The sequence below is a fragment of the Nerophis ophidion genome, linkage group LG18, assembly GCF_033978795.1.
Source record: "Nerophis ophidion isolate RoL-2023_Sa linkage group LG18, RoL_Noph_v1.0, whole genome shotgun sequence".
In the NCBI taxonomy this organism is placed as follows: Eukaryota; Metazoa; Chordata; class Actinopteri; order Syngnathiformes; family Syngnathidae; genus Nerophis; species Nerophis ophidion.
The window spans coordinates 24897805-24969893 of NC_084628.1; the positions used below are offsets into that span (position 1 = coordinate 24897805).

Genomic DNA, 72089 nt, shown 5'->3' on the forward strand with positions numbered 1-72089 from the left:
GCACTTAAGATATGACTATAACGTTTTACTACTTACATATAAAATACTAAACAGTCTAGCTCCATCCTTTCTTGCTGATAGTTTTGTACCAAATGTCCCGGACGGAATTCTGCGTTCAAAGATCTCCGACTTTTAAGTGATTCCCAGAGCCCAAAAAAAGTCTGCAGGCTTTAGAGCATTTTCTATTCGGGCTCCAGTACTCTGGAACGTTCCACCGGTAACAGTTAGAGATGCTACCTCAGTAGAAGCATTTAAGTCCTCATTTATACACCCTAGCCTTTAAATAGGCCCCTTTTTAGACCAGTTGATCTGCCGTCTCTCTTTTCTGATCTGCCTCCCTCAGATCAGCCTCTACGGGTGACGCGCTAGCTGTTCACTGGACATTTATTGCACCAGTCACTCAAGAGGGGGTCCCAACATTTGGGGTCCCTTCCAGGGTTTTCTCGTTGCTCCCATTGGGTTGAATTTTTTCTTGGCCTGATATGTTTCGTTGTGGCTTGTGCAGCCCTTTGAGACATTTGGGATTAAGGGCTATGTAAGTCAACTTTGATTGATTGAATGATTGAGTTTACAACCAGCGATTAGCGGCACTGTACTGCACAATAACAAGGTATCTTTAGAACAAGTTTCATGTAAAACACGATCACAATTTCAGTCGCGGGAACCCCACGCCTTCTCTCGATCAGTTTGGGGTCCTTGGCTTGAATCGTGGTCTACTTCCTGTTGGATGGACTTTCAGAACAATGGTTGTCGTTAGGACCAGCACACGTCTTGTAGACTGACAGACAGGCTGAAAATGTTTTCATACTTTACAAGCAAGCAGGACTGACTTGGACTCGTTTAGAGCAGTGATTTCCAACCACTGTGGGTTTGTCGTGATCCCAATATGCAGAGCACAGTGGGAGACAGCGTGCAGGTAAAAAGGTATGTAACGCTTAAACCAAAAATCAACAAAAGGCAAGTCCCGCTAGGATAGGGCACTGAAGCATAGGGATGGCTATGTGAAACAAAAGTAAAACTGAACTGGCTACAAAGTCAACAAATACAGAATGCTGGACGACAGTAAAAACTTACAGCGTGTGGAGAAAAGACGGCGTCCACAAAGCACATCCGTACATGACATGTGGCCTAGTGGTGAGAGTGCCCGCCCTGAGATTGGTAGGTTGGGAGTTCGAACCCTGGCTGAGTCATACAGAAGACTATAAAAATGGGAACCATTACCTCCCTGCTTGGCACTTAGCAACAAGGGTTGGAATTGGGGGTTAAATCACCAAAAATTATTCCCGGGCGCAGCCACTGCTGATGCTCACTGCTGCCCTCACCTCCCAGTGGGTGATCCAGGGGATGAGTCAGATGCAGAGAATAATTTGGCCACACCTCGTGTGTGTGACAATCATTGGCACTTTAACTTTAACTACTGTATGTCACAGTCAGGCCAGCAGAGGGCACTGTTTATAGGACACTTGTCATTAACTGTGTCCTGTGGGTGTGTCCCTCACTCGCACATGCCCGACCTCTCCAAATTAAAAAAAAAAAGGCCCAATCAGAAATAGGTGGGTGGGATTAGTGAGCAAGCTGGGTCCCACTGCTGAAGTCATAACAGCTGTCATCTCAAAGTGTGTGGTCCCACCTGAAGACATGTCCACCTGAGGACTCGCCCACTTGAGGATTAGTCCACTTCCGGACCGGTCCACCCGAGAACTAGTCCCACCCGAATACTCGTCCACCGGAGGATTGGCCCGGGGTGAGCGGTGAGTCGGTACTTTAATGAGATCAAGTTGATTCTAGGCTTAAAAATAAGTCAGCGTCGAGACGTCTGGAAGTGGTGCTTGTTTTCCCGCCCCAGGACGATGAAAATGAAGAGACAGCGGGAGGTGAACAGTTCTGCTCTGATCACCTTGGAAACCAAGCCAGACATCAGCAATGGAAGCTTCCCCATGGTAACTTTTTTCTTCTTTGAACTCAACATGGTGGATGCGACATCTTCTTGCTTTCAATATTTGCGCCAAGTCCTGCTAGGAAAAGGCACTGAAGCATAGGGATGGCTATGTAAAACAAAAGTAAAACTGAACTAGCTACAAAGTCTACAAAAACAGAATGCTGGACGACAGCAAAAACTTGCAGCGTGTGGAGCAAAGACAGCGTCCACAAAGCAGGTGCGGGCAATAGCGTTCAAAGGAAGGTGTGAAGATGCTACAGGAGAACACCAACAAAACAGGAAGGGTCACCAAAATAACAGCGCAAGAGAGGAACTAAAACACAACGACAAACTCAAAATAAGGCACGACAACCTGGTGAAGTTTCATTTTTCTTTGTAAGCACGATTAATTTGAACAACCTCTTAAACTGGATCATATCAGTACAATGTTTAACTTCATTACTTAATCCATTCCATAATGTAATTCCACATACTGATTGGCTAAAGGTTCTAAGTGTTGTAGGTACATGCAAATGTTTTGAATTACATTTTCCTCGAAGGTTATATTTTTCCTCTTTAGTTAGAAGTGACTTCTTCTTTGTGTTGGTACGACTAACCCAACCCTTCGTACAAGTCTTGTAGGTCCATGTGGGAGAGGTTTAAGAGCAGGGGTGTCCAAAGTGCTATTTTATTAACGACCCAATCGTTAGCATTCTAGATTTTTTGCTAATTTAGCAGGTATACACCTTAGCGTCAAATATTTTGTTACTTGAAAAGCGATGCCTGTAATATATCATATAGTAATATATTATCGTACTTGACATTTATTTTACAGTTAGCACAACATTAGCATGCTACATTTTTAAATTAATTTAGTAAGTGTAAAACTCCGTGTCATATATTTTGGTACTTGACACATGTTTGCATTTTAGCATGCTAACATTAACATGTTTGATTTATTTGAACTAATTAAGCAGATAGCGTCAAATATTTTGTTACTTGACAAACGATACCTTTACTATATCATACAGTAATATATTATTGTACTTGACATTTATATTACAGTTAGCATAACATTAGCATGCTACATTTTTTAATTAATTTAGTAGGTATACAACTCCATGTCATATATTCTGGTACTTGACACGTTAGCATTTTAGCTTGCTAACATTAACATGTTTGATTTATTTGAACTAATTTAGCAGGTATATACCTTTTTGTCAAATATTTTGTTACTTGATGCATGCTAACATTAGTATACTAGCTTTTCAAACACATTTTTGAAGTTAACCCCTCGGACTTGTATGTTATGGTACATGACTATTGTATTACAGTTAGCGTAACATTAGCATGCTAGATGTTTTAACTAATTTAGCAGGTAGACACCTCAGTGCCATATATTTTGGTACTTGACTCATGTTAAAAGTTAGCATTTTAGCATGCTAACATTAGCAAGTTAATATTTTAAACAACATTTTTAGATATACACTTCAGTGTGATATATCTTGATATTTCACTAATGCTAAACTCAAGCATGTTATTGATAGCATGTTAGCATAGTACTATTAGTAGTCTAGGTTTTTTGCTAATTTTATAGTCAGCGTCAAATATGTTGTTACTTGACGAATAATACCTGTTAGTATTTAGCATACTAGCTTTCTTTAGCTAATTTTGTAGGTATACACCTCAGTCATATTTTGGTATTTGATGCATGCTAATGTTAGAACTTAAGAGGCTATCATTTTAAACAAATGTTTCAGATACACACCCTAGAGTAATTTAGCAGGTTTAGCATTTTAAACAACATTTTCAGGTACACACCTCAGTGTCATATATTTTGGTATTTCACCAATGCTAATTGTAAGAATGCTATTGTTAGAATTGTACTAGTACTCTTAATCTTTCAGGTACACACCTTAGAGTAATATATATTGACAGTTAGCATTTTAGCATGATAACATTAGCATTTAAACCAATTCAGCCGGTAAACACCTCAGTGCAATATATTTAGGTACTTGACACATGTTACAGTAAGCATTTTAGAATGTTAACATTAATATGGTACGATTTTTTTAGGTCATTTAACAGGTGTACACTATTTTGATATTTTACTAATGCTAACACTGAGCATGGTATTATTAGCATGTTAACATAGCACTGTTAGCATGCTAGCTTTTTTTTTTTTTAGCTCATTTTGCTTTATTTACGCTCTTAGTTTTTTTTACAGTGTATTACAGTAAATGGAAAAACAATACCGCTGTTATTTTGACAATCAAATTATGGCGACTAAACTAAATCTAGCATCTTTTCCTGGTGTTAATGTACTGTAGTCGTGTTTAGAGAGTCCAGTAACAAACGTGTCCTACTTACTGAAACATGAGCTCAACTGAATGGATTATTGTGGCCACTAGGTGTCGCCAAAAAGAAAATACCATTCAACTCCCACTTAATTTTTATTCCTCACTGAAATTAAGTATGAGTCGTGCTGGATTCATCAATATCATTATCGGCTAATACTCGAGACTCCAATATCGAGAACGATGTATTGGGATACCAATACATATAAGCATTTTTTTTTTTTTTTATGTTATTGTTTAAGTGTGTTTTTAGAATAAAAACTTTGGACATCCTTGCTTGAAAGGTTTTTTAGGGCATTTATGCATTTTTTTTTCCAGATTAGATTTCACTGATAGTAGCTCCCGCCCTCTCCTCCAAACACACACACACACACACTTTTTATTTATATAAAAAAAAAAATCTGTACTTTGTTGCATTTATTTTATGTTTTGTAGGTTAAAGTGTCTCCTGAGTTAATGTTATTGATCAATTTAAATTCACTATTTTTTATTGAGATTTTAATTTTTTTAAATCAAATAGTTCAAACTGGTCAAAAAAATGTTTATAGTTTAAATAAGGATTAAAAAAACAAACAAATTCTGTTGCACACTAAAAACAATGTTAATAAATATTATTTCTTGTAAATCGATCTATATTTCTTTTTTTCTTTAATGTTACTAAAGATACAATGTTATGCAGAGGTGTACTTTTTACAATTTTATAGACAACTGATGCTATTTATAGTCGCGGTGGAGAGTACGAGGCGGGTGCAATGGGTTTTCTTCTTCCTCGGGGTCGGCGTTACTGAAAATACTAGAAAAGCACTGATTTACGTTATGAACTTTTGAGGTCCAGTAAAAAATGGCTTCACATCAGAATGGCGATTATGATACAATTAAAAATAATACATTGCAGGAATCAAGAATTGTGTTGAATCAAGAATCGAATTGTGAGTTTTTGTTAAGATTCACACCCGCAGTTTGTGAGCTTGCGCCCACAGAGACAAAGACTGCCAAAGACTTCGCTCTGTTTCTTTCATTCCGTCATATTTCAGGAACTGTCTGAACTGGGATCAGGAACGGGTGATTACATTTTGGGGCTGATCTGGATCATCGTCTGGATTCAGGATTGTATTAAAATTAGGAGGTAAAAAATGGCCTGGCGGAGGTCCGCGCTCCGTGAGTGCTTTTCTCGTTTAATAACACGTTTATTTTTATATTTGCAAAGCTGGACTAAATCATACTGGGAATGTTATGGAACATTTTATTTAACCAGATAAGAAACCCATTGAGATCAAGATCTCTTTCACAAGGGTGACCTGGCCAAGAGGTCAACAGCACATGTCACAGAGCAGTTACAAAAAAGTAATTCGTTAAGACATACATTTAAAAAAAAAAAACATAAAAGAGAACTGTAAAACAATACAGATTTACACCTTTTAAAAACACAGGCACTGTTCAAACTAGGGGCGTCAGTAGGCCTATTTAAGGGGGGCTCAAGCCCCCCTAAAGAATTTGGCGTTATATTTTATTGAATTTTTATTTATTTTCTTTTTTTTACAAATACATGCCGAAATATTCATTTTAAAGTGCCCCAAATAAGAGTTTAAAATAAATAATCATATAACCTGTCATTATTCACTCAGTTTAACCTCACTTCATAGCGTAAGGAGCGCTACTGCATACTGGCGCTGACGAGACGGGACGCGCGGCCGCCATCTTGGAGTGGTAATCCACACCAATCAGTGCAATTCTTTTGGCAGGAGCAATGAACTGTCAGCGCATTTTATCTCACTGAATACCACTGATTTTCACACGCTTTTTTGTCTTACGTGTAACTATGATAAAGGACACATGTTTTGGCGTGTTCATAGTTTGCTTAACAGTAATAGAATATTCTCTTATGCTAAAAGTGACCAGACATCCAAGATCAAAACTGGGAATAATAATCCCAGAGAAGGGGGGAAAAAACAGTCAACTATTTTTAAGTTGAAGAAACAATATGATTGGGTTGTATATACATGTGTATATCCTGCATAAACAATGTATGAATATACTAGATATCTATACATCTTAGGGACCAATAGACTGTATCTCTGTTGCTGCAACAGCAGAGAGTTTATTCTGTCTTGACACTTTGTATTGATATTTTCTATTACATTCTTCCCGTAAACGATCATGTTTACAGTGATTGTTTTCTATGTATTTTTCATGTATGTTGATTTGGATAAAAGTGTCTGGCAAATACTTAAACATATATAAACACCTGAAAGTCTTTATATTATCTGCTAAAACCACCAATCTGTTTCACTGGATTCAGAATAAAAGCAAAGTCTGTTTTACCCAAAAAAGTTAGTATTTGAATATTGTTACTTGAAGACTTATTCCTGGTTACAGTTATACTGTTAAGAGAGTATTGTCTTATGTTTTGCCTAAAATGAGAATGCATCATAATCAGTGGTGGCTGGTGAATTTTGTTTTAGGTGGGGCTGAAAGTTTGTAAACCAAATACCTGTAGGGGCGTCATCCTCCCCCAGAATATTTCTTTATGATTTTCACATAAAAATATTGAAGATCTTTGCTCTTTCTCAACTTTGTGGTCAAGCTGCAAAAAACCTTGTGTCTGCAATTGTAAATAATTTAGTTTTTAAGTTTTGTGTTTCTTGTAGAATCTATATAAAGTAGTATACATAAGCCTATTGTTAAAATAATGAAAACAACATAATTAAAAATATATTTGTTTTATTGCATTGATTTGTTACATTAATAGCTGTTGTATTATTATAGGGTGGCTTGTTAAACATTTCATAGGATTTTCAGAGGGAGGAAAATTCAAGACATTTAATATAAAATGTATCAATCCATCCATTTTCTACCGCTTATTCCCTTTGGGATCGGGGGGTGGGGGGGGGGGGGGGGGCTGGTGCCTATATCAGCTACAATCGGGCGGAAGGCAGGGTACACCCTTGACATGTTGCCACCTCATCGAAGGGCCAACACAGATAGACAGACAACATTCACACTCACATTCACACACTAGGGACCATTTAGTGTTGCCAATCAACCTATCCCCAGGTGCATGTCTTTGGAAGTGGGAGGAAGCCGGAGTACACGGAGGGAACCCACGCAGTCACGGGGAGGACATGCAAACTCCACACAGAAAGATCCCGAGCCCGGGATTGAACCCTGACTACTCAGGACATTCGTATTGTGAGGCAGACGCACTAACCCCTCTGCCACCGTGAAGCCCTATCTAAAACAAATTTAAGATCAAATAAGCGAGCCTGGATTACATCAAAAGCAGCTTTTAAAAACTCAAAAACCTGAGTGATGGAGGTTGAAGAGCAATAAATAATGGTGTCGTCTGCATAATAATGGTACATTGCGTTTGACAAATTAAGGGAAAAGATTGTTTAATACAAAATAAAATGGGCCCCAGCACTCAGCCTTGCAGAACTCTTTTGGTAATGTCCAGTATTGAAGAGCCACCTGTACACTTTGTGCTCTTATGGAAAGATAGTCTTTGAACCAAGCAGCTGCATTTTTAGATAATCCAATGTGATGAAGGGAATGAATGCTAATCATTTTTGTAACTGTATTTGGACTTCTGCTTGCTTTTTCTCTGCGTGTGGTGTTGTAGTTCCTGTCATGAGCTCTTATTTTGTAATGTTCACTTCCTGCATGGTTCCGTGCACAGGCTGCCTTATTGTTACGTCCTTGTAACTGTGTTTGGACTTATGCTTGCTTTTTCTCTGCACGTGGTGTTGTAGTTCCTGCCATGCGCTCTTATTTTGTAATGTTCACTTCCTGATTGGCAACCGGGACACACGAGTTGTTCCGTGGCTTGTGTGTTTACTTTGCCGGTCGCCTTCCTTTGTTTTGTGAGTGTACCTTCTGTTTGTCCATCCATCCATTTTCTACCGCTTATTCCCTTTGGGGTCGCGGGGGGCACTGGTGCCTATCTCAGCTACAATCGGGCGGAAGGTGATGTACACCCTGGACAAGTCGCCACCTTAAATAATATTATTTTACTCAATGTCTGCCTGTAGGCGTTGGGCTAGATCAGGGGTCCCAAAACTCATTTTCACCGAGGGCTACATCTCAGTTATGGCTGAATATGTTTGAATATTAATGTGTAATCTAATCACCTAGTGTTGTTATTATTACACAATTGCCTACGCATTTGATTATTACATTTATTTTTAACGTACAAATTGATGGATAACTTGCTTAGGAATCATAAGTCCAGGTGACAAGCAGATATTTATTTGTATTTTTACAAAAAACATAATACATAATCAGATAATATTAAAGTTTAAAATATACACAATTTCACGCACGACATTAGTTGTTTCTGTCAAAATTTAAAGAACAAATACATATAGTGAGAAAGAAGAAATACATCATTTTATTTATTTATATTTTTATTCATCTATTTATTTTTAAAATGTATTAATATTTTTTTTTTGTCATTTTGTAATTATTATTATTATTTAATAATAAATTAATTATTATTATTGAATGATGATTCATTATTATTATTCAATAATTATTGTCTAATTTTATCTTTAATAACTTTATTTCCAGGATTTTGCAGGCCACATAAAATGATATGGCAGGCCAATTCTGTGGGCTAGGGACCCAACTTTTCACTACAGAGAGGCCTGGGGCCTTGTTATGACCCCGTATAGGGGAACCAAGGCACATCATAAAAGACCAAAAAACTGGCAATTGAAAATAAACAAATGTTTATTTTTATAACAGAGAAGGCACACAGCCACAAACACAAAAACTCAAATATTAACACTGAATTAGTCATCTTTCTCTTGATTTACATCATATTCAATAGTTCTGTCTAACCTACTTACAGATTACAACCTGGTCAAATGACATAAAATCATGTGTTCATCACAAAGATTATTATCATTAACATTTTTTGTAATCAGCCTGACCTATGCCTTGATAATAGAATTTGTGATAAACACATGCTTTCATTAAATTTGACAAGGTTTATCCTGTTACACTGTACAGCAAGTAGGGTAGATATTAGAGATGTCCGATAATGGCTTTTTTTGCCGATATTCGATATTCCAATATTGTCCAACTCTTAATTACCGATTCCGATATCAACCAATAGATACAGTCGTGGAATTAACACATTATTATACTTAATTTTGTTGTGATGCACGGCTGGATGCATTAAACAATGTAACAAGGTTTTCCAAAATAAATCAACTAAAGTTACAGAAAAAAATGCCAACCTGGCACTGCCATATTTATTATTGAAGTCATAAAGCATGAGGAGGTTGAAGTGGGGGGGATAGGGACTAGCGGGGCGGGGGGTAAATTGTAGCGTCCCGGAAGAGTTAGTGCTGCAAGGAGATCTGGGTATTTGTTATGTTATGTTTATGTTGTGTTATGGTGCAGATGTTCTCCCGAAATGTGTTTGTCATTCTTGTTTGGTGTGGGTTCACAGTGTGGCACATATTTGTAACAGTGTTAAAGTTGTTTATACGGCTACCCTCAGTGTGACCTGTATTGCTGTAGCTCAGGTATGCATGCATTCACTTGTGTGTGTGTGTGCGAAAACCCGTAGAGGTTATGTGATTGGGCCGGCACGTAAAGGCAGTGCCTTTAAGGTTTATTGGCGCTCTGTACTTTTCCCTACGTCCGTGTACCACTCCATACAGCGGTGTTTCAAAAAGTCATAAATTTTACTTTTTAAGACCGATACCAATACTTTCCGACATCACATTTTAAAACATTTATCGGTAGATAATATCGATATTTTTAGACACCTCTATTTCTTAACCATTGTTGGACTGCTGTTTCTCAGCTGTAACACACCTTTCCACCACTCGTGGCAGTAATGACAATGTCAAACAAACAGAAGAAGCCTGGAGCTAAAGTCATAGCAAAGTCTCTTAAGCGCAAGAATTATGACTAAAGTGGTGAAGGTATATTTTCACCTTGATTTTCTTGACAGTTTATTAGTAAAACATATTAATTATTTATTTATTTCATCGCAACATACATGTGTGAATGCTCTATAGCAGGGGACTCAAACACGCGGCCCGCGGGCCAATTGCGGCCCGCGAGGCGTTATTTTGCAGCCCGCACCTTAATATGAAAATTTAATGTTGGTGCGGCCCGCGATGTTTATATGAATGGCACTTTACAACGTTATATTTGTGTACCTTCGATTTTCCCAGGCAGTGCTAGCCCAGCCACATGTTGTAATTGGCTTCAGTAGACACAATAAGTGACTGCAAGACATAGTTGACCAACAGCCACACAGGTTACACTGAGGGTGGCTGTATAAACAACTTCGACACTGTTACAAAATATGCGCCACACTGTGAACCCACACAAAAAAAGAATGACAAACACATTTTGGGAGAGCATCCTCACCGTAACACAAAATAAACACAACAGAACAAATACCCAGAATCCCATGCAGCCCTGTTTTTCAATCTTGTTTGGTGTGGGTTCACAGTGTGGCGCATATTTTTAACAGTGATAAAGTTGTTTATACGGCCACCCTCAGTGTGACCTGTATGGCTGTTGATCAAGTATGTCTTGCAGTCACTTTCGTAGCCTTGCAGAAGCCACATAAAATGTTACTAGGCCGGCACACTGGAGAAGCGGACGAGACGGCAGGTTGTAGAGGACACTTAAGGCAGTGCCATCGGGAATTGCGATTTCCAGGTCTTCCGGGACATTTTTCCAATTCAAAATGAATTGGCCATTTTTCAAACATCCGCCATTTCCACATTTTTCAACTGATTCCAACTATTCCACCTTCAACACATTCCACCATTTTGGAAATTCAAACTATAATTTTTTCAAGTTAAAAAAAAGTCCAGGATTTACCAGAATTCCCGTATTTTCAAACCCTTTTTTCTATCGACTACTTCTTCCACATTTTTCTTTAACCCACTTCATCCGTCCCACTGTCAAAACATTCCTCTTAATCAGGACAAAAAAAAAGAGTTGTTTTTGGAAATGGAACAATTCCCGGATATCCCCAAATTCCAGGAATGCCGTAATACTATTTCTCAATTAAAAATGTTACTACTTCAACATTTCCTGACCAATTTTAAAATTTACCAACTCAAAATACCAACTCATTCACAACATTTAAATGTTTTAGCTTTTTTTTTTTTTTTTTAATTCCCACTCTCCCCGAATACCCAAATTTCCATGAAATTCCCATTGAAATGAATGGGACATTTTTCAAAGTTCAACAACTTCCACATTTTTCAACAGATTCAAACCATTCAACTTTTCACACATTCCACTCATCCTGGACATTCAAACTATTATTTTTCCAAGTACAGAAAAAATCCAGGAATTCCCAGAATTACCGTTTTTTCAAACCCTTTTTTCTATCGACTACTTCTTCCACATTTTTCTTTAACCCACTTCAACCGTTCCACTGTCAAAACATTCCTCTTAATCAGGACAAAAAAAACAAAGTTGTTTTTCAAACTGGAATAATTCCCGGTTTTCCCGAAATTCCAGAAATTTGTAATACTATTTCTCAACTAAAAATGTTACTACTTCAGCATTTCTCGACCGATTTGAAAAATTCCAACACCAACTCATTCAAAACATTCAAATGTTTTAGCTTTTTTTTTTTATTTTATTCCCGCTTTTCCCAAAATTACTAAATTTCCATGAAATTCCCATTGAAATGAACAGGACATTTTTCAAAGTTCCACAACTCCCACATTTCTTATCTGATTCAAACCATTGTAACTTAAATATATTCAGCCTGTTCAGGAATTGTGTGCTCTACTTCAAAAATTAGTCATTTTGGAGTTCAACTTCAGCATTGAAGCATTCACACGCAATTCCTTCCGGAACTGCTTCATCTCGTAGTACATTTATTTTACGTCTGTTGTTTGAGTTTATAATTTATGACTTCTTAAGCAGTATATCTGCTTCGTATTTATTTTACTAATCAGCCTGTAAGCCTAAGGTTTATGTGTTTTATTAATAATAATATTTTAAATTAACACATGCTTCCATATCATGTGACAAGGTTGTAAACTGTAGGTAGATTAGGTATAATTATTAAAGTACCAATGAGTGTCACATACATACTAGATGTGGCAAAATTATTCTCTGCACTTGACCCATCACCCTTGATCACCCCCTGGGAGGTCAGGGGAGCAGTGGGTAGCAGCGGTGCCGCGCCCGGGAATCATTTTTGGTGATTTAACCCCCAATTCCAACCAAGCAGGGAGGTAATAGGTCGCATTTTTATAGTCTTTGGTATGACTCGGCCGGGGTTTGAACTCACCTAGTCATACCAAAGACTATTGAGCATGATTTCATTAAGATTAAAATGAATAACTCAGTGTTAATGTTTGAGTGGCTCCGGGGCCTCTCTGTAATGGAAAAATTGGGCCCATCCATCCATCCATTTTCTACCGCTTATTCCCTTTCGGGGTCGCGGGGGGCGCTGGCGCCTATCTCAGCTACAATCGGGCGGAAGGCGGCGTACACCCTGGACAAGTCGCCACCTCATCGCAAATTGGGCCCTGTTTTCAAAAAGGTTAAGAATCACTGAGTTAAAGTGATTCATACGTTGTGCTCCTGACTCAATGTTGCTGATCAATATGAATTTATTATTATTTATTAAAGTTATTTGATACCATTTTTCAGCATCAAATGACTCAAGTCGGTCAAATACTTTTTAGTTGTTTTTTTTTTTAACTTGATTTTTATTGGAGTTTTTAGACAATGCACAAAAACTTAATAGAAAAAAATATAGATTTTTAAACTTAAAAGAAAAATAAATATAATTACATTTAAAAATAAATAACTAAAACATACATAATCCCTTATCTCTAGAGATGTCCAATAATATCGGACTGCCAATATTATTGGCCAATAAATGCTTTAAAATGTTATATCGGAAATCATCGGTATCGGTTTCAAAATTATCGGTGTCGGTTTCAAAAAGTTAAATTTAAGACTTTTTAAAAACGCCACTGTGTACACGGACGTAGGGATGAGTACAGAGCGTCAATTAACCTTAAAGGCACTGCCTTTGCATGCCGGCCCAGTCACACAATATCTACGGATTTTCACACAAATAAGTGAATGCAAGGCATACTTGGTCAACAGCCATACATGTCACACTGAGGGTGGCTGTATAAACAACTTTAACACTGTTAAATATATGCGTCACACTGTGAACCCACACCAAACAACAATAACAAACACATTTCGGGAGAACATCCGCACCCTAACACAACATAAACACAACAGGACAAATACTCAGAACCCCTTGCAGCACTAACTCTTCCGGGACGTTACAATTTCCCAACTCATATGAAAACGGGGTTTGTACTTATTTACATCTTTTTTCAACCAAAAATGCTTTGCTCTGATCAGGGGGTACTTGAATTGAAAAAAAGTTCACAGAGGTACATCACTGAAAAAAGTTTGAGAACCACTGGGTTAAATCATCCAAAACTAGCAAATTTAGCACAAACTTGAGTAAGTCAAGCTGTTATTTGGATTAGCGTAGCACAAACAGCTAGCAGTTGCCTACAAAATAAAACTGGGTGTGTTTTTTTTCCGCCTTCATTTAGAACAGGAAGCGCGCGACAAGGCTCTAGACCGTGTTGTGTTTTGAAGAACAATTGCACCATTAAGCCCAGGAAGTCACGTGGTTGGGGAAAACAAACGTTGACATTGACGGACAAGACAAAACAAATAATTAATAATGAAATGTGCCCTCCTGACTTGAGCTTTGCATTTTTCCCAGAATGCTCCTGAGGCGCTGCGGGACAGAAACGTGTTCAGCGACGGCACCACACGGGTCGGTGAGTCAAACAAACCCAGCGCTCAGTCAATATTAGCTGTCGTGTCCTGACCAAACAGGTGTGGCAAGGATGATGTTTGAGAAAAGAAAGCGAAAGAGTTTCAGCCAGACTTCTTTGTCCTGTGTTCCCAGGAACAAATCACAATTTAGATGCCAACGGCCATTGTCAGAATATTACGCTGACTTTATCATGAATCCTAATGTTTATGGTCACGTTGACGTCGACGCTAAGCTCGCAGCAAACGCTACAGTACTTTTTGAATAAACACAATTCAATATTGTTAGTAACCAGATGCTGTGTGTGCATGTTGGACAGATTTTGTCCTGGCGTGGGAGGAGCCTAATGACCCAGACAAGGAGACGACAGCCATTAACCCCGCCCACAGCAAGCGGAGGGAAACCTTCCTGAACAAACTGAGATACTCGGGACTCCTGCTGGAGAAGGTGAAGGATACCAACTGTTCAAAAGTGATGTGTGTGGTCCTCACGGGTCTAGGCTAACAAGAGGTGGGTCGAGTAGTGTTGTGTTCCAACGGTCTTCTTCTCAGGGAATAAAAACACACTGGTCAATCCCAAGTTCTTTCGGATGACATACAGTCGCGATCATACACTTGTAATGAACATAACGTTATGGCTGTCTTAAGTTTCCAATATTTTTTTGTGATAGTGATTGGAGCACATACTTGTTGGTCACAAAAAACATTAATGAAGTTTGGTTCTTTTATGAATTTATCAATCAATCAATGTTCACTTATATAGCCCTAAATCACAAGTGTCTCAAAGGGCTGCAGAAGCTACAACGACATCCTCGGCTCAGATCCCACATCAGGGCAAGAAAAAACTCATTTGAATATTTATTATGGGTCGACTAAAAATGTGACCAAGTCTGCTGGGTCAAAAGTATACATACAGCAATGTTAATATTTGGTTACATGTCCCCTTGGCAAGTTTCACTGCAATAAGGCGCTTTTAGTAGCCATCCACAAGCTTCTGGTTGAATTTTTGACCACTCCTCTTGACAAAATTGGTACAGTTCAGCTAAATTTGTTGGTTTTCTGACATGGACTTGTTTCTTCAGCATTGTCCACACGTTTAAGCCAGGACTTTGGGAAGGCCATTCTAAAACCTTAATTTTAGCCTGATTTAGCCATTCCTTTACCGCTTTTGACGTGTGTTTGTGGTCATTGTCCTGTTGGAACACCCAACTGCGCCCAAGACCCAACCTCTGGGCTGATGATATTCATTTGCACTGAAGAATTTGGAGATATTCCTCCTTTTTCATTGTCCCATTTACTCTCTGTAAAGCACCAGTTTCATTGGCAGCAAAACAGGCCCAGAGCATAATGCTACCACCACCATGCTTGACGGTAGGAATGTTGTTCCTGGGATTAAAGGTCTCACCTTTTCTCTTCCAAACATATTGCAGGGTATTGTGGCTAAACAACTCAATTTCCTCCAGAAGGTCTTATCTTTGTTGATGTGATGTCAATTTTTTTTAATATTGCGATTCTGTCTTTGTGGTTCTTCTTACCCAACATATACGTATGTCATCCAGAAGAACTTGGGATTGACCTGTGTATCCAAAATGAGGGTTTTAGTGTAGAATACCCTTACTTTAGAGGAGGGGTGTCCAGACACTTTTTACTGATAGACGCACGATGAAAAGTGAAACATGCGGGGGCCATTTCGATATTTTTCATTTTCAAAACCAATACAAGATTTATTGTAATCATTAGTGTTTCCTTCATTGTTAGTCAATGTTCGGACCAAAAAGGTTTAGTCATTAAAGTGTTAAAAATAACTTTAGATCTATCCGTTGACATAAAGTTGTAAAAATAATATTATGTGTTATGCCCTTTTTTGTCAAGGAAACCCCAGTTTTTTATGGCAAAAATATAAAATATGCAATATTTTCCCCCAAAAAAACATTCAAAGTGGAATTATTGATGTGAAGTAATCAGACCCTTAAATTGGGAAATAATTCAGAACATATTCAGTGTATTGACAATTTAAAACAAAATCAAAATAAAGGTCTCATGGATCCAAAAGGCCCCCACTCATTAAAAGTGTTAAAAATATGTCATAAAAACACAGATGTATCATTTGTGCATACAACATTTGCATATCAGCATGCCAATTTTAGCATGTTACATTGGGTACATTTGCTAGATGGCGAAAAGTATCAAAATCCAAACATTTTAGGTTTAAGCAAGTCAAATTGGCTCAAATGTTAGCATGCTAATGTTAGCATGATAACACAGGAAAAGCGGCTACGAGTGTCAAAATCCATGATTTTTAGGTTCAAAGAAAATTTGCTAAAATTCTAGCATAAAATGTTAGCATGCTAACACTAGCATGATGACTTATGAAAAAAACTACTACGATTAGCTAAAATGCTAATATAAACCATTAGCATGCAAACATTAGCGTGATAACATGGGGAAAGGTTAGCATACTGTACTTCAAAGGTGGCGCCACGTACAAAAGCCATGATTTTTATGTTTAAACAAATAAAATTTGCTAAAATGTTAGCATGCTAACATTATCAATCATCATCATATAGCCCTAAATCACTAGTGTCTCAAAGGGCTGCACAAACCACAACGACATCCTCGGTAGGCCCACATAAGGGCAAGGAAAACTCACACCCATAACATAACATAACATAGAAAAAAAGATCAGCTAAAACGCTAGTATAAACAATCATTGTGCGTAACAATAGCAATATACCAGAAAAAGTGAGCATACTTCTAAGATGGCGCCAAGTATTAAAAGCCATAATTTTTGGGTTCAAATAAGGAAAATTTGCAAAAATGCCAGCAAAAAATGTTAGCATGCTATCATTAACATAATAATATAAGAAAACAGCAAAAAGGGTTAGCTAAAATGCTAGTATAAAACATTAACATGCTAACATTAGCATTATAACGTTGCATGATAACAGGAAAAGTTAGCACACTTCAAAGATGGCGCTGTCACGCCAAATTTCTTCCCCCCTACAAAAACCTACCCCCCATTTACTTCCGGGGTCATGTTTCCTTTTACGTCACACTTCGGCTTTGACTGCCCGTCGCTGGAAGGATATTTCGCTGCTGGAATCTGAAGAAATCGATTAACACAAATAAAAAATTCTCTATTCCTTCTCATTTCTCATTTGCAAATATTGTTCTTTGTAGTTTTGTTACTTAAGGATATCGCTGGAAGGATACTTCGCTGCTGAAATCTGAAGAAATCGATTAACACGATAAAATGTGCAATGAGTATTTGTTCACATATGCATTCCCAAAGTAACACGATTTACAGGAAACATGAGTGCTGATGCAAAAACAACGAATGAAACTAAAACAATTTAAGTTCACATAAATGTAATTTTAATTTAGTTCACTTACACAGAGAACTAAAAAAAAAAAAGAATTACACTGTTATTAATTTCCGCATATGTCCACGAGTCAAATGTGCATTCAGTCAGGAATATCCTCAAGTTAATTTGTCCGATTAATACAGACGTTTTGTTAACGCTATATTATAAAAAATATAAGGCAATATTATAAAAATAGAGACGTTTTGTTAACGCTATATTATAAAAAGTTAAAAATAAAATAAAAAAAACTATTTACCAACACAAGCTATGGGATGACGTAAGAATAAAAATAATAAAAAAATAAAATTAGCTAAAACACTAGCATGTTAGTATGCTAAAACTAGCGTGATGACATGGGAAAGATTTGCGCACTATTAAGATGGCACCAAGTACCAAAAGCCATTAGGTTTAGGTTAATAATAAACGAATCAAACAAGCAGAAATGATATCTATGTGACCCTATAGCACAGAGGTCGGGAACTTTTTGGCTGAGAGAGCCATGAAAGCCAAATATTTTAAAATGTATTTCCGTGAGAGCCATAACATCAGAATAGTTTTTATTGCTATTGTTTGAGAACGGGTTCACAAACTAGGAATTTTTCTTGGTGCAATCATGCAACATAAAACACATAATAGAATAGCATGAGCTGTAACTGAGCTATTAGATCTTGTTATTGTTCATGTGTCTGATAGCCGAGGGGAGAAAACTGTTCAGGTGGTGGGAGGTGTGGGTCTGGAGGGACCGTAGTCTCCTGCCGGAGGGGATAGGGGAGATTTTTTTAACACTGAATAAAACGTGCATTTTTTAAGTAAACCAACATATTTAGAGCATAATAAGTCTCTAATTATTTTCAATAACATTGTTATTTCTTGAACAGGTGCGGTAGAAAACAGATGGATGGATTAAAACACATGAGAATGTTTTGTATTTTGAACGTTATTTTTAACATCGTGATTACCAGCAGAATTATTCATTACTTATCGTGTTAAGCAATGTCAGCTAAGATTTATCTGAGAGCCAGATGCAGTCATCAAAAAGACACATCTGGCTCTAGAGCAGGGGTGTTAAACTCAAATACAGAGTGGGCCAAAATTTTAAATGGAACAAAGCCGCGGGCCAAGGTTGAACAAATTAACCTTTTAATAGGTACCCAAACAAGTTTTGCATTAAATATTGAACAATCAAAGCTTATATAACTTTAGTGACATGCAAAATCCAGTTTCAAATAATAATAATAATAATTAAAAGAATATCAATGGCATATCAAATAAAATTTAAATAAAAATTGTATGTCTTTTTTTCTATTTGCAATCTTCTGAGGTAAATATAATTTTTTTTCCACAGGCTAATAATAAATTTGAAAATAAAATAACAATAATGAATGAACCAAACATTGAAGCCTTGAAATTGCAAGAGAAAAGGCATGAATAAAACTTTAATTATTGGTCGGTTTGCTGGAAGTTTCCCGGAAGAGTTAGTGCCGCAAGGGTTTCTGGGTATTTGTTCTGTTGTGTTACGGTGCGGATGTTCACCCGAAATGTGTTTGTCATTCTTGTTTGGTGTGGGTTCACAGTGTGGCGCATATTTGTAACAGTGCTAAAGTTGTTCATACGGCCACCCTCAGTGTAACCTGTATGGCCAAGGTTGAACAAATTAACCTTTTAATAGGTACCCAGACAAGTTTTGCATTAAATATTGAACAAGCAAGGCTTATATAACTTTAGTGACATGCAAAATCCAGTTTCAAATAATAATAATAATAATTAAAAGAATATCAATAGCATATCAAATAAAATTTAAATAAAAATTGGATGTCTTTTTTTCTATTTGCAATCTTCTGAGGTAAATATCCAATTTTTTCCACAGGCTAATAATACATTTGAAAATAAAATAACAGTAATGAATGAACCAAACATTGAAGCCTTGAAATTGCAAGAGAAAAGGCAGGAATAAAACGTTAATTATTGGTCAGTTTGCTGGAAGTTCCCCGGAAGAGTTAGTGCCGCAAGGGTTTCTGGGTATTTGTTCTGTTGTGTTACGTTGCGGATGTTCACCCGAAATGTGTTTGTCATTCTTGTTTGGTGTGGGTTCACAGTGTGGCGCATATTTGTAACAGTGCTAAAGTTGTTTATACGGCCACCCTCAGTGTGACCTGTATGGCTGTTGACCAAGTGTGCCTTGCATTCACTTGTGCGTGCGTGCGTGTGTGTGTGTAAAAGCCACAAATATTATGTGACACCCTGTTAGTATGGAGGAAAAGCGGACGTGACGACAGGTTGTAGAGAACGCTAAAGGCAGTGCCTTAAATGCACGCCCCCAATATAGTTGTCCAGGTGGAAATCAGTAGAAATTCGGGAGAATGGTGGCCCCGGGAGATTTTCAAGAGGGGCACTGAACTTCGGGAGTCTATCGGGAAAATGAGGAGGGTTGGCAAGTATGAGTATTAGCGGTGAATGCTGTATAACACCGGCGGGCCAGCTCTAATGCTAAATTGATATTGCCCCAAGGGCCAAATTAAATTACACGGCGGGCCAGATTTGGCCTGCGGGCCAGAGTTTGACACTCATGCTCTCGAGCCATAGGTTCCCTACCACTGATATAGAAGGAAAAAAATCAAAATAGAAAGAAATACCAAAAGTGGCGAGGCGGTTCTATAATGTTCCTACATCATGTCTGGTATATACAGTATATTTGTGTTTTTATGGTTACAATAACTAAAATGTTAATTGTAAGCATGCTAGCGGCGACTTAGATAGCATGTCCTGAATTTCCTGAACATCCGTTGAGAAATGAGGAAACAAAAATTGATTGATTGATTAAGAGGTAAATTATGATATAAACACATGCAGAGATTGTAAAGAAACAAATCAATGGAACAAAGTTAAATACTCAAGTAAAGGTAAAACTTGAGGGTTGCAGGTTCAATCCCCACTTCCGCCATCCTAGTCACTGCTGTTGTGTCCTTGGGCAAGTCACTTTAGCCACCTGCTCCCAGTGCCACCCACACTGGTTTAAATGTAAAAATTAGATATTGGGTTTCACTATGTAAAGAACTTTGAGTCACTAGAGAAAAAGCGCTATATAAATATAATTCACTTCACTAAAAAGTATGTTAAATTAAAACAATGACAATTTAAACACAAAAAGTTACTCAGTAAATGCAGCGCGTTACTACCCACTTCTGATGCTGAAGTTACCATGTATGACCACAACAAACCTGTCCTTGTCCAGAGGGACATGGTCCAGCCCAAGACCAGGACCTTTTTTGTCCTCCTGAGTGCGCCATGGAGCGTCCTTTGTTACTACGCCGAGGAGATCAGCCTGCGAGTTCCCCTGCAGGTACATGCCCTGACAGGTAAGGTTTTCGGTGGTCTTCTCACGTGTCCCCCTCCTGCAGGTGGTCAACACTTCCTACACCAACTGGTCCGCCGAGATCTTCAAGTCCCTGTCGGCCCCCAACCCTCTGATGCAAGATGTCCCCAATCCTCCGCCGGACTTCTACACTTGCCAGTTCAGGAACAACAAGCTTGAGAGGTTCTACGGCGCAAACACTTTATTAGCAGAACGGGAGTCCGAGTACAAACAGCCTTTGTGTGTTGCAGGTTCCTGGGGAGCGAAGACAGAGACACGTTCTTCAAGACCACTCAACGACATCAAGTGGTCAGTCACCGCCATATTGTTCTTCCCCAGTCACCGAAGTTTGGGTTGACAAGTCGGAAACATCCTGATTGTCTTCAGGATGCTTCAGTCATCAAGCGGATGTGTCTCCGCCTCCTCGGCAAACACACTCATTGATGGCGCTCACACGCCATTTCCAGCCACATTTAACACGCCGTGTCATTTTGTAAATAGTGCTTGCTCCTTTTACCAACAGAACCCATAACAACATTCAGAAATTTGGGGGGTGATTTTTCCCATCATTCACAATCCAAAACCAGTGAAGTTGGCACGTTGTGTAATTCGTAAATAAAAACAGAATCCACCCATCCATTCATCCATCCATCCAGTTTCTACCGTTTGTCTCTATTGGCAATGAATTGCAAATCCTTTTCAACTTATATTCAATTGAATAGACTGCAAAGAAGAGATATTTAATAATCATTAACGTAGAATTTAATGGCAGCAACACATCGCAAAAAAGTTGGCACAGGGGCCTTTTTACCACTGTGTTACATGGCCTTTTAACAACACCCAGGAAACGTTTGGGAACTGAGGAGACACATTTTTGAAGCTTTTCAGGTGGAATTCTCTCCCATTCTTGCTTGATGTACAGCTTAAGCTGTTCAACAGTCTGGGGGTCTCCGTTGTCATATTTTAGGCTTCATATTGCGCCGCAAATTTTCAATGGGAGACTGTTGTGGACTACAGGCAGGCCAGTCTAGTACCCACACTCTTTTACTTTGAAGCCACGCTGCTGTAACACGTGGGTCGGCATTGTCTTGCTGAGATAAGCAGGGGCGTCCATGATAAAGTTGCTTGGATGACAACATATGTTGCTCCAAAACCTGTATGTACCTTTCAGCATTAATGGTGCCTTCACAGATGTGTAAGTTACCCATGCCTTGGGCACTAATACACCCCCATACCATCACAGATGCTGGCTTTTCAAGTTTGCGCCTATAACAATCTGGATGGTTCTTTTCCTCTTTGGTCCGGAGGACACGAGGTCCACAGTTTCCAAAAACAGTGTTATAATCTGTGGTCTGGATTATGTTTTTGTTATTTTCTTTAAGTTTTAAGACTCCATTAGTTCCTTTTTTATGCACCCTTGTTTGTTTTGGTTACCAAGCCGACTTATTAGTTTCACCTGCCTCTGGTGTTCGGGACACGCACCTGCTCTAATCAAGAGACCTTTATTTAAGCCTGTCTTTACCAGTCAGTCTGACTGTTTTCACGCAATACCATAGTTCATGTTGTTCGCGTCATGCCGTGTCCAAATAAGTTTTGTTTGTTCCAAGCAATAGTTTATGCTGTTTGTTTCATGCCACAAGTTTTGTGTTAGTTCCACGCCATAGTTTGTTTACCTCATGCCCTGCCAATAAGGTTTGAGTTAGATTAATAAATATGTTTCTACCTGCAAGCAGTGTCCGGAATAGTACGTTTGCATCCCGGGAGAACAAACCTCACAGTAAGTTGCGAAAACACCCTTGTTATGACAAACAGTTTGAAATGTGGACTGATCAGACCACCGAACACTTTGCATCAGTTCATCTTGGATGAGCTTGGGCCCAGCAAAGACGGCAGCTTTTCTGGGTGTTGTTGATAAATGGCTTTAGCTTTGCCTTGTAGTGTTTTAACTTGCACTTACAGATGTAGCGACCAACTGTAGTGGTTTTCTGGAGTGTTCCTGAGCCCATGTGGTGATATACTTTACACACTGATTTCACTTTTTGATGCAGGGATCAAAGGTCCGTAAAATCATCGCTTACGTGCAGTGATTTCTCCAGGTATTCTAAACCTTTTGATGATATTACGGACCAAAGATGGTGAAATCCCTAAATTCCTTGCAATACCTTGTTGAGAAATGTAGTTCTTAAGCGGTTTGACAATTTGCTCACGCATTTGTTCACAAAGTGGTGAGCCTCGCTCCATCCTTGTTTGTGAATGACTGAGCATTTAATTGAAGCTGCTTTTATACCAAATCATGGCACCCACCTGTTCCCAATAAGTCTGTTCACCTGTGGGATGTTCCAAATAAGTGTTTGATGAGCATTCCTCAACTTTCTCGGTCTTTTTGCCACTTGTGCCAGCTTTTAAAAACAAATTACAAATGAGATAACTTGCAAAAAATAACAAAGTTTTCCAGTTCAAAAATCTTGTCTTTGCAGTCTCTTCAATTGCATATAAGTTGTAAAAGATTAGCAAATCATTGTATTCTGTTTTTATTTACCATTCACACAATGTGGCAACGTCACTGATTTTGGGTTTTGTACATAAAGCATATTATCTGCACGCTGTTGACTAGTTATGCACCGAAAATTCGGCCGTCAAAAGAGGACTTTGCTCACGGAAACTGGATGTTGTGATGACGTATCCAACTTCCGCTGGCGGGCTGTGTCTTTCCCCACGTACACGAGCGACGTAGCTCGCCCAAAGATGACGAAAAAGTCGCGTTCGGGTCGCGTTGCGTTTACACTGAAGTCACGTTTAAAAAGATCAGATTCCAATCGGGTTCGGGATTACCTCATGATGTGGCCTAAATCTTATGCCAAAAGATCAGATTTTAAGCATTTAGGAGCATTTAGACTGGTGGAAAATATCCGATCCGTGCCACTTGAGGGCAAAAAAGTCCAATTGGGTGTGCAGTGTAAACGGAAGGGTTTAACCAGTTCCGGGTGACCCATCAGGTCTTGGAATCCGATTGCTGACTTTGAAAGTTGAATAAATACGTGTTTACACAAATGTTCATGAATTAAATCACGAAAAGATTAAATACTTAAAGAAAAAATTAACTAAGTCATAATATAATCAAATAAATCAAAAATTATTAAATGAATCATGACATGATTAGGTAAATAATTAAATCATTAAATAACTCATTAAATTATAAAACATTGTGAATTGATTACATTGTGAAGTCATTACTTATATAATTGAATAACGAAATAAATCATTAAATAATTAAATCTTGAAATAATTATATCAGTAATTAATTAAATAACTAAATAAATTAGTGGCATATTTAAATAACACATTTATGTATTTAATTCCAATTATAATGAATTAATGTTACATCTAAGTAATTATTAAAAAATACATACTGTATATACTGTATATTATCCCACTTTAGCCCGCATGTTCATTATTATTATTCATAATTAATTATTCATCAATTAGCATGCAATGCAAATCATACTCATGGAAAGGGGCAGTATGGTGGCCCAGGGGTTAGTACGGGTCCCACAATACAAAGGTCCTGGGTTCGATACCGGGCTCGGGATCTTTCTGTGTGGAGTTTGCGTGTTCTACCCGTGACTGCGTGAGTTCTCTCCGGGTACTCCGGCTTCCTCACACTTCCAAAGACATGCACCTGGGGATAGGTTGATTGGCAACACTAAATTGGCCCTAGTGTGTGATGAGATGGCGACTTGTCTAATGTATACCCATGTGCAGCTGGGATAGGGTGCAGCACCACCCGTCACCCCGTATGAGACAAGCGGTAGAAAATGGATGGATGGATGCCATGCAAACAGGGTGCGATGGAGGGATGTCAGACGCCAACTGGAGACCTGTTCGCGAGTGTTATTCTTGCTCCAGAGCCACATTATGGGTTATTACTTCCATTTTTCCCTTTTTTAATCCAACTTTTTTTATTGACTTTTTCACATATACAGAAAAAAAAGTGCAAGTCGAAACAGTACAATTTTAAAGTCAGTGAATTCTTCACACCTTTACCCCTAAAACCACCCACATATTCAGGTCAAAACAACCAGGGACACATGGCACAAACAACAAGTAAGACGACAAAGACACACACATTCACACACACACACACATACAAGACCAAAGACAGAAAGAGACTAAAAGGAGAGAGAAAGGGAGAAAAAAAAATAATAATAATAGTACTAAATAAAAGGGAGATTATTCCTCATCTGCGCCTGGACATAAGTCAAGAGAATTGACATACAATAAGAAGGGACTCCATGAACTTTCAAACACATATTTCCCACAATAAAATCCCATTAGTTGTAATTCGAACCTTTGACCACTAGCTGACACCAAAGTAGCACAGAGTATCACACGCATAGTTGCTTTGAAAAAGGAAAAACCTGCCATAACAACCAATTTGCAATAAAAATAATGTTGATGAGTTGGTAGTGGCATACAAATAGTTTGGGTTTTTGACTTAAAAAGGGTTTCTTTCACCAGAAGGGCATAAACTATAAAGAATAGAAAGAAACACTTTATATCGACTTTATAGATCTTTAGATTTAAAAGTTAAATGTAAAAATATATTTTAAGATTTATAGACTTAGACCCTCTCGGGTTCCTGGTACCGCTACCATTCACCTAATTTGGGGATCCTTATGGGTTATCCTGTGGAGTATTCAATCAATCAATCAATCAATGTTTACTTATATAGCCCTAAATCACTAGTGTCTCAAAGGGCTGCACAAACCACAACACAAACCACTACGACATCCTCGATAGGCCCACATAAGGGCAAGGAAAACTCACACCCAGTGGGACGTCGGTGACAATGATGACTATGAGAACCTTTGTGAGGACGAAAGCAATGGATGTCGAGCGGGTCTAACATGATACTGTGAAAGTTCAATCCATAATGGATCCAACACAGCCGCGAGAGTCCAGTCCAAAGCGGATCCAACACAGCAGCGAGAGTCCCGTCCACAGCGGAGCCAGCAGGAAACCATCCCAAGCGTAGGCGTATTGGGTGATAGAGGTGGCTAAAAACGCCCAACACTTACTTAATTTTTAGTTTTCCGACTGCTTACCAGGTCCTACCCATACGTACCCTCGTGACTTATAATGCAGAGCTGTGGTGAATAGGTGCCCTAAATGGTTGGCTGGGTAAAAAATATCCATAGTCTTATCATTTGTCCAGAATCTTACGGTACTTATTTATTGACCCAGTTAGAAACCCACACTAAAGGATACTAGTACCATACCATACCGTACGAGAAATATCCCATTGGGAGCATATTTTGGAAAGAAAATGCGAAACGACCAAAATGACTGAAAGTTTGAAGTTTCATCGTGCACAGACTAAAGTTTATGGTCAAACATTTGTTGGATCATACAATTTTTATTGGTTCTGTATTTTTGGGTCACTTGGTACCTTGATGCACGAAGAGAACCACGACACAATTCAAGCTGAAGCGCACTCCTCACAAACACTTCCTGGCTTGGCCAGGTTTAACACCAGAAGCATAGCAGTTACCTTTGCTGTGTGTCTTCCAGCTCTACGAGATCCTTGCTAGGACGCCGTATGGCTCGGTGTCCAAAGGTGAGGTGGGAATCGACCGGCTGCTGAGCGAGCAGGTCTTCACATCCGCCTACCCGTTGCACGAGGTCAGTTTCCGACCTTTAAGAATATCCAGAACCCTTTAAGAGGACAGGTCTGTTATAATCCATGTGGCTACGATAGGGTGAATTCCAGGTGCCGAGCTGGCCCGTGGCCCCCGAGTCTCTGGGTCTCAGACAAATCCTGTATAGATACTGGGCGCAGTGGTCCTGCTGGAGACGATACCAACCTCTGGACCACATCAGGGAGTACTTTGGAGAGAAGATAGCTCTTTATTTTGCATGGATTGGTAATCACAAGTCACCGTGACACATTGTTTCTAAGACCGTTTTCTTGGTAACCGTTTTTTGGTGACAAACTTTAACCGTACATTTCATGGTGACTAACCGCAGGGTTCTACACGGGCTGGTTGGTGCCGGCCTCACTCGTTGGGACTTTAGTCTTCCTGGCAGGTTTTTGGCTTATGACCACTGACATTCCAGCGTGAGTAGACACCTTTGTATCCCACGATCCGGCCCACCTTTTTGACTTAAAGTGTGTGTGGGTCTGTGTAGGCAAGAGTTGTGTAACAGTGGCAACAGTTTCATCATGTGTCCACTCTGCAACATCTGCTCCTTCTGGAACTACTCCAGCATCTGCCTCACATACAAGGTTTTGTCTGTACATCTGGCTGTCCCGCAGTCTGATCTCCTGACTGACCCACCGTCTGTCTGTAGGCGGGGATTCTGTTTGATAACGGAGGGACAGTTTTTCTCAGCGTCTTCATGTCCTTGTGGGCTGTTACCTTTTTGGAGTACTGGAAGAGAACATGTTCATCTTTGTCCCACCGCTGGGACTGCTCGGATTTCCAGGACATCGAGGTACCAGAACCACACCCAGATAACACATTGTCATCAAGAATTTTGACCTATTTCTCTCACAGGAGCGACCTCGCCCCGAGTTCGCAACCATGGCACCGATGACCATGAGGAACCCACTGACCGGTGCAGAGGAACCATACTTCCCTGAAAAGAAACGGTTTAACCGTGTGTTAACCGGCTCTATGATTATGGTCATCATGGTGAGTCCGCTGACTTCTCAGGTCTGTGACTCTTTGGGACCTGGTGCTGCACAGTTTGTGAGATTTTTCTGTGTACAGGTGATCGTGGTCCTGATGTTCCTTATCGCCATCATCCTGTATCGCTCCATTCTGAGTATTGTCATCTCCAAGTCCAGCTACCATTTCTTCATCTTCTCTGTGAGCTCGACCTTTTGCGCACTCGCACATACCGAGCTCGAGGCGGGCGAGGTTTTTTTGCTATTACATAGTATACTTGTTGTTACTTTAAATGAGGAGTGGCAAAAAGCAATGATGTTTTAAGACGCCTCCCTGTGGGACTCCACACCCCTTTTCTTATGACTTTTTGTCTTTTTCCAGGCAGGCAGGATTGCCAGTCTCACAGGATCTGTGTTGAATCTGCTAGTCATCCTCATCTTGTCCCGAGTGTACATTTCACTCGCCCACATCCTGACCCGCTGGGGTGAGTCACACCTTCCGCCAACTTTCAGTTCATCAGTCATGTTTGGTGGGCCACCTTTGGCCTTTTGGAAATAATCTTTAGATCAATGTGGAAAAAGATATAGCTAAACCCGTGTAAATCGGTCTCGTTTATGTCGACAACTCGTCTGTCACCCAACTCTTCGAGTCTCTAAGTCAGGGGTTCCCAAGCTACGGCCGCGAGACACATATGGCCTGCCAGCATCCAAAATCCGGCCCGCAGGAAGTCCCAAGTTAAAAAAAAAAAAAAGTTTTTTAATTGTATTTTTTATTTTTATTTTTTTAAATCTGTCCTTTCTAATCCATTTTACTCTTGTTACTCTCGGTGTCTCCTAGCCGGTAACGCAAATCATATTGTCAAAAATGCATTTTCTCTTCGATAATGTGACATCATTAGCGGCAAGTGCGCGCTCTTTCAGTCAATTAGTGCGTGATGAATATATATATATAAATATATATATATATATATATATATGTGTATATGTGTGTATATATATATATATATATATATATATATATATATATATATATATATATATATATATATATATATATATATATATATATATATATATATACACATAGCCTAAAATACGACTGTTGAACAACTTAAGCTGTACATCAAGCAAGAATGGGAAATAATTCCACCTGAAAAGCTTCAAAAATGTGTCTCCTCAGTTCCCAAACGTTTAATGAGTGTTCTTAAAAGAAAAGGTGATGTAACACAGTGGTGAACATGCCCTTTCCCAACTACTTTGGCACGTGTTGCAGCCATGAACATCTAAGTTAATTATTATTAGCAAAAAAAAAAACTAAGTATATGAGTTTGAACATCAACTATCTTGTCTTTGTAGTGCATTCAACTGAATATGGGTTGAAAAGGATTTGCAAATCATTGTATTCCGTTTATATTTACATCTGACACAATTTCCCAACTCATAAGGAAACGGGGTTTGTAGATCCTCTGCGCCATCTCCTTCTATCGCTTTGCTGTACTCTTGTGAAATCTCCATTGACTTGCAAATTAGTAAACATTTGTCCAAATCTAACTTGTCCTCTCTGAGTAGTCTTTCTCTCCAACTTGAGCTGTGCGTGCCGCAAACAATCCTGTCTCTTATTAGTGAATCTTTTAATTGTACGAAGTTGCAGGACCTTGCCAGCGGTCTTAAGTCTGTCACGTGCATGGCGATTGCTTCTCCCGCAGCTTGGTTCCGTGCGAAAAATCTGTATCTTTCCACGGTTTCATTCATTTTGGGGTTGCAATGTCCATCTAGCTTAGTGATCAAACTGGAAACAGTCACTCTTATGTCTGAGCCCATTAGCGTTCCACATAGCTCTCTGCCACGTTCTCCAATTAGGTAGTAAAAAAGGTTTACCCGCGCTGTTTCTTCGATATACAGCATAAATTCTTCTTTCCGGGTCTTCCATGACTTGGCAATATTTACAGCGTCCATACACCATTGTTGAGGGGGTTTTAATCCATCCATCCTCGTACCTCTTGAGCTTGTATTTCTTTCCTGCTCAGTGGTCATGTCACGTAGCTCACTGTTATGCTAACAGCACTTAGCTTTATTTAGCTTTGTTCTGAAAAAAAAAATCTCCGTTTTCCGGTACATGCGCTGTCCTCATCGTTCAAAAAGATCTGCTGCCACCGTGTTTCAGCTTGTTCTGTCTTCAATGACTATACAAACTGGACGGTTGAGCTTTACCCTACTCACAGGGAACTTTATTTAACAGTTGTCATTCAACATACACGGCACACTTCTCCTGGTGCGTCACTCTAAAACCTCCAGGTAGGAACAACACACATACAAGCAATTGCTATTGCTACATAACCCGCTGAGTCATCCAACTTGGTATGTGACATCTGATAACTTTTTTTTAACCTATATCAGCCGTGCCCCTCACAGTTTTACAACACATTTTAGCGGGTACTATCTTAGCATTAGCCATTTAGCATGCTAACTTTGTTGGCCAATTTTACCGCTGTCCACCGCAGAGTCAACCAACTTGGTACATGACATGTGCGAACGTTTTTTACCAATTTATCAGCCACACCCCTGACAGCCATGTAACATATGCTAACTGTTAGTATTTTAGCATTAGCAATTTGGCATGCTAATTTTCTTTAGCACATTTTATCACTGTACAACGCAGAGTAATGCAACTTGGTATGTGACATCTGCTAACTTTTTTTTTACCTATATCATCCGTACCCCCCACAGTTTTAAAACACATGTTAGCGGTTACTATCTTAGCATTAGCATTTTAGCATGCTAACTTTTTTGGCCAATTTTACCGCTGTCCACCGCACAGTCAACCAACTTGGTACGTGACATGTGCGAACTTTTTTTACCAATTAATCAGCCGTACCCCTCACAGCCATGTAACATATGCTAACTGTTAGTGTTTTAGCATTAGCATGTTGGCATGCTATTTTTTTTAGCACATTTTATCGCTGTACAACAGAGTCATCCAACTTGGTACGTGACATCTGCTAACTTTTTTTTACCTATATCATCCATACCTCCCACAGTTTTAAAACACATGTTAGCGGTTACTATCTTAGCATTAGCATTTCAGCACGCTAACTTTTTTGGCCAATTTACCGCTGTACACCGCAGAGTCAACCAACTTGGTATGTGACACATGCTAACAGTTAGTGTCTTAACCTCAGCATGATAAATATTTTACCAATTTATCAGCCGCACCCTCACAAGCATATAACTTGGTATGTGACACATGCTAACTGTTAGCATCCTAACATTATCATTCTAGCTTTTTAAGCTATTTTTTACATTATATAACTTGGTACTTGCTGCATTTCAACTGTCGGGATACATTAGCGTTTCATTTTAACTTGCGTGTATTGGCGGTGATTTAAGCGTTTCTGTGGATCGCGCATACAGTATTCACGCCAAACCTTCCCCGAAATTGCATACTCCAGTGTTTTAGTCGTATCTTATCAGGTGATCTGATCTCAGATCCTTATCAGATGTTATCTTGTCTTCAATATTTACCTCCAAGAGTACATTGTTATTTGTGACAGCAGCTGAGGGCTATCAAAGTCACGGCCCGCGGACCAGATCTGAATGAATTATCGATGATGATATTTGAATAGTATTAGTTCGGCCCGCAGGCCACAGTCGCCTGCTGCTGTTTTGCACGCACCAATACTCCATCAGTGTTGGTGCTAGGAATTTTCAAAACGAGGTCCCAGCGACCCCATCAAGTCATAAAAATGGGGTCCCACGGTAAATTTTTTGGGGTCCCACTTTTTTGTAAGCGTTTTGAAAACAAATGATGGATGTATGCATTATCCTGTTATTCCTCACATTCTATATTGTGTTTTTGAAAAAGGGTTGTCATAAACGTTACTTAATTCATTAAAACAGATAATACAAAAGAAAACACATTTTTTATGCATATGTACATTTCTTCAATTATAAACGGTAATTCACTTTCTTCTTTCCTTCGTGGATCTAAACTTTACAGCTGCCGGTATTTTTTTAATATATTTTTATTGTAATATTTTCATAATGTGTTTGTTCTATATTTGGCTAAAGTAAGACAAAGAAAACAATCTGAAGTTGTCTTTAGTTTCTAGTTTTAATGCCATGATTTCAATAGTCTGGCCCAGATTTGCCATTCAATATTCAGTGCACAAATATTCCTCCATGCGGCCCCTGAGCTAAAATGAGTTTGACACCCTTGCAGTAGTTCATGAAGTAACAAGCTTGGCTGGAATGTTGTGTGTCGTAATGTGTTCCTGCTTGTGTTTTCGCACTAGAGATGCACCGCACTCAGACCAAATACGAAGACATGTTTATCCTCAAAGTCTTCATTTTCCAGTTTGTCAACTTCTACTCCTCGCCAGTTTACATCGCTTTCTTCAAAGGCAGGTGAGGAGCTCACAACACAGGAACAGGAACCTACCTGTTACCTTGTTAGCGAGGCTCGCCAGGAGTCCCAAGGTACAGTCGTGGTCAAAAGTTTACATACACTTGTAAAGAACATATTGTCATGGCTGTCTTGAGTTTCCAATCATTTCCACAACTCTTATTTTTGTGTGATTGGAGCACAAACTTGTTGGTCACAAAAACATTCATGAAGTTTGGTTCTTTTATGAATCTATTATGGGTCTACTGAAAATGTGATCAAATCTGCTGGGTCAAAATTATACACACAGAAATGTTAATTGTTTTTTGTTTCATCTGACACCATATAGACAAAATAAGACCTTCTGGAGGAAAGTTATGTGGTCAGATTAAACAAAATGTAGTTGTTTGGCCACAATACCCAGCAATATGTTTGGAAGAGAAAAGGTAAGGCCTTTAATCCCAGGAACACCAGGCCTACCGTCCAGCATGGTTGTGGTAGTATTATGCTGTGGGCCCGTTTTGCTGCCAATGAAACTGGTGCTTTACATGGGACAATGAAAAAGGAGGATTACCTCCAAATTCTTGAAGAACAAACTGAAATCATCAGCCCCGAGGTTGGGTCTTGGGCTCAGTTGGGTGTTCCAACAGGACAATGACCCTAAACACATCAAAAGTGGTAAAGGAATGGCTAAATTAGGCTAGAATGAAGGTTTTAGAATGGCCTTCCCGAATTCCTGCCTTAAACGTGTGGACAATGCTGAAGAAACACGTCCATGTCAGAAAACCAACAAATTTAGCTGAACTGTACCAATTTTGTCAAGAGGAGTGGTCAAAAATTCAACCAGAAGCTTGTGGATGGCTACCAAAAGCGCCTTATTGCAGTGAAACTTGCCAAGGGACATGTAACCAAATATTAACATTGCTGTATGTATACTTTTGACCCAGCAGATTTGCTCACATTTTCAGTCGACCCATAATAACTTCATAAAAGAACCAAACTTCATGAATTTTTTGTGACCAAGTATGTGCTCCAATCACCCTATCACAAAAAAATAAGAGTTGTAGAAATCATTAGAAACTCAAGACAGCCATGACATTATGTTCTTTACAAGTGTATGTAAACTTTTGACCATTTGATTGTTTTGTTGCTTTTTGTCCAGATTTGTCGGGTACCCTGGAAAATACGTCTCGCTGTTTGGAGTGCGCAATGAAGACGTGAGTTGGGATGAACATCATTCAGCAAGATTTTACTGAGATATTGATATATTTTTTTTGTTTTTTACACTGCAGTGCGGGGCAGGTGGATGTCTCATCGAGTTGGCCCAGGAGCTGCTGGTCATCATGGTTGGAAAACAGCTGATCAACAACATCCAGGAGTTCATCTGCCCGTAAGATGCCATGCAGACCAGCTGGCAGGACTCGAGTCACGCCAAGGGCTACATAAGAGCGCTCATTCCGCTTGTGTGACAGGAAGTTGAGGGCGTGGTGGCAGAAGAGGAAGCGGAGTCGAAGGGTGAAGGAGATTCAGGAGGAGGAAGGAGAGGAGGAGGACATGTATCCTTGGGAGGCAAACTACCAGCTGCTGGTCTGTGAAGGCCTCTTCAGCGAGTACCTGGAGATGGGTGAGCTTGTACAGTAGGAAGGGAATTTTAATGGTTTATCTGACACATGAAACGTGAAAAAATTGGGGGAGGGTACACTGTCCACTCCATCCGCCAGAAGTGTTGAATATCTTAAACTGGGACCACAGCGTCCGTTGCTGTGCAGAGTGGCGCTTTCCATCATTTTCCACAGACTGCATTGCAAAATGTTTAGAAAAGATCAGCCCAGAAATGGGGCCATATGAATCCTTTCTTACTGTATATACCAGGGGTCACCAACCTTTTTGAAACCAAGAGCTACTTCTTGGGTACTGATTAATGCGAAGGGCTACCAGTTTGATACACACTTAAATAAATTGCCAAAAATAGCCAATTTACTCAATTTACCTTTAATGAATAAATCTATATATACATAAAAAAACGGGTATTTCTGTCGGTCATTCCGTCATACATTTTTTTTCCTTTTACGGAATGATGAAAAAAACACTTAATCGAACGATTTCAAAAGAGGAGAAAACAGGAAAAAAATGAAAATCAAATTTTGAAACATAGTTTATCTTCAATTTCGACTCTTTAAAATTCAAAATTCAACCGAAACAAATGAAGAGGAAAACCAGCTAATTCGAATCTTTTTGAAAAAATAAAAAAAATAATTTATGGAACATCATTTGTCATTTTTCCTGATTAAGATTAATTTTAGAATTTTGATGACATGTTTTAAATAGGTTAAAATCCAATCTGCACTTTGTTAGAATATATGACAAATTGGACCAAGCAAAATGTCTAACAAAGACAAATCATTATTTTTTCTAGATTTTCCAGAACAAAAATTTTAAAAGAAATTCAAAAGAGTTTGAAATAAGATTTAAATTTGATTCTACAGATTTTGTAGATTTGCCAGAATAATTTTTTTGAATTTTAATCATAATAAGTTTGAAGAAATATTTCACAAATATTCTTCATCGAAAAAACCGAAGTTAAAATGAAGAATTAAATTAAAATGTATTTATTATTCTTTACAATAAAAAAAAATACTTAAACATTGATTTAAATTGTCAGGAAAGAAGAGGAAGGAATTTAAAAGGTAAAAAGGTATATGGGGACGGCGTGGCGCAGTGGGAGAGTGGCCGTGCGCAACCCGAGGGTCACTGGTTCAAATCCCACCTAGAACCAACCTCGTCACGTCCGTTGTGTCCTGAGCAAGACACTTCACCCTTGCTCCTGATGGGTGCTGGTTGGCGCCTTGCATGGCAGCTCCCTCCATCAGTGTGTGAATGTGTGTGTGAATGGGTAAATGTGGAAGTAGTGTCAAAGCGCTTTGAGTACCTTGAAGGTAGAAAAGCGCTATACAAGTACAACCCATTTATCATTTATGTGTTTAAAAATCCTAAAATCATTTTTCAGGTTGTATTTTTTCTCTAAGATTGTCTTTCTGAAAGTTATAAGAAGCAAAGTAAAAAAATAAATGAATTTATTTAAACAAGCGAAGACCCAGTCTTTAAAATATTTTCTTGGATTTTCAAACTCTATTTGAGTTTTGTCTCTCTTAGAATTAAAAATGTCAAGCAAAGCGAGACCAGCTTGCTAGTAAATAAATACTATTTAAAAAATAGAGGCAGCTCACTGGTAAGTGCTGCTATTTGAGCTATTTTTAGAACAGGCCAGCGGGCTACTCATCCGGTCCTTACGGGCAACCTGGTGCCCGCGGGCACCGCGTTGGTGACCCCTGGTATATACTATACTACCATGTGCATATCCTGCACATTATGGCCGATCGAATTTGTCTCAGCACGTCAACTATCCAATCAAAATTGGTGAGACTCAGAGATGAAACTAAAAATAATTTGAATATTGTGCAAAGGTTTTTCATTAAAGCAATTACAGTTACTGAGTGAAACGGATATATGACATAGGGGTGAGCTATTCCTCCTCTCCAAGGTTCTCATAGTCATCGTTGTGACCGACGTCCCACTGGGTGTGAGTTTTCTTTGCCCTTATGTGGGCCTACCGAGGATGTCGTAGTGGTTTGTGTTGTGGTTTGTGCAGCCCTTTAAGACACTAGTGATTTAGGGCTATATAAGTAAACATTGATTGATTGATTGATATTCAACTTTATCATGAAGAGGGCCGCAGTTTCAAGAGTTCAAGGCTTTAGGGGCCGGACATCGAAATGTGGATGTTTCATCATTCCCTACTGTGCGTGTGTGTTCGTGTGTGTGTGTGTGTGTGTGTGTGTGTGTGTGTTGTCATACATATATACTGTACAGGCCAAAAGTTTGTTCACACCTTTTCTTTATTTTTCATGACTATTTACATTGTAGATTGTCACTGAAGGCATCAGAACTATGAATGAACACACGTGGGGTTACGTACTTAACAAAAAAAGGTGACATAACTGAAAACATGTTTTTATATTCTGGTTTTCTTCAAAATAGCCACCCGTTGCACTGATTACTTTTTCGCACACTCTTAGCATTCTCTTGATGAGCTTCAAGAGGCAGTTACCTGAAATGGTTTTCACTTCACAGGTGTGCTTGAAGCTCATTGAGAGAATGCCAAGAGTGTGCAAAGCAGTAATCAGAGCAAAGGGTGGCTGCTTTGAAGAAACTCAATATAAAAACATGTTTTCAGTTATTTCACCTTTTTTTGTTAAGTACATAACTCAACATGTGGTCATTTATAGTTTTGATGCCTTCAGTGACAATCTACAATGTAAATAGTCATGAAAATAAAGAAAATGCATTGAATGAGTAGAAGGTGTGTCCAAAGTTTTGGCCTGTACTGTAAAAAACATACATATACATATACATACAGTATATGTCATTTAATTATCCAAAGTAAGACAAATAGGAACATTCACATTTTCATTTGCAGTGTTTACTAAGCAAAGAGGCAGCATTTACATGTTAGAGAGGTTGGAGTATGATGATGATCTTGCATTGTCCCTCAAATTAACACTACAGATCGCTCTCAACCCTTCACAAATGCTGTTTACGTGCGGGAGTGAATGTGTTGGAACATAAATACATTTTCAAGACGGTCAAACACTTTCCAAGTGTAAAACATACACAGAGAATGTCGGCAACATGGGAGTTAATAAGGGAGTCTTTGGTGGTGTTTCTTGCTATTATTCTAATGAATGATTAGTATTCGTTGTAATGAACTAAAACTGTACAGTAATTTGACATGTCTATGTTTAAGTCTGTGTGGTATAAATTGAGTATAACATGAATGTTTTCAAGTCCTGTTTTCTCTCAGGTTAAAGTTACTAGGAACGCTTAAGACAGGGGTCACAAAATCAATTTACTTGGAGGCCACTGGATGAAGAAACTGAGTGAGGCTGGGCCGCAAGAAAAGTTTTCTTATAAAAATCTAACATGCACTTTTTAATGATTTCACCTTCTCTGAATGGCTCTCTCGCACTAGCAACATACTTGTCGACTCTCACATTTCTTCCGGGAAACACCCAAATATGAGTGCCCCTCCCGTCAATGTACCGGTGCAATCGCTCTCCGGTTTTTCACCATCACCACAACAGTAAAGACGTGACGTGACGACAATGTCTTTAGCATTCTCTACGAACTGCCGTCTTGTCCGTTTTCCACCATACAAACAGTGTGCAGAACTAATCACAGACTTCTGCAGACTTATGGAAGCGACTACAAGACATAGTTATTCAACAGCCATACAGGTCACACTGAGAGTGGCCGTATTAACAACTTTATTACTGTTACAAATATGCGCCACACTGTCAACCCACACCAAACAATATTGACAAACCCATTTTGTGAGAACATCCAAAACACAACATAAACAATAGGGGCTACAATAGGGGGCGGGGTTGGAGAGGCGGGGGGTGTATATTGTAGCCCGGAAGAGTCAGGGCTGCATGGGATTCTGGGTATTTGTTCTGTTGTGTTTATGTTGTGTTACGATGCGGATGTTCTCCCAAAATGTGTCTCTCATTCTTGTTTGGTGTGGATTCACAGTGTGGCACATATTAGTAACAGTGTTAAAGTTGTTTATACAGTCACCCTCAGTGTGACCTGTGTGGCTGTTGATCAAGTATGCCTTGCAGTCGTTTACTTCGTTTATCAAATTTGACTACAACATGTGGCTGGGCTGGCACCTGTTTGTACATGTTGAAGATGACACTTATGGCAGTGCCTCCATGGTGCCCTCTTCATATTGTTGTTAAGGTGAAATTTGAGAGAATGAACATCCCTGGAGGGGCACTGGCATCGGGGGGCTCCTGGTAAAATCGAGGGTTTAAAAGTATGACGCTGTAAAACGCTGATCATGTAAAACTCGCGGGCCGCACCAACATTAAATTTTCACATTAAGGTGCGGGCCGCAAAATAATGTCTCGCGGGCCGCAATTGGCCCACGGGCCGCGTGTGTGAGACCCTTGGCTTAAGACAATCATAAAAAACTCATACAATCACAAATAAGCCTCACAAACATTGCAACTCATGCCGCAACTTTCGGAACAAGCCGCCGCAAATTGAGGCATTTTAAAGACTAAATTTGACACTTGTTCTCACTAATTCGCTCTCAGTCATTCAGTTCGGTTTCATCACCATCTTTGTGGCGGCGTGTCCGCTTGCTCCTCTCTTCGCTCTCATCAACAACTGGGTGGAGATCCGCCTGGACGCTCAGAAGTTTGTCACGGAATATCGCCGACCAGTGGTCGAACGGGCTCAGGACATCGGCATCTGGTTCGACATCCTGCAGTTCATCGCATACATGGCCGTCCTGGGGAACGTATGACCTTAGACGTCAGCGCACGTTTTGTGTTTGCGTGAGACATGGCCGCTAGTCGACACTTTATCTTTTTTTTCCTAGGCCTTTCTCATTGCCTTCACCTCGTCCTTCCTACCCCGCCTCTACTACCGCTACACCCGAGACGAATCGCTCAGTGGGTTCATCAACTTCACCCTGGCGACGTCACCACGGAACTACAGCCAGGAGCACCGACATACCTGCAGGTGTTCACTTGTCCTTGTTTGCAATTGTGACATGGCTGCTCATGTATCTGATGTGGGTTCAGGTACCGTGGCTTCAGGAATGAGAATGGCCAGTATCTGCCGGAGTATTTTCACTTGCTCGCCATCCGACTCGCTTTTGTGATTATCTTCGAGGTCAGTTGGAGTCGAAAGAGTTCCTTCAGAACAAAGACTGTGCGGTTGTAAGCTTTGTGTCTTCTCCAGCATGTGGTCTTCCTCATCGGCCGTCTGATCGACTTGATGGTTCCTGACATCCCCGAGGAGGTGGAACTTAAGATGAAGAGGGAGCACTACATGGCCAAGGAGGCACTGGCTGAGAACCAGGTAGGGCGGAACAAAAAGGACACCGTCCATCATAAATTAAGAATGTTTCCACAATAGGTTCACAAAACCCAAAACCAGTGAAATTGGCATGTTGTGTAAATGATAAATAAAAACAGAATACAATGATTCGAAAATCCTTTTCAACTTATATTCAATTGAATACACTTCAAAGACAAGATATATTTAATGTTCGAACTGTGAAACGTAATTTTTTTTGCAAAAACTCATTATCTTAGAATTTAATGGCAGGAACATGTTGCAAAAAACTTGGCACGCAGGCATTTTTACCACTGTGCTACATGGCCTTGCCCTTTAACAACACTTAATAAATGTTTGGGAACTGAGGAGAGCAATTTTTGAAGCTTATCAGGTGGAATTATTTCCATTCTTGCTTGATGTACAGCTTAAGTTGTTCAACAGGTCGGGGTCTCCATTGTGGTATTTTAGGCTTCATATTGCGCCACACATTTTCAATGGGAGACAGGTCTGGACTACAGGCAGGCCAGTCTCGTACCCGCACTCTTACTATGAAGCCACGCTGTTGTAACATGTGGCTTGTCTTGCTGAAATAAGCAGGGGCGTCCATGATAACGTTGCTTGGATGGCAACTTGATGCTCCAAAACCTGAATGTACCTTTCAGCATTAATGTTGCCTTCACAGATGTGTAAGTTACCCATGCCTTGGGTACTAATACACCCCCATACCATCACAGATGCTGGCTTTTGAACTTTTCGCCTATAACAATCCGAAGGGTTCTTTTCTTCTTTATTCCGGAAGACACAACGTCCACAGTTTCCAAAAACAATTTGAAATATGGAGTCGTCAGACCACAGAACACTTTAACACTTAATCATCTTAGATGAACTTAGGCCAAGCGAAGCTGGCAGCGCTTCTGGGTGTTGTTGATAAATGACTTTCGCTTCGCCAAGCAGAGTTTTAACTTGCACTTACAGATGTGGCGACCAACTGTTGTTACTGACAGTAGTTTTTTAAAGTGTTCCTGAGCCCATGTAGTGATATCCTTTACACACTGATGTTGCTTTTTGATGCAGTACCGCCTGAGGGATTGAAGGTCCGTAATAATATCACTTATGTGCAGTGATTTTTCCAGATTCTCTGAACCTTTTGATGATATTACGGACCCTAAATTCATTGCAAAAGCTCTTTAAGAAATCTTGTTCTTAAACTGTTCGACAATTTGCTCATGCATTTGTTCACAAAGTGGTGACCCTCGCCCCATCCTTGTTTGTGAATGACTGAGCATTTCATGGAAGCTGCTTTTATACCATGGCACCCACTTGTTTCCAATTAGCCTGTTCACCTGTGGGATGTTCCAAATAAGTGTTTGATGAGCATTCCTCAACTTTCTCTGTCTTTTTTGCCACTTGTACCAGCTTTTTTAAACAGGTTGCCGGCATCAAATTCCAAATGAGATAATTAGGCAAAAAATAACAGTTTTCCAGTTCGAACGTTAACTATATTGTCTGTGCAGTCTATTCAATTGAATACAGGTTAAAAAAGGATTAGCAAATTATTGTATTCTGTTTTTATTTACCATTTGCACAACGTGCCAACTTGACTGGTTTTGGGGTTTGTACATTGGCTCGCACCAATACCTCTAAACCAGGGGTGTCCCAAGTAAAGCCATTTGAGACCCGCCGGCATCTTCAATTTGGCCTGCGAGAGGTCATAAGTGTAATAAGGAATCCGACCTGCACTGTGTTTTTACTTCATTTTTTTTTTTTTTTTACAATTCTGTCTTTGATACTTTGCCATCTTCTTGTGAAAAACAAGAGTGGTTCAGGTCAATGACCATTAATTAATCTCTGAAGAAAAACAGCACAGCATTTTGTCATATGACACAACCGTCCCGCATTTTGCAGACAGTAGTACTTTTGTATACAGAACTTAGTCGGTACCTATAAAAATACAGAATGCGGTACCAATCTCTAGAGTAGAGATGTCCGATAATATCGGACTGCGGATGTTATCTGACGATAAATGCTTTAAAATGTAATATCGGAAATTATTGGCATCGGTTTCAAAACTATTGGTATCGGTTTCAAAGAGTAAAATGTATGACTTTTTAAAGTGCTGCTGTGTACACGGATGTAGGGAGATGTACAGAGTCCCAATAAACCTTAAAGGCACCGCCTTTGGGTGTCGGCCCAATCACATAATATCTACGGCTTTTCACACACACAAGTGAATGCAAGGGATACTTGGTCAACAGCCATACAGGTCACACTGAGGGTGGCCGTTTTAAAAACAACTTTAACATTGTTACAAATATGCGCCAGCTTGTGAACCCACACCAAACAAGAATGAGAAACACATTTTGGGAGAACAGCCGCACCATAACACAACATAAACAACAGAACAAATACCCAAAACCTTTTGCAGCACTAACTCTTCCGGGACGCTAAGATATACATCCCCCGCCCCCCGCTACCCCCTACAATTCCCCCACCTCAATCCCAGCCCCCCAACCGCGCCCACCTCAACCTCTAAGGGAGAGCATGTCCCATATTCTTTCCAAGCTACTGTTTTGAGGCTTGTTAAAAAAAATAATGCTCTTTGTGACTTCAATAATAAATATGGCAGTGCCATGTTGGCACTTTTTTCCATAACTTCAGTTGATTTATTTTGGAAAACCTTGTTACATTGTTTAATGCATCCTGCGGGGCATCACAACAAAATTAGGCATAATGTGTTAATTCCACGACTGTATGTATCGGTATCAGTTGATATCACAATCGGTAATTAAGAGTTGGACAATATCAGATATCGGCAAAAAAGCCATTATCAGACATCTCTACTCAGGAGTGAATATGTTTGAATAGACCAGTGTTTTTTTAAGTTTTTTCACTTTAAGCTGGACCTCAGAAAATACTCCGCTCTCCAAGTAACACCATAATGACAAACATTGAAATACAGTAGCGTAGTATGTTTAAATGTTCATTACAAACAAGGCAGAGGTTTTATTTAACAAACATTTAATATTTTTGGCCACTGTAACATTAGACAGTTTGAACAGTAACACTGTGTTTGAATATTTTGGCATACCACTAAATTAAGTACCCTAGTTTGAGAATCACTGGAATAGATATTGCTGTAGCTGTACATTAGAAGACCTATCTGAAAGGTTTTGCTGTTGTTTGACACTTCCAGGCCTTGGGGAGAGCCATGATTCCTGGTGAGCTGAACGGCTCATCCGGAGAACCTCGACAACGTAAATCCAGGCTTTCCCCGCCGCAGAGTGCCCCCCAGTCCCCGACGTTGATTGGGATCTCAGAGGAAGCTGACACATAAGGTAGCTGCTGAAGGACATTCAGGCCAACATGAGGATAGTCTTTGGTCCTAACTCTAACACAAGACATTTTAAAGATGGCTTAGACACTGGTTGAGAATGATGGGAACGTGGACTTTTTATCACAGAACTTTTTCCAGCAAAAATTTGCTGAGAAAGCTGAAAAATGGAGGACACATAAACAGCATGAGATAATGTGTTGAAGGGTCATATCATGATTTTTTTAAATACTACTTTGTGGTCTACATAACATGTAATGGTGGTTCTTTGCTGAAAAATGGGCCTAAATTTTGTTTTACAGACCTATTTCAAAGCCATTTTTTGCTTCTGCTTAAAGTTGTAAAAAACAGAGGCTCAAGGCTATAAACGAAGCTACAAGCTACATCACAAGCGTTATAACGGGTTGTATAACTTGCTTGTCCTTTGCCGAACACAGTAGCCACTGATCTAATTCAAAGTAGTTTTTAGGAAAATCATTCTTTTGTTGCAGGATGGTGACGCTATTGTTTTACATTAAAAGGCTAAGCTGGCTACACAACAACAAGAGCTAACATTGCAAACATATCATTCACACATTTCTAACATACTGTTATTACTTACCGTTACATTGTCTCCTTCCTTGCCATAGATAGCAAACACAGAGTCAGCCATTAAAAGTAGTTTTTCAGAAAATCCATCTTTTTGTCTAGGTTCGTGGGTGCAAAGGTTATACCTTACTTTCTAATGCTAGATCCTGGACGTACACATGTGCATATTGACAATAAAAGGCTTTTCAATTCTAAATCCTGTAAATAACTCTGCTGCACGGCGGTTTTAAGTTGTAAACAATGGAGGTTCAAGGCTCTAAACTAAGCTACGAGCTACATCGCGAAAGTAATAACGGATTGTATAACTTACTCGTCCATTGCCAAACACAGTAGGCACTGAGCCAATTAAATTTTTTTTTAGAAAAGGCTAAGATAGCTATACAACAACTCCAGCTAACATTGCAGATGTATGAATGATACTTTAGCAACCTACTGTAATTGCTTATGATTTCATTGTCACCTCCATTGCCATGGATAGTAATCACCAAACCGGACATTAAAATTTGTTTTTCGGAAAATCCATCTTTTTGTGAAGGTTTGAGGGTGAAGCAGACGTGATTTTTTCACAGTTTAAAGGCGCATTGCCGCAAAACAAAAAAGTTAGCCAGACACTTCTTGCTCCTTCAGATGAGACTGGAGGTTTAAATAGTGTACTAAGTTGGGTAATACAACCAATAACAGCATTTTTGTAATCTGGGTAGATTTATACCATCCATCCATCCATTTTTTCTACCGCTTATCCCTTTTTGGGGTCGCAGGGGGTGCTGAAGCCTACCTCATCGCAGTAGATTTATATCATATATGGATAATCCCCTGACGATGTTCCCAATTGATGACGTCACAAATTGTGCACATTCCAAACGTACCGTTTGGATGAAGCATGAAGGAAGGCAAGATTGTTTTATAAATATACATATCCACGCTCTGATTTCAAATTTGCAGGACTTATGCAGATCCCAATTACACAAAAGCAGATACCAAATGGTGAGAAAAGTTGGTTTTGCATAATAGGACCTCTTTAAAAGCTAAACACAACATGAACTAAATATGTGATGACAGTTAAACTTTTTGTCTCACGCACACACAAGCAGACTAGGGATGCCCAATTATATTGTCTGACCGATACTATCGACTGACATTGGCATACAAATGAGAAATCAAAACCAAACAATACAATATTATTACCGTTTTATTTTTTTGCCGACAATGATGTCAGCCACAACAGTGATTATAATGTGCAGTTTCCTGAACTGTACTGTGGCCAACCTTATTTATTCAGATTCTTGTTTGTAAATGTATTTAAAGACTGAACTGTCTTACGTGTTGATATTAGAAAAACAGGTTGTTTTAGTTTAAAATTGGTCATGATTTTTTTTAATAACTATTTTGTGTTTTTGTGTTGAATGTTAAAAAAAAAAAGAGGACATTTTTCTACAGCATGTGCGGTATTTGTCTTATTATGCACAAATAGAGTTTGTTTGTGAAATGCATCCAGTACGGTAAACTAACTATAAAGTGTTCATTGATTAAAAAAACTATATATATATATATATATATATATAGGTGTGGGAAAAATCACAAGACTACTTCATCTCTACAGAACTGTTTCATGAGGGGTTCCCTCAATCATCAGGAAATCTCCTGATGATTGAGGGAACCCCTTATGAAACAGTTCTGTAGAGATGAAATAGTCTTGTGATTTGTCCCACACCTACATATTGCGCTCTACCACGGTATCGAGCACTATTCTCTGGATAATCCAATCAAGACATATATATATATATATATATACATACATACATACATACATACATACATACATATATATATATATATATTGCGCTCTACCACGGTATCGAGCACTATTCTCTGGATAATCCAATCAAGATATATATATATATATATATATATATATATATATATATATATATATATATATATATATGTGTGTGTGTATGTATATATATATATATATATATATATATATATATATATATATATATATATATATATATATGTATATACTGTATATATTGCCCTCACTGTTAAGCGCAAGGTATTTGGATCTTAGTAAATCAGGCCCTTTGTGTCAGCTTTGTTACAAGTCAGTGGTCCCCAACCTTTTTGTAGCTGCGGACCGATCAACCCTTGATAATTTGTCCTGCGGTCTGGCAGGGGTGGGGAGGTGGGGCGGGGGGGTGTTTATTTATTTATTTTTTGTCATGAAAAAGGGAGGTTTTTGTCATGAAAAAGGGAGGTTTTTTGGGTTGGTGTACTAATTGTAAGTGTATCATGTGTTTTTTATGTTGATTTAATAAAAATTTAAATATATATATATATATATATATATTTTTTTTTTTTTTTTTCAAAAAATAAAAATTAATAAAAAAATATTCTGCGGCCCGGTACCAATCGAGCCGCGGCCCGGTGGTTGGGGACCACTGTTATACGTGACATATTGTATTATTACTAGTTATTAGTATCAAAATTTCAGCTTTTGGTATTTACATTACATATTTTTGCTATTTTTTCTTACAGTATACTGTTGCTTTTTTCCCCACGATATGTTGTGGGGAAACAAAACTTCAACTGCGGCCCATAAATGGCACCCCGGCCGCACTTTGGGCACCCCTGAAAGAACTAATGATAGTACACATAATCAACTACAGTGCATCTGGAGAGTATTCACAGCACATCACTTTTTCCACATTTTGTAATGCTACAGCCTTATTCCAAAATGAAATACATTTATTTTTGTCCTCAAAATTCTACACAAAATACCCCATCATGACAATGTGAGTTGTGTTTTGTTTTTTTGACATTTTTGCAAATTTATCAAAAGTAAAAAACTTGAAACTCACACGTACATACATATTTACAGCCTTTGCCATGAAGTTCAAAAGTGAGCTCAAATGCATCTCATTTCAACTGATCATCCTTGTGATGTACCTACATCTTAATTGGAGTCCACCTGTACTAAATTCAGTTGGTTGGACATGATTTGGAAAGGCACCCACCTGTCTATATATAAGGTCCCACCCTTGACAGTGCATGGCAGAGCACAAATCAAGCATGAAAATGAAGAAAGTGCCTCAAGGCACATATCTGGGGAATGGTACAGAAAAATATCTGCTGCCTTTAAGGTCCCAATCAGCAAACTGGCCTCTGTAATTCACAAAAGGAAGAAGTTTGGAACCACCAAGACTATTTTTAGAGCTGGCCGGTCATCTATATTGAGTAATCTGGAAATAAGGGTTTTGTGTGCGTGTGTGTGTGTGTGTGTGTGTGTGTCTGTGCGTGCGTGCGTGTATGTGTATATATATATATATATATATATATATATATATATATGTATATGTGTGTGTGTATATGTATTGTATATATCTTGTATGTCTTCCATTTTCTGATAATTGCTCCCACAGTTGATTTTTTCAGACCAAGCTGCTTGCCTATTGTAGATTCAGTCTTCCCAGTCTGGTGCAGGTCTACAATTCTTTTCCTGGTGTCCTTTGACAGCTCTTTGGTCTTGGCCATAGGGGAGTTTGGAGTCTGACTGTTTGAGGTCGTGGACAGGTGTCTTTTATACAGATAACAAGTTCAAACAGGTTCCATTAATACAGGTAACGAGTGGAGGACAAAAGAGCTTCTTAAAGAAGAAGTGACAGGTCTGTGAGAGCCAGAGATCTTCCCTGTTTGAAGTGGCCAAATACTTATTTTCCACCATAATATACAAATAAATGATTTAAAATTCCTACAACGTGAATTCCTGGATTTTTTTTTTCACATTCTGTCTCTCACAGTTGAAGTGTACCTATGATGAAAATTACAGACCTTTGCACAATCGGTGGCTGACAAAATACTTTGTTTATATATATATATATATGTGTCTATATGCATATATATATATATATGTGTATATGCATATGTATATGTATGTATATGTGTGTGTATATATATATATATATATATGTATATGTATATGTATATATATATGTATATGTGCGTATATGTGTATATATATATTACATATACACATATACTGTGTATATATATATATAATATATAAAAAAAATAGACACACACACACACACACACATATATATGTATATATATATATATATATATATATATATACATATATACAAACTCCGTTTCCATTTGAGTTGGGAAATTGTCCATCCATCCATTTTCTACCGCTTATCCCCTTTGGGGTCGCGGGGGGCGCTGGTGCCTATCTCAGCTACAATCGAACAGAAGGCGGTGTACATCCTGGAAAAGTCGCTACCTCATCACAGGGCCAACACAGATAGACAGACAACATTCACACTCAGATTCACACACTAGGGCCAATTTAGTGTTGCCAAGCAACCTTTCCCCAGGTGCATGTCTTTGGAAGTGGGAGGAAGACGGAGTATCGGGAGGGAACCCACGCATTCACGGAGAGGACATGCAAACTCCACACAGAAAGATCCCGAGCCCGGGATTGAACCCTGACTACTCAGGACCTTCGTATTATGAGGCAGACGCACTAACCCCTCTTCCACCGTGAAGCCCGTTGGTAAATTGTGTTAGATGTAAATATAAACGGAATACAATGATTTGCAAATCCTTTTCAACCCATATTCAGTTGAATGCACTACAAAGACAACACATTTGATGTTCAAACTCATAAACTTTATTTTATTTTTGCAAATAATAATTAACTTAGCTGCAACACGTGCCAAAGTAGTTGGTAAAGGGCATGTTAACCACTGTGTTACATCACCTTTTCTTTTAACAACACTCAATAAACGTTTGGGAACTGAGGAAACTAATTGTTGAAGCTCTGAAAGTGGAATTATTTCCCATTCTTGTTTTATGTAGAGCTTCAGTCGTTCAACAGTCCGGGGTCTCCGCTGTCGTATTTTACGCTTCATAATGCGCCACACATTTTCGATGGGAGACAGGTCTGGACTGCAGGCGGGCCAGGAAAGTACCCGTGTTCCTTTTTCACAAAGCCACGCTGTTGTAACACATGCTGAATGTGGCTTGGCATTGTCTTGCTGAAATAAGCAGGGGCATCCATGAAAAAGACAACGCTTAGATGGCAGCATATGGTGTTCCAAAACCTGTATGTACCTTTCAGCATTAATGGTGCCTTCACAGATGTGTAAGTTATCCATGCCTTGGGCACTAATGCACCCCCATACCATCACAGATGCTGGCTTTTGAACTTTGCATCGATAACAGTCTGGATGGTTCGCTTCCCCTATGGTCCGGATAACACCATGTTGAATATTCCCCCCCAAAAATTGAAATGTGGACTCTTCAGACCACAGGACACTTTTCCACTTTGCATCAATCCATCTTAGATGATGTCGGGCCCAGAGAAGCCGGCGGCGTTTCTGGATGATGTTGATAAATGGCTTTCGCTTTGCATAGTAGAGCTTTAACTTGCACTTACAGATGTAGCGACAAACTGTATTTAGTGACAGTGGTTTTCTGAAGTGTTTCTGAACCCATGTGGTGATATCCTTAAGAGATTGATGTCAGTTTTTGATACAATGCCGTCTGAGGGATCGAAGGTCACGGTCATTCAATGTTGGTTTCCGGCCATGCCGCTAATGTGGAGTCATTTCTCCAGATTCTCTGAACCTTTTGATATCATGGACCGTAGATGTTGAAATCCCTAAATTTCTTGCAAGTGCACTTTGAGAAACATTGTTCTTAAACTATGACTATTTGCTCACGCAGTTGTGGACAACGGGGTGTACCTCGCCCCATCCTTTCTTGTGAAAGACTGAGCATTTTTTGGGAAGCTGTTTTTATACCCAATCATGGCACCCACCTGTTCCCAATTAGCCTGCACACCTGTGGGATGTTCCAAGTAAGTGTTTGATGAGCATTCCTTAACTTTATTAGTATTTAACTACAGTATTAACCTACTCAGTGGCCTAATAGTTGGAGTGTCCGCCCTGAGATCGGTAGGTTGTGAGTTCAAACCCCGGCCGAGTCATACCAAAGACTATAAAAATGGGAATCATTACCTCCCTGCTTGGCACTCAGCATCAAGGGTTGGAATTGGGGGTTATATCACCAAAATGCATCCCGGGCGCGGCACCGCTGCTGCCCACTGCTGCCCACTGCTCCCCTCACCTCCCAGGGTGTGATCAGAGGGTGATGGGTCAAATGCAAAGAATAATTTCGCCACACCAAGACTGTGTGACAATCATTGGTACTTTAACTTTATTCATTGCCACGTTTCCCAACTACTTTGTCACGTGTTGCTGGCATCAAAATTCTAAAGTTAATGATTATTTGCAAAAAAAAAATAAAGTTTATGAGTTTGAACATCGAATATGTTGTTTTTGTAGTGCATTCAACTGAATATGGGTTGAAAATGATTTGCAAATCATTGTATTTTGTTTATATTTACATCTAACATAATTTCCCAACTTATATGGAAACGAGGTTTGAATATGTATATATTCATATATATATATACACATACACATACATATATGTACGGTATATGTATATATATATATACTGTATATATACTGTATATGTATATACATATATATGTACACATGTAAGTATACATTTGTATATATACATATATGTATGTACATATACATATATATGTATATATACATATATATACACACATACACATATATGTACAGTATATATGTATATATGTGTATACATATATCAAGGTTCAAGTTTATTTGTCACATGCAGACTACACCACAGTGAAATGCTTTTTTCCATGCTCTTCAGATAATGTGTACTGTGGGTTCCAAACACTAGTTGCAGAATGTAATACACTAAATACACAAAATTTAATAACTCTGATGTACATTAATTACAAAACAATTAAGTTGCACAATAAGTCACAGAATTTATGATGGAAGTATCAGTACAAGTAGAAGTACAGTAGTCAAATACAGTACCAGTGCGATATCAAATAGTGTAACAGTATATACAGTATAGAAAGGAACAAATATGAAGGAGTCAACAGTTCTTTGGCAGTTGAGTAGTGACATTAGTATGAACATAGTAGTCAGTATTCTTCTTCCTCCAAAAACGACGAGTTGAGTTTATACCAAAATGGATACATGGATGATATAGCAGAGGATTGGGAGAATGTCATGTGGTCAGATGAAACCAAAATAGAACTTTTTGGTATAAACTCAACTTGTCGTGTTTGGAGGAAGAAGAATACTGAGTTGCATCCCAAGAACACTATACCTACTGTGAAGCATGGAGGTAGAAACATCATGCTTTGAGGCTGTTTTTCTGCTAAGGGTACAGGAGGATTGATCCGTGTTAAGGAAAGAATGATTGGGGCCTTGTATCGTGAGATTTTGAGCCAAAACCTCCTTCCATCAGTGAGAGCTTTAATGGTTGACCAAATACTTATTTTCCAACATAATTTACAAATAAATTATTTAAAATTCCTACAATGTAAATTCCTGAATTTTTTTTTTTCACATTCTGTCTCTCACAGTTGAAGTGTACCTATGATGAAAATTATAGACCTCTGTCATCATTTTAAGTGGGAGAACTTGCACAATCGGTGGCTGACTAAATACTTTTTTGCCCCACTGTATGTATATATGCGTATATATATGTATATATATATATATATATATATATATATACATATATATATATATATATATATGTGTGTGTGTGTGTATATGCATGTATATGTATATATGTATATTTATGTGTATATATATGCATATATATATGTGTGTGTATATACATGTATATATGTGTATATATATATATGTATGTATATATATATTTATATATATATGTATATATGCGTGTATAGATATGTGTGTATATATGCATGTATATATGTATATTTATGTGTGTGTATATACATGTATATATATGATAGATAGATAGATAGATAGATAGATAGATAGATGGATAGATAGTACTTTATTGATTCCTTCAGGAGAGTTCCTTCAGGAAAATTAAAATTCCAGCAGCAGTGTACAGAGTTGAGATCAATTTAAAAAGAGTAAAAAGTAAATAATGGGGGTGCAAATGGAAACAAAATAGAGAAATATTACAATAAGAATAACAACTAAAAAGCAACAATAGGAATAAAAATACAACAGTAAAATAAGACTATAACAACAGAAAGTAGGCAGTAGTGACCATGTCATGTAATCTGAAATATATATATATATATATATATATATATATATATATATATATATATATATAATATATATATATATATATATATATATATATATATATATATATATATATATAAAATGTATGTACTAAATCATTTTGCACTGCGCACTTCGCGGTCAGGCGCGCTCTGGATACCTAAACACACAGAGTGTGACGTCAGGGACCTCCGCCTCCTCCCACACACACAGCAGCGTAATGGCGGACTACGATAGCTACGATGATCGGGCCTACAGCAGCTTCGGCAGCAACAGAGGGTGAGTTCGCCCGCCTGCGACACAAACACCGCTCACCCTGGCATTGTTGTCCGCCATGCACTTCTCCGAACGTCGTCGCACGGCTCCCGGGCCTTGCTCTTGGCTCCGTCCCGAGCCTCGGTGTTCAGGGCCAGCTCCGGGCTCGGAAAGGCTGGGAACCACTGCGGTCAGTGAGCTAACATGCTAACATGCTAACTGGAACATGCTACCTGCAACGTCGTAGCTGCTGCACGCTGACATAAACAGGCCATGCGGCCGTCATCGAGGCCGACTTCGGCGTCCGAGTCCCAAAAATTAACCCGATCCCGGCCGAGAGACGAGGAGCGGGCCCGCACTGCCTCGGTGCGGTGCGGTGCGGTGCGGTGCGGTGCGGTGCTATGCTGAGCTGGGCTCCACGCACGCAGCTCAAGCCTGGAGAACCAGTCCGTGCACGTCATTGATGCCTCGGTTTGCTGCAGCTTCAACCTGCACGGCTAGTTTTTTATGAATTCCTCCATGGTTTTTAGATCTCACATGTTAAAATGCACATGTCATGTTCTTGTCATTCGGTTATGGATCGATGAACGTGGAACTGAGTATTTGTTTACAACTTTCTGCACCATTCATCGGAGACCATAACATGATCGTTGTGGTTTGTTAAAGGCCTACTGAAACCCACTACTACCCACCACGCAGTCTGATAGTTTATATATCAATTATGAAATATTAACATTGCAACACATGTCAATACGGCTTTTTAAGTTTACTAAATTACAATTTTAAATTTCCCGGGATTTTCGTCTTGAAAACGTCGTGTAATGATGACGTGTACGCAAGACGTCACAGGTTTTAAGGAAATATGAGCGCTGCACACACACACAGCTAAAAGTCGTCTGCTTTAACTGCATAATTACACAGTAGTTTGGAGATCTGTGTTGCTGAATCTTTTGGAATTTATTCAAGTGATATTGGAGATGTCACAGTAGAAAGATGGAGTTGCGAAGCTTTACCCTTTAGCCACACAAACACACGATGATTCCTTGTTTGAAATTCCTGGAGGTGAAACTTTACAATGGATCACAGCGCGGAAAATCACGACGGAATGTCAACCAGCAGTTTTCGGTGAGAAAATTGTGGTTAAAAAGTCGCTTCTTATCGGAGAAAAGCTGAGCTTGTGCCGTCCATAAAGCTGCCGTCGACTCCCCTGAGACATTGGCGTCAAAACACCCGTGGACGTACACCTCTGACTATCAGGTACTATTTAACTCACTAAAACACTAGAAACACAATAGAAAGATAAGGGATTTCCCAGAATTATCCTAGTAAATGTCTCTAAAAACATCGGGATCCAATCGCGTTTTGTTTATTTTAACTTTTTTTTTTTTTAACCTTTTTTTTTTATAGTCCGTCGCTATCAATATCCTCTAACACAAATCTTTCATCCTCGCTCAAATTAATGGGGAAATTGTCGTTTTATCGGTCCGAATAGCACTTTTTGTTGGAGGCTCCCATTAAAAACAATGTGAATATGTGAGGAGCCCCCACACGTGTGACGTCATCGTCTGCGACTTCCGGTAGAGGCAGTGCATTTCTCTTAATACCGAAAGTTGTGAACTTTATCGTGGATGTTCTCTACTAAATTCTTTCAGTAAAAGTATGGCAATATCGCGAAATGATCAAGTATGACACATAGAATGGACCTGCTATCTCCGTTTAAATAAGAAAATCTCGTTTCAGTAGGCCTTTAATAGCGTACCTCAACTGCGTTCCTTCATAACTGGTTGATAAAAGGATGGCGGGAAACTAAACTAGCATTAAAACTGAACGTGAGATCAACTTTCTATTCAGATAGGCAAGATGGGCAATATCATTATACTGTATGCTCTTCTTGATTGAGTGTGGATGACCCTTGTGGATCAATAATGTTTGTCAAAGGCTATGTCTACACAAAGCTGGATTACCCCTTAAACAAATAATTATTTAGCCTACGTCCCGTTTCAGCCACACTAAACAATCGTTTAGGTCCCCCTCCTCAGAAATGTTTTACATAGGTAAGTGCGCCGTGTATTTCTTCAATCTCCTGCTCTTAGCTTTGTATGGACTCATTGATCGTTTACAAACTGAGTTCGGAGAGGAAGTGACGCCAGAAAGACCGCGCCCCACACAGGAAGAGAAGTCAGAAAGAACGCCCCACAGACAGGTTCATATTAAAGGCCTACTGAAATGACATTTTCTTATTTAAACGGGGATAGCAGGTCCATTCTATGTGTCATACTTGATCATTTCGCGATATTGCCATATTTTTGCTGAAAGGATTTAGTAGAAAACATCGACGACAAAGTTCGCAACTTTTGGTGCTGATAAAAAAAGCCTCGCCTTTACCGGAAGTCACAGACGATGACCTCACAAGGGTGAGGGCTCCTCACGTGCTCACATTGTTTTTAATGGGAGCCTCCAGCAGCAAGAGCTATTCGGACCGAGAAAACAACAATTTCCCCATTAATTTGAGCGAGGTTGAAAGATTTGTGGATGATGATATTGATAGCGAAGGACTAGAAAAAAAAATTAAAAAAAATAAAATTAAAAGCGACGGTGGCGGCAGTGTGAGCATTTCAGATGTAATTAGACACATTTACTAGGATAATTCTGGAAGATGCCTTATCTGCTTATTGTTTTAATAGTGTTTTAGGGAGATTGTAAAGACATACCTCGAGGTCGGATGGCTGCGGTGAACACGCAGTGTCTCAGAGAGAAACTAAGGAGCCAAGCTCACAGCTGCCTTTTAAACAGCTACTGCAGGAGGACGAATAATCGAATGATTTCTCGGGTAAGATATATGTCACAATTTTCCCGTTCCAAAAACATGCTGGTTGACGTAGAGAAACATGTTCGCTTGACCGCTCTGTGTTAAAAACAAAGAAACACCGGCTTCGTCTCGGTGCTAAAGACAGCTGCAATACACCGCTTTCCACCAACATCATTGTTCTTTTTGGTCTCCATTTGTAATTGAACAAATTGCAAAAGATTCAGCAACACAGATGTCCAAATTACTGTGTAATTATGCGATGAAAAGAGACGACTTTTAGCCGCAAATAGTGCTGAGCTAATATTGCCTGACAGTCTGTGACGTCACGCGCACTCGTCATCATTCCGCGACGTTTTCAACAAGAAACTCCACGGGAAATTTAAAATTGCAATCTAGTCAACTAAACCGTCCGTATTGGCATGTGTGCCCCGCCCACCTTACCGACGCAGAGGAGGGAGAGGGTGTAAAATATAGTCAGGAATAATCATGGATGCAAAGGATTCTGGGTACTTGTTGTGTTGCGTTTATGTTGTGTTACTGTGAAGATGTTCTCCCGAAATGTGTTTGTCATTCTTGTTATGTGTGGGTTCACAGTGTGGCGCATATTAGTAAGAGTGTTAAAGTTGTTTATATCACAACCATCAGTGTACTCTGTATCACCCAGTATGCCTTGCAGTCGTGTGCGTGTGTCTGCGGAAGCTGCATACAACATGTTGCTGGACTGGCAAGCAGTTTGTACATGTAGAAGGCGTCAAAGGCAATGGCTTCATAGCACGCCCTTATTATTGTCATCTGGGTGACCGCCAGCAGATATTCGCGAGAATGTTTGCGGCTCTTATTGTTTTCTTTACTTTGTGACACGGGTCAAAATGGCTCTTTGAGTGGTAAAGGTTGCCGATCCCTGAACTATGTATATTAAATATTTCCGAATGGTTCAACCGCCACCCGCCCGAATCTATTTAAAATCAATTTTTTCGTCATGTCACCCGCCCGACCCACGGTTTATCCGCGGATGAGACCGCAAACCGCGCATCTCTATCGGCCAGCTCTACACTGGAGATGACTACGACGTGTGCATTTTCTGCGCATTTGTTTTAGAGTGCGTTGCGCCAGCTGACTGAGGGGTTGAGAGGGTCTTAAACGACCATTGTGTGTTGTGGACAAGGATAAGGTTATGTGGGATTTACCCTGAATAAACTTATAAACAGGGTCCAAGTGATCTAATGTTGATATCACATCTTCTTCCATATATATATATATATATATATACTTCTTGGCAGCGACCAGCAGAGGGTGCTATTAATTCAGTCCTAATGAGTCGGCGTGTTTAAAAATCTGTATTATGCTTCAGTTTAGTTACTACGCTGCTTTGATACTTTTACCACTCTGAACCCGGATTTCACTGGATGCAGATTGACACCGCTGTGCCGGCGGTCCCTTTCCGTGTCTATTCAAGTCAATGTTTTCAGTGTCCGCCACTGTTGAACGACACTCGCATGGTGGGGACATTCCGCATTCCTGTGCTAAATATATGTAGAGCTTCTACATTTTCCCGTTGCTGCAACACGTCCATTCAATTGAACTGAAATCTCCTTGGGTTGGACAAGAAGTCATTAAAAATAAATCATCCGGTTTACTTTCAAAATGAAATAGTCTGTTTTCAAAGCGGATCAGCTTTTACACTTTGAAACGACCTCACTGACCTGAAGTCAACTTGTCAAAGGTTTTCAGATGTAATTTCACCTCCTTGACACTTAGGGACGAGGACATGCTGATACTGGAGGTTCAAAATTAACGAGTCATATACAGGCATGTCCCGGGCAGCTATAGTGAAATGGGGGCCTGTGTCAAAAACAAGCTGATACGGAAGCAGGGGAGCGGTGCGTGCAACAGAATAAAGTGTTTGTGGGTTGCTTTGCCACAACTCCCCTTATCTCGTGATTATGTACAGATTCGCTAGAACTCGTAAAAGTCTGCGCGACTTTGCTGCACGACTAAGCCAAAACAGAACAGTGGTGGGAATCTTTAGGCACCTCATGATTCGATTACGATTCTAAAGCTACGATTTGATTACAAATCGATTACGAATACATCTGGAATTTATGTATGTTGATGCAGATTTATATTTCTTTTCGTTTCAATAAATAAGCGTTTATCACTTGCAACGTTAAAAAACAATTCATTTGGAATAAGAAACTGTCATAGGTATTCCCACATTTATTAAATTCATGAAAATGTAGCCAAAACTGGACCATAGGTGCACAATAATAAAGGAGCTGGTCGAATATTCTCTGAAGTCAGCCAAATTTTAGAATTGTCTGCATTTCTTCTTTTCTTATTATTATTTTTTTTTTTTACAATAAATCAGTATTGTCCGGATACCAATATTTTGGTACCGGTACCAAAATGTATTTCTGTGCTTTTCTAAATAAAGGGGACCACAAAAAATGACATTATTGGCTTTATTTTAACAAAAAAATCTTAAGGTACATTAAACATATGTTTCTTATTGCAAGTTTGTCCATAAATAAAATACTGAACAAACAAGACAACTTGTTTTTTAGTAGTAAGTAAACAAACAAAGGCTGCTATTTAGTCTGCTGACATATGCAGTAACATATTGTGTCAATTATCATTCTATTATTTTGTCAAAATTATTAAGGAAAGGGTTGTAGAAAATAAATTATTAATCTATTTGTTCATTTACTGTTAATATCTTCTTACTATCTAAGATCTTCCTAATATCTACTTTTAACATATCTACACTTCCTTTAAAATGTAACAATCACTTATTCTTCTGTTGTTAGATACTTTACATTAGTTTTTGATGATACCACAAATTTGGGTATCAATCCGATACCAAGTAGTTACAGGATCATACATTGGTCATATTCAAAGTCCTCATGTGTCCGGGGACATATTTGCTGAGTTCATAATATAAATAAATAAAAAAAACAAGATTTTATGATGCCAATAAATATTGATGTAATCTTAGTAGTATCGACTAGATACGCTCCTGTACTCGGTACCATTACAGTGGATGTTTGGTGTAGCTCCACCAATGGCGTTTGTTCATTTTGTAGAGTCCCAGAAGAGTTGGTGCTGCAGGGAATTCTGGGAATTTATTCTGTAGTGTTTTATGTTTTGTTGCGGTACAAATATTCTCCCAAAAGGTGTTTTTCATTGTTGTTAAGTGTGGTTTCACTGTATGGCACATATGTGTTTATGACAGTGTTAGCGTTGTTCATACGGCCACCTTTTGTGGGACATGTATGGCTGTTGACTAAGTATGCACTTCATTCATTTGTATGTAGCGTGTTTAAAGTTAAGAGAATCGTCTTGATGGTTAATGATTGGACATAGTGAAATCTTGTCTTGACTTTTTCAATACAGATAATTTCTCACATCCAATATTATAACTATTGTGCTACACTGTGTAGAGAAGCATGAATAGTTATCACTCATCCTACAGGGATGATGCTTGAAATAAATGTACTATATTTTCCACCACGGGGACAAAGATTAGTGATTTAACTGTATTTACAACACTGCGGATAGACATTAACCGCTAGATAGCTAGCCATGTCTTAAAGCACCTCTTCCTTAGGATGTTTCAGTGTTATAACTTCACCTTTATCTTAAGTTATTAAGCCAAAATGCGTCCGTTCTCCCTTTTCTCTCTACACCCACTGTCTGCTTGTAAGTACTTGTGCACTGCCGCGAGCTCCCGTGAACATGTTCGTCTGTATGACACGACATGATGACGACGACTGGTGGGTGACCGGTACTTTTTAGAGGCGGTATAGTACCGAAAATGATTCATTAGTATCGCGGTACTATACTAATACCGGTATACCGCACAACTCTACAATAAATATATCGATTATTATCGTTTACTAATCGATTCTATAATCGTCCACGTCCCAATTGTGAGGTATCTAAAAATCAATTATTTCCCCCGCTTGTAGTGGTGGCGCTGTTCCGCATCGGTTGGAAATCCCAGGTTCGTCAGTATGATTCCATACACTAAATTAGTCTGATTTCTCAAATACTTTGGTTTTTCTAATTTCACATGTTTGTGTGAAATCCTCGTTTCCATGCTCCATTTCTAATCCAACTCTCGGAATGTAATAATCTAATTTATTTGATTATTATTTTACTAACATGTCCTGTCCAGACACTCAGGCAAACCATATTGTTGATGTATATGCCCATATCTCCTGTACATGTTTGCTTTACAAAATAAAAGTTTGGGATATTTCTCTTGTTTCCATAGTTGTATTTGACTCTAGAAGAAGACAATGCTACATGGACGACCTAGTACAAGGGTGTCCACAAAGTGCCATATGCGACCCGCAGGTAATTTTTAAAATACTATTACAAAGAGTGGAATAAAGAGCAAAAAAGTGTAATGTACAGACATGTACTGTGCGACCAATTTACTAGCATTTGCGACCAAAATCAGATTGTGTGACTATAAAAGAATAAAACAGTTGCATTTATGCTCATTTGGATTCAAACCCTTTAATTCTCATTTTGCTCCTAAAATAAATCCGTAAAAAGCGGATCAAATAAAGTAAGATTTGGGGAAAAACATTGTTGTCAGCAGGACATGCTAGCGCTATGTCAACCATTAGTTCACGACATGCTAGCTTAGCTGGCAGCTGCTAGAAAAACAACTAGCCAATCTCCTCAGATTTCATTTCAACAACTAAATATACAGACTTGATAGAGAATAAACCCATGTTTCCACTGCTAAATGTTGTTCATCATTCATGTCGATGATGTTTTAACATTTAGGGGACGTAATGAAAAATGTAAACATACTTTTTTAGCGTTGTTGACGCTAGGTACAGGGCTACAACGGCTTTGATTAGCTGGATGGGACTTCTGAGACATGGATGGGAAGTGACGTGTATTTTGAGGGTTTGAGAGTTTCCAGGACTAGACATCCACCTAGATTCATGTACTTAATTCTAAACATTTCTTAACAAAAAAAGAAATCTTTAACATCAATATTTATGGAAATTGTCCACAAAAAAATCGAGCTGTCAACATTGAATATTGCATTGTTGCATTTGTTTTTCACAGTTTATGAACTTACATTCATATTTTGTTGAAGTATTATTCAATAAATATATTTATAAAGGATTTTTTAATTGTTGGTATTTTTAGAATATTAAAAAAAAATCTCACGTACCGCTTAGCATACCTTCAAGTACCCCCAAGGGTACACGTACCCCCATTTTAGAACCACTGCGCTAGATAATGAAAAGTGCTTGAAACTCTGCATGTCAACATCTCTGTTCGGTGCCACACCAACAAAATGCCGAAGCAACCGTTTCAACATCAACACCGTATGAAAAATAGTCAACAACAGAAGGAGATATCGTCCACATAGTGAAGGACATACACTATTTGATTACGTTTTATGCAGTTAATGTATTTTTTTACAATTATTCAAATATCTTGTGTGACATCATGCACAAAAGTGCACTTTATTTGTTTTAAACTATTGCAGTGGCGTTCTATACAAAAAGTGCACTTTAATTTAGTGTTGTTTTGATATGTCATCTCAGTGACATCATGCACAAAAGTGCACTAATAGCTTGTTTTAAAATGTCTCTGACAATTTTGCACTTTCTGTTTTGAAATGAATGTTCGTGCCACTGCTTAATAACTGTTTAATAAATACAGTTTTGCTAAAATGGCTTAGTTGTGATTTCCCTCATTGCATGAAAGTTTTAAATGAGCATATATTAATGCAGTATGAAGAAGGTTTTAATGTAGACACATAGAATCATCATACTGCTGTGATTATATGCATCAAGTGTTCATTCAAGGCCAAGGCAAAATATTGACATATATATCGTGTATCGTGACATGGCCTAAAGATATCAAGATATTAATAAAAGGCCATATCGCCCAGCCCTAGTTAGAGTGGAACGCTGCATTTTTGTGGAATAAACAAAGACATACTGGTAATCTGTCCGTGCCTTCATTTTTTGGAATGTTACAATAATCGCTGTCGTCTGCGCTTACATGCTGCTTCTGACTAAATAGTAAGCAGGGAAAAGGAGAACGCAAACATGCCACTGAAGTAAAAGATAAAAGCTCACTCCTAGCGTACAGTCCTGATGTATTGAGAACATGTTGCAATATCGACAATAATACCACAAAGTTGCCATGCAGGCAGTTTTTTACTTTAAAACTCTGATTGCTCAAAAATTATGAAAATGTACAAACAACAGATCTGAAATTGATCTAGAAATATAAGCGTTGAAAATAAAAATAATAAATATTGATCTATGACTTATTTTTAACACTTTTATAAGTGGGGGCCTTTTGGATCCCTGAGACCTTGAGTCTCAAAACAGATTTTAAACAAAGATGTAACTGTAATTGCTCAAAACGTAATAATGAACCAAAAGCAATGTTGTTAGGAATTATTTAATTACTTAAATTTGATTTTAAGTAATATTTTGATGCTCTGCCATCTTCCACTAGTTTTTTAATATATAAATCTCATTATCATTTGGGATGTCTGCTATGATTTCCCTTCATGGTTCCATGACCCGCTCTATCTTGTTTCTGATTAGCCTGTCCCTAATGTTTTGCCTTAATCTCAACCAATCGTGACTCATAATTGTAAACAACCAACCAATCATGGATGTACTTATACGTGCAAGCACGTCTTGGAAAAAGGAAGCTGAGGTTTAGTCGCCCATGGGAGGAAGTAGAAAGTGGGGAGCCGGGGAAAACAAGGAACACAACAAATAAGCGGTGTTTGGTCATTTTAACGTGAAAAAATTTATATCGATATTGCGATATTTTCTTAATTCATATCTCTTTGAAAAATATATCGATACATCTCACAAAATTGATATATCGCCCAGCCTTAGTCACAAAGTGCAAGTACGACACTTCACTTGTGCTAACAGGTTCAATTCCGACACACCTACGTTCTCGTGCCCACACGTCTTTTTCTTTCACAGACAACACTACTCATTCTCAATAATCTTTCAGTCACAGTATATTTACAAACATTTTTGAACTCTGAATATGACCATACCGATAAACACCAGCATGTCATTAACTTACATAGTTGTAAAAACAATTTTGTTCATTTGCAATTACATGTTAGGTCTCTCTTGTCCCATGTCCCGAACAGCTGAATATTGTTGCAAATAATATTAGCGTCCTTTGTCGTTGCACAGTCGATTTTCATGAAGATATGTTTTTCTGGTTTATAAGTTTAGAAGTCCATTAAAATTAACCTGAATATTGTGAATGATAAGTTCCACTGTAGAAAAAATGTCGATGTTGTGGTTCATTGTTCGTATTGAAATACACAGTATCTAGTCTGCAGTTGCTCCTTCTGGAGACACTGCCCGTAGTGTTTTGAAAGAGAATTACAAGTCTGGCAACACCCCCAACGGAAGAACTTTAAATCAATCAAGACCCCATACGCGGGACGTAAACTACGCGATGCGAGAGTATATTCCAGCCTTTAACCTTTTTAAAGTTAAAGTCAAAGTACCACTGATAGTCACACACACACTAGGTGTGTTGAAATTACCCTCTGCATTTGACCCATCCCCCTGTTCCACTCCCTGGGGGGTGATGGGAGCAGTGAGCAGCAGCGGCGGCCGCGCTCAGTAATCATTTTGGTGATTAGTTTCTATTTGTATTATTTCTATGTCAAAAAAAAGAAGAGTAAAAGTAACGGGTAAACTTACTGGTAATAGAACCGTAAGAGATGTTTGCACTTGGGTTTTTTTCATATTACTGTATTTGACAAAAACATCTGACTATAGAGCGCACCTGATATAGGCTGCAACCACTAAACATTAGAAGAAAGAAATATATTTTTTCATATTTTAGCCCCACCGGGATATAAACCGCAGATATACACATTGTGAAATGAGTTACTGTCTCAGAAGCATTTTGTAAATGTTTATTTACATACCTTAATTGTTTCCAAATGGTGTCTGTAAACAGCTGATCAAACGAAACAGAAGTCATCATCATGTACCCACTAGCTGCGGAAGCTAGCTCTCCAATCAGTTAAACAGACTCAATAATTCCACAATGAAGTTTTGGTGAATTTACAAATCTGAAATAATACAAAAAGAATGCCATTGTAAGGTCCATCCATCCATCTTCTTCCGCTTATCCGAGGTCGGGTCACGGGGGCAGCAGCCTAAGTAGGGCAGCCCAGACTTCCCTCTACCCAGCCACTTCGTCCAGCTTCTCCACGGGGATCCCGAGGCGTTCCCAGGCCTGCCGGTGAGTGATAGTCTTCCCATAGTGTCCTGGGTCTTCCCCGTGGCCTCCTACTGATCGGACGTGCCCGAAAAACCACCCTAGGGAGGCGTTCGGCTGGCATCCTGACCAGATGCCCGAACCACCTCATCTGGCTCCTCTCGATGTGGAGGAGCAGCGGCTTTACTTTGAGCTCCACCCTGATGGCAGAGCTTCTCACCCTATCTCTAAGGGAGAGCCCCACCAACCGGTGAAGGAAACTAATTTCGGCCGCTTGTACCCGTGATCTTGTCCTTTCAGTCATGACCCAAAGCTCATGACCATAGGTGAGGATGGGAACGTAGATCGAACGGTAAATAGAAAGATTTGCCTTCCAGCTCAGCTCCTTCTTCAACACAACAAATCGATAGAGCGTCCGCATTACTGAACATGCCGCACCGATCCGCCTGCCGATCTCACGATCCACTCTTCCCTCACTCGTGAACAAGACTCCGAGGTACTTGAACTCCTCCACTCGGGGCAAGATCTCCTCCCCAACCCGGAGATGGCACTCCACCCTTTTCCGGGCGAGAACCATGGACTCGGACATGTAGGTGCTGATTCTCGTCCCAGTCGCTTCAGACTCTGCTGCGAACTGATCCAGTGAGAGCTGAAGATCTTGGCCAGATGAAGCCATCAGGACCACATCATCTGCAAATAGCAGAGACTCAATCCTGCAGCCACCAAACCAGATACCCTCAGAGCCCTGACTGGGCCTAGAAATTCTGTCCATAAAAGTTATGAACAGAATCGGTGACAAAGGGCAACCCTCACTAGAAATGAGTCCGACTTACTGCCGGCAATGCGGACCAAGCTCTGACACTGATTTTACAGGGAGCGGACCGCCAGAATAAGACAGTCTGTTATCCCATACTCTCTGAGCACTCCCCACAGGGTTCAAAGTTTAAGAAAAAATAGCAGCTTATTGTCCAGAATGTACAGTAATATTGTATTATTTTATGTTGAGAACAAAAAGCAAATGTAGCAGGTTAATCTACTGTTAAAATGTTTGTGACTACTTTAATTGAACATTTCTTCAATCTTGAAAATAGGGTTTTCTTCTTGTTAATTCAACCTAAAGTGTTGGTTGCACTTTATTCAAATAAGATGTAAACGCATTGGCCATTAATTGTTTACGTGCCTGTTTATCTATAGTTCATTTATACATAATACCCATCCAAGAATTTACAGGAATATCTGAAACTCCACCTGCAGTCCAGTATCCACTATTTATAATTTTTTTTTTGCTTTAAAGTTACTGAATCGATTTTAACTCCCTGAATCGTGTTAGCAACCACGTTCTGAATCAAATCGTTAAAACAAATCGTCAGACCCCTATAAATCAGACTATTTTAGTGCATGGAAACATACTGAATGAGTGCTATCGAGAGAAATGTCTTTTTTATACAATCAAATGTAAAATAGATTTGAAACTGACCCAAAAAAATGCAAAGGCACTTTTTTGTTTGGTTCACGAAACCCAAGGTTGGGATCTTACCCCGGTTTTCGGTCCAGTTCGCTGTCAATAATTGCTCCGCACTGTATGTAATCTGTTTATATGTTTTTTGCAGATTTCGATTTTTATATTTAAATTTTTTTTAATTCAGTTTGTTTTACTATGTAGACTTGTTTTACCAACCAAGTGCGGGCGTTTTGTGTGTTCATCAGCTGGTGGGAGGAACAATAAAATTAATTGATTGACTTTTCTTCTAACTTGTCTTTATTACTTGCATGAATGTACTATGGGGTGAGCAAGGGTGCTATATTTTTGACTTGATTTTAAGTATTCATTCGTTTGTATGTTTTTGGGGTTTTTTGAAGTCAGTTGTCCGTCCGGGACCTTCCATCCAGATTGGCAAAAAGACCATCTTTACAGCATTTTATGATTAATAGTACCAATGCCGAGCGCATATGTAAGGTAAAACATCATCCCAGAGAATCCGGACCTCAGTTCTAAGCAGGAAAATTGTTTATTGGCATTTCTTGCCACGTCAGTTCATATGGTGGATTGCCTCACCTGCTGTGATGCTTTATTCTCCCATCAGGCGTGGCGGCAGTGGCGGCCCCGCAGGCGGTAGAAGGATGAAGGAGCTTCCGACAGAGCCGCCGTACACCGCCTACGTGGGAAACCTGCCCCTCCACACAGTGCAGGGTGACATCGACAACATCTTCAAGGACCTCAGTATTCGCAGCGTGCGCCTCGTGCGTGACAAAGACACGGACAAGTTCAAAGGTCAGAAGGAGTTCTATATTATAGCCTGGTATTGGGGATGGAACGGTTCATGGTAAAAATTCAAACCTGACACAATACAGAGCACCTATGTCGTTCGGATAATAACAATTACAGGAGAAGCAGCAGTTATTGAGCCTCAACAAAAGACAGCCCAGCTGTTGTTAAACGCCGACCGGTGTGGTTCAGACGCCTACACATGCGGTTTTGCATGTCTCCCTGGAGTCCTGCTAGCAGGATTAACGGTTATCCGTCGTGCTAAATAGGGCTTGAAAGGGCATACGATTTCGCAAAGCATTGTGGGTGCCGGGTATCCATTTTTGCTGGACGTAGGTTTTGTATACCTGACTGTATTGAATCCGCGGTAATGTGAGAGAGAGCAACAAACTGGATTAAAATGGATTGTACAAAATTAAAAAAAATCAAGGGACCGCACTGAGACAAACTTTTGCCTATTTCAAAGGCTCGTTACCTCGAGAAAAGTAAGTTACGTTGGTGGAATTGACGTCACTCCGCCAATTTCACAGAGATTTGAATAAGCTGCCGCGATTGTCGAAGCCAAACTTGCATAAATCTCGTCAACAGAGTCACTTTTTATACCGGTGAAGAATGTGAGGATGCAAAGTGTGTTAAAGGGGAACTGCATTTTTTTTAAAGTTTGCCTATCGGTCCCAATAATTTTTTAAATTAATTCTAACTATTAAATAAATGCGATGAAAAGTCTGCTCACAATACAGACTATTGAAGCTGCTCTATTCTAACTATTAAATAAATGCGATCAAAAGTCTGCTCACAATAGAGAGCCTATTGAAGCTGCTCTATTCTACCTATAAAGCCTTTAAAAAAAAACATCCAAACACCTTCATTAAGGTTTTATATACATATATACGTTATTTAGTAACGAGCACATTTATAATAACATTTAATATTTACGTATTTTGGTGCATTATTTAAAAAACATCACGTTTGCTTTTATTTCCACTCACTGATTATTATTCCCTGCAGACTTCAAGAGAGCCAACAAATATAATTAAAAAACACTTACTGTACAATGTCGGCTGTCATTATGAGGCCGACTGCTCGGATGTTCATATGTTTCCATTTAGTTGAATAATTACTCATAATCCGCGCAAAGTGAAGCAGGTGGACTTTAATAAAGTCAAATACAAGCGTCTTTTTGTGTTGTTCTTGCCATTACAGAGTCTAAGTCAGACGTCAAAGTGTACCAACTTGTCGGAATTACCTACTCTGATTTATTCTGTCATGGGGAGATGCATGATTTATGATCTACAATAAACTTCCGGGGAGCAGGGCAAAGAGGAAACATCAGAACACTTGATGATGTCAACATAGGGACTAGGGTTGTCCCGATACCAATAATTTGGTAATAAAGTGAACTACAAAAAATGTCAATATTGGCTTTGTTTTAACATAAAACCTTACAATACAATAAACATGTTTCCTATTGCACTTAAATAACAATTTTAGAAGGTAAAATATAAATTAAAGGCCTTAAACACATTGGGTTTTTCTTGTTGCACTCGAACAATTTACAATTATTGATATTACATATTGTCTGTTATAACCAAGGATTAGGTTAAAAATAAAATAAAAAGCTTTGTTGACATTATATTAAATTATTCATGAATAATGGTTGCCACTCCTGGTCTGTGCTTTAAGAAAAAAATAATTATTAATAAGTACTAAAAGCAAAACTATGAATAAATGTACACAGATAAGCCATGTAGCAGGTAAAACACACATTTGTTAAAGATATACTGTATTTACCGGACTATAAGTCGCGTTTTTTTCATAGTTTGGCCAGGGGTGCAGCTTATACTCAGGAGCGACTTATGTGTGAAATTATTAACACATTAATGTAAAATATCAAATAATGTTATTTAGCTCATCCACGTAAGGGACTAGACTCATAAGATTTAACGGGATTTAGCAAATAGGAGTGACAGATTGTTTGGTAAACGTATAGCATGTTCTATTTGGTATAGTTATTTGAATGACTCTTACCATAATATGTTACGTTAACATACCAGGCACCTTCTCAGTTGGTTATTTATGCATCTTATAACGTACACTTATTCAGCCTGTTGTTCACTATTCCTTATTTATTTTGAATTGCCTTTCAAATATCTATTCTTGGTGTTGGGTTTTATCAAATACATTTCCCCCAAAATGTGACTAATACTGCAGTGCGACCTATATATGTTTTTTTCCTTCTTTATTACGCAATTTCGGCAGGTGCGACTTATACTCCGGATCGACTTATACTCCGAAAAATGCGGTAGTCATTTCACTTGCATTAGTTGACTTCTAATTGGGTAGTTTTAACTCCGATAATATTTGGCATCAATCCAAGCAGCTGTGTGCGCGTCTAGGTGTCTACATGTTATGTATCCACATATTATCTATCTACATGTGCACAACAGGGGAGTTGGTTAACTCATGAGAGTAGCGTGTGTGTGTTTGCAAGAATGACAACGTGTTTGCTGAGTGACGTGAGTGAGTGGGTGATTAAAGAGAGAGAGCGGTAATGCGTGCACTGTGCAGTAGAGTGATGAACGGGTCAGGTTGTGTCCTGCAAAACTAACAAAGAAGCAACAAGATTGTCACAAATCGGCGGCCTAGTCATTCTGACCTGAAAGTGGAGCTTAGCAGACCTATCGATGCATAAAGTGAAAGGTGTTTATCCGACATAAACATTGACCCTGTGCTCCTCTACTAGTCTGCACCGGAGCTGCACAGCAGGACAGGTGTAACAACTACATTGTCACTCTTTAAACTCCTTGTGCGTATCTGAATTCTTATTATGTAAATGTTTACCTAAGTTTGAAGCAGAGGTGGTAATACTAATCACCATATTTGGCGAGGCGTGTTTAAAGCAACACCTAAAGCGCGTTGCTTCCTTGTTTATTAAAGCGTCACCTTTTTCGTTAGTTTTGAAGCCCAAATACTTCCATATTGTACTTCACCACCCTCTTTATTAACAAGTAGAATTGTTGTTTTTTGCCATTCCTCCTCTCCCAAGATGTTAAGCACTTTGTGTGTGCGTTTTGACACACTCAACATCATGCGCCTCGGCTCTGTAGTCACCGCCACACAGCGGCATTCAGATGAAAGAACGGTACCGGTACTTTTCAAAGGCAAAATAGCACCAATTTCAATCAATTAGTATCGCGCTACTTTAGTAGTACCGGTATACTGTATGACCCTAATACGGCAGGGGTCGGCAACCCGCGGCTCCGGAGCCGCATGCGGCTCCTTGATCACTCTGGTGTGGCTCAGCTGCATACTTGCCGACCTCCACGACCTATTCGGGGGATTTCTGATTTCAGTGCCCTCCCCAAAATTTCTCTGAGGTAAGAATGCTCCGATTTTCACTGGGACAGCAACAATGAGGGCGGGCCGTTATGGCAAAACCCTTAACGCCCTCTAAATCATGTCGTCGTGCCCGCGTTTACACGGCACTAAATGCTTGCCGGCCGACACGCGTTGTATGAAGCCCTTTCTACCATACCCTCGTTGTTGCAAGGCATACTTAGTCAAAAGCCATACAGATTAAACTGAGGGTTGTGATATAAACAACTTTAACACTCTTACTAATATGCGCCACACTGTGAACCCACACCAAACAAGAATGAAAAACACATTTCGACAAAAGTCCGCACTGTAACACAACATAAACACAACAGAACAAATACCCAAAATCCCATGCAACCCTAACTCTTCCGGGCTACATTATACACCCCACCGCCCACCTCAATCGACGCAGGAGAGCGCGGGGGATGGGGGTGCTTGGTGGTAGCGGGGTGTATAATATAGCCTGGAATTGTTAGGGTTGCATTGGATTCTGGGTATTTGTTCTGTTGTGTTTATGTTGTGTTACAGTGCGGATGTTTTCCCGAAATGTGTTCGTCATTCTTGTTTGGTTTGGGTTCACTATGTGGCGCATATTTGTAACAGTGTTAAAGTTCTTTAAATGGCCACCTGTATGGCTGTTGAACTAGTATGTCTTGCAGTCCCATACGTGCGTATTCAACTGCCACATACAACATGTGACTTAGCTGACAAATTGTTTTTACAAGTTGTAGAGTGCACTAAAGGTAGTGAGTGCCATTATAGCACGCCCTTATAATTGTTGTTCGGGTGCATCTCATCAGACGTTCGAGAGAATAGTCACTCTGTACTCAGTGAGTCTCCCTCAGTGAGCATGCGTGATGCTAATGAGGGACATTCATTTGAAACTCACGGGCTGCACTAACAATGAATCTTCACATTTACTTGCGGGCCGCGTGTCTGAGACCCCTGGTTTATACATAGCATAAAGCAAAAAAAAAACCCTCTGTATACAGTGTTATTTCATTATAAATTTCAAAAGTTTGTGGCTCCCATTGTTTTCTTTATTTTGTGAAACGGGTCAAAATGGCTCCTTGAGTGGTAAAGGTTGCCGACCCCTGTAATAGGGACACACTGTAGTTATCACGTCGCCACTATAAATAGTTTGTCTGCGTTAGCGCTTATAAAAACAATATCTTTGATACTTGGTTAATATTCAAGTCACAAAATGTACAGTAAATGGAGTATTGTTGGCGGTTTTTGGATTGTTGTTTATTGGATTTTATGGGCAAATTAGAGGACCTCACATTAGCTCCGCTTTAAGACGACCTTTATTCACGTTTATTTACGAGTTAGAATGCATTATTTTTTTTGAATCCATTCATCATGTCTTTCAGAATGATTGTAAACGATAGGTAAACATTTTTTTTTTTTTTTTTAAAGTGCAGTTCCCCTTTACGGCTCATTGTTCTCCTTTATAACCTATGGCTTTCATCTCTGATGTGTCCAAGATGAAGTGAGGGTGCCCAGCCTATTTCATAAGCAGGTTTCCCCGAAAAAACAAGCCCAATATTACCTCAAAATACTTTGATCACTGCACTACTTCTCCAAAAATAATGTTTATTTTTGTGCTTGCTCAAGACTAAAAGTAAACAGACAGCATGCTTTTTCCCCCTCAAATATTGGAAGTGGTTTGTCGCCCACAGCAATATTGGCCAACGCTAACAGCCTACTAAATGCTATGTGTGAAACAGAATAAAACATGCTTTAAATCTAACTTTACAGTGTGAAAATGTTGTGACCACACAAACATGTACCAGGTGATGGCGTTAATATTCATGTTTAATTGTCTTACAGCTGCATTATTTGCTTCCTAACACACACCTTCCTTCGGCTTTGTTTTAACGCTGGAAATGAGAAAAATCTCACCGAATCCTTTTTATTCCTGAAGCGATCAAGACCACGATTGTGGCAGTTAATGATGCCGCACCTTTGCGTCATGTTTTGAATTTGTTAAAGGGAAAAAGAGTACAGAGTCTTGCATTCTGCAGTGTAGATAATGGATTCAGAGTACAGCAAGACCCGCAATGCGTCTTCACGTCACACTTTAAAGCCCTGTATAGTCTGGAGACACTTTTCTGAGTATGAACACTTCACCAGCGTCACATTGGTCTGCTGTATGGGAGCCTTTTGGCACACCTGCCAACTCTTCCGGAATTTCCGCAAGAGGAGATTTTATCCTTGACCTTTTCCCCACTGCATTTACAAATATCCTGCATTGTATAACTTTTGCACAAATGTCAAAAGAATGACGAGGAAGTGGTCGATCAACAATCACTTTAATAAAAAAACAAAAACACACACCATAATAACATCTACAACTGTTTCACCTAAATTGCATACTTTTCATTACGTCTTCCACCGCTTTCATCCAATCACCAGTCAGGACACATTCATCCATCCATCCATCCATCTTCTTCCGCTTATCCGAGGTCGGGTCGCGGGGGCAGCAGCCTAAGCAGGGAAACCCAGACTTCCCTCTCACCAGCCACTTCGTCTAGCTCTTCCCAGGGGATCCCGAGGCGTTCCCAGGCCAGCCGGGAGACATAGTCTTCCCATAGTGTCCTGGGTCTTCCCCGTGGCCTCCTACCGGTTGGACGTGCCCTAAACACCTCCCTAGGGAGGCGTTCGGGTGGCATCCTGACCAGATGCCCGAACCACCTCATCTGGCTCCTCTCGATGTGAAGGAGCAGCGGCTCTACTTTGAGTTCCTCCCGGATGGCAGAACTTCTCACCCTATCTCTAAGAGAGAGCCCCGCCACACGGCGGAGGAAACTCATTTTGGCCGCTTGTACCCGTGATCTTATCCTTTCGGTCATGACCCAAAGCTCATGACCATAGGTGAGGATGGGAACGTAGATCGACCGGTAAATTGAGAGCTTTGCCTTCCGGCTCAGCTCCTTCTTCACCACAACGGATCGGTACAACTTCCGCATTACTGAAGACGCCGCACCGATCCGCCTGTCGATCTCACGATCCACTCTTCCCCCACTCGTGAAAAAGACTCCTAGGTACTTGAACTCCTCCACTTGGGGCAGGGTCTCCTCCCCAACCCGGAGATGGCATTCCACCCTTTTCCGGGCGAGAACCATGGACTCGGACTTGGAGGTGCTGATTCTCATTCCGGTCGCTTCACACTCGGCTGCGAACCGATCCAGTGAGAGCTGAAGATCCCGGTCAGATGAAGCCATCAGGACCACATCATCTGCAAAAAGCAGATACCTAATCCTGCGGTCACCAAACCGGAACCCCTCAACGCCTTGACTGCGCCTAGAAATTCTGTCCATAAAAGTTATGAACAGAATTGGTGACAAAGGACAGCCTTGGCGGAGTCCAACCCTCACTGGAAATGTGTTCGACTTACTGCCGGCAATGCGGACCAAGCTCTGGCACTGATCGTACAGGGAGCGGACCGCCACAATAAGACAGTCCGATACCCCATACTCTCTGAGCACTCCCCACAGGACTTCCCGAGGGACACGGTCGAATGCCTTCTCCAAGTCCACGAAGCACATGTAGACTGGTTGGGCAAACTCCCATGCACCCTCAAGAACCCTGCGGAGAGTATAGAGCTGGTCCACAGTTCCACGACCAGGACGAAAACCACACTGTTCCTCCTGAATCCGAGGTTCGACTATCCGGCGTAGCCTCCTCTCCAGTACACCCGAATAAACCTTACCGGGAAGGCTGAGGAGTGTGATCCCACGATAGTTGGAACACACCCTCCGGTCCCCCCTCTTAAAGAGAGGAACCACCACCACCCCGGTCTGCCAATCCAGAGGTACCGCCCCCGATGTCCACGCGATGCTGCAGAGTCTTGTCAACCAAGACAGCCCCACAGCATCCAGAGCCTTAAGGAACTCCGGGCGGACCTCATCCACCCCTGGGGCCTTGCCACCGAGGAGCTTTTTAACTACCTCAGTGACCTCAGCCCCAGAAATAGGAGAGCCCACCACAGATTCCCCAGGCACTGCTTCCTCATAGGAAGACGTGTTGGTGGGATTGAGGAGGTCTTCGAAGTATTCCTTCCACCTATCCACAACTTCTGCAGTCGAGGTCAGCAGAACACCATCCGCACCATACACGGTGTTGATAGTGCACTGCTTCCCCTTCCTGAGGCGGCGGACGGTGGTCCAGAATCGCTTCGAAGCCGTCCGGAAGTTGTTTACCATGGCTTCCCCGAACTCCTCCCATGTCCGAGTTTTTGCCT

The 72089-nt window shown here is 39.6% G+C and overlaps 2 protein-coding genes across 5 annotated transcripts in view; both read left to right on the top strand.

Annotated features, from left to right (window-relative positions):
- Window positions 1–1587: 1587 nt before the first annotated feature.
- Window positions 1588–42886, top strand: ano7 (anoctamin 7). Of its 2 annotated transcripts, XM_061877821.1 has the most exons (24): window positions 1588–1751; window positions 1847–1940; window positions 14039–14096; window positions 14412–14539; window positions 20689–20796; window positions 20855–20991; window positions 21060–21117; window positions 26380–26490; window positions 26567–26732; window positions 26836–26926; window positions 26998–27094; window positions 27160–27303; window positions 27366–27503; window positions 27582–27680; window positions 27861–27963; window positions 31771–31882; window positions 33022–33076; window positions 33152–33249; window positions 33332–33483; window positions 38021–38226; window positions 38308–38450; window positions 38513–38603; window positions 38673–38792; window positions 41965–42886. In XM_061877821.1, exons 2-24 carry the CDS (start codon window positions 1851–1853, stop codon window positions 42103–42105), a joined length of 2646 nt encoding a protein of 881 aa, XP_061733805.1. In that variant the 5' UTR covers window positions 1588–1751; window positions 1847–1850; the 3' UTR covers window positions 42106–42886. The 2 variants fall into 2 exon arrangements, with proteins under 2 accessions (XP_061733805.1, XP_061733806.1); XM_061877822.1 differs by lacking the exons at window positions 1588–1751; window positions 1847–1940; window positions 14039–14096 and having other exon boundaries at window positions 14484–14602.
- Window positions 42887–50990: 8104 nt separating this feature from the next.
- Window positions 50991–72089, top strand: part of eif4h (eukaryotic translation initiation factor 4h) — a 40169-nt gene continuing 19070 nt past the window's right edge. For all 3 annotated transcript variants that reach the window (XM_061877834.1, XM_061877835.1, XM_061877833.1), the window contains exons 1-2: window positions 50991–51149; window positions 64284–64471. In XM_061877834.1, coding sequence (XP_061733818.1) covers window positions 51091–51149; window positions 64284–64471 — 247 coding nt within the window. In that variant the 5' untranslated portion in view covers window positions 50991–51090. The remainder of the gene's footprint in view (window positions 51150–64283; window positions 64472–72089) is intronic.

What these genes read in the sequence shown, in the direction of transcription:
- ano7 (XM_061877821.1), top strand. Translation starts at nt 1,851, where the DNA reads ATGAAAATGAAGAGACAGCGGGAGGTGAACAGTTCTGCTCTGATCACC. An exon ending in GCCTGCGAGTTCCCCTGCAG is followed by an intron (nt 20,797 to 20,854) that starts GTACATGCCCTG and finishes CCCCTCCTGCAG; the next exon opens with GTGGTCAACACTTCCTACAC. An exon ending in CAGCGAGTACCTGGAGATGG is followed by an intron (nt 33,484 to 38,020) that starts GTGAGCTTGTAC and finishes ATTCGCTCTCAG; the next exon opens with TCATTCAGTTCGGTTTCATC.